Here is a 72,089-nt window from a genome sequence, read left to right as displayed (position 1 = left end):
ATTCAGATACTAGCAAGCCATAAATAGAAACCAAACTAGATCTAAGAGTCACTAGCTTAGTTGACGAATTTTGGGGCGTTACACTTCTTTTGTAACCGCTATTGCCCACGATCTCTTTTGCGTAATGGTGAATGTTGATGACTGCTGGTAACTGTTTTTGAATTTTGCAATGACTTGAACTATCAAGACTTTTATTTTTCTATCTTTTGAGTGTTTCTGGGAGAAATATAAGAGGCTCATTTAGTGTTATGGCTTTAGAATAATTTCTCCTTGACTTCTCTTTTCGACTAATTCTAGAGTTTTGAGAGCTTTTCTTGGTCTTGTAGACTTAGAATATTTTCTTTGCTCATTTCTGTTTTTTGAGCAATTCTGGAGGAACTCTGGAGCTCAACTAGGCTGGCAGACTTATAATATTTTCTGACTACTTCCTGTTTTTTGAGCAGTTTTGGGTGTTAAGGACTTGAAAACTCCTCAAAACTCCTTGAAAAGGCCATCAGTTTTGTGGACTTAGAATATTTTTTGTCTACTTTCTGTTTTTCAAGCAGTTTTGGGTGTCAGGAACTTGGAAACTCCTCAAAACTCCTCGAAAAGGCCATCAATTTTGTAGATTTAGAATATTTTTTTGTTAGTCCTATTTTTTGAGCAGTTTTAGAGGAAAATCAATGATGTGACAAAAACCTCTAAAATAGCTCAAAATGTGTCCTTTTTGATATGAAACAAAAAGGTCTTAGATAACTTTCCAATACTTCTCAAGTTAAGACCTATTTTTAGGCTCCTTTATGATTCTCAATATTTTGTCAAAATGTAACTTTCTTCAACATAATTTTTAACTTAGAAAATTTTCTTTACCTCAAACAGTGACTTTGGTTAAAAGAGATTTCAGAGAAACTTTGACAAACTAGAAGGACTAAGGCAAGAAACCAATAAAAAAAATTAATTAAGCATCACTCTTATCTTCACTTAAGTTTAATTTCTTCACTTTATCTAAATTTGATGTAGCTTAAAGTAACCATTTGTAGAATTCAAACTGCACTAAATGATATTGAACCATAAACTAGATTATAAAAAATACACTCATTTTTTCGATATACCTTAAAATATATATCAATTTTGTATAATTATGCTGAAAATGTGAGGATTGTTAATATAGTGAGTTATATGCATGTATCTTATTTGTTTGAAATATGATTACTATTATAAACGAAATATACTGTATGAAGCATATATGATAGATACGTGTGCATTAAATAAATGTATGAAAGTTATATAAAACAATTATATAATTTACATAAGTCAAACTTTAATCCAAAAATATATGTATTTTTTTACAATTTAAATAAAAAAACTTGAATATTTATGTATGAAGTACATACATAATAATAATCAGCATAGAGCTCATCACAACTAATAAGCAAATTAAAATTATATAATTTATATGTAAATTAAAATAACTAGGCGGCTTCATTTCTTAACTGAGAAGACTAAGGCCTTGAATTTTCGATTGGCCAAGCAACATCATCGATTCAATTCTGATATTGCAATAAAAAAAGACGAATCAACTTAGCAAAACAAAGAAGCTGAAAACAGTGAAAACAATCACAGTGTACCTCACGCGCCTCTCCACATAACCATTTCCACCACCGCCGCTGCTTACCACCGGCGACTCCACTCTCGGCAACCGGTAATATCTCTCTTTCTCTCTCTCTCGCACACACACTCACGCGCGCGCGCACGCTTTTCTGTGAATCTTAAGTGTTTTGCTGTTCCTGTTGTTGGATCCCTTTCTTTTGTCGCAGAAACTACGATGTGTTCTGAGATCGAAACGCTTCAATAATATTGTCCGGGAATTGTTTCGATCAATTTTTTCACCATCGATTTTCGAGGGCATTTTTTTTTGTTAGCAAGCGTTCGTTGAGTGAATGTGTTGTCTGTGCTTCGCGTTTTTAGGAAGCGCACAAGCATGTTCTCGTGCCTCTTTGCCTTGGAGAAATTTGTGCTTCGAATCGTGAAGCCGTGGTGTGTGGTTACTTGTTTGTGTTCTCAACTGTAATTTTTACTGGAAATTTGTTATGGGAAAATAGCTAGAAAATATTCATACGGAATCGAAAAGAGGCAGTGTAAACCGCGTTTTCTTTTCGTGTTGTTGATATTACCTTTCTGGTTTGTTATATATTTGCTTCTGTTCTTGGATAATATTGTATTTTCTATGCTGTAATTTGACATAGTTTCGTAGATCTAATGTTTATTACTCTAAGTTGAAGATGTTTGGGTATTGATTATTGAAGTTGCGATGCTATGATTGCAATTATTCGTTCAGTGTTGGACTATTATATCCACTGGTGCTAAACTTTTTACTTTTTACCTTTTCTTATCATATACTGCGCTGTATTTTGTATTGACATTAAATAAATGCTAATTGATGCAGTTTAATTTAATTAATGATACTGATAATGCTAATTTTTGGATTTTAACACTTAATAGGGATCTGCAATATGGAAAAAACTTGAATTGGTTAATAGGTTGTATAGTAGTTTTGTGGTATAATTTATTTGACTTGACTGTTTTATTTTGGTTATATTAATTCAAGTTGACTAGTTATATTGGTAAGGGTTAGGCTACGGGGACCTGTCTGTTTTTCTTTAAAGATGCATGATGGAGCAATTCTACAGCTATATATTTCAGAGAAAATTAATCCTTGAAACACAGAAGCTAGAAATTCGCATTTCATTGGTATTTCTATTACAGTTCTTTAGGCTGCGACCTTACATAGTTCTGCATGCATGACAATTAACATGTCAACTGCATTTCTAGCATATTAGTGCACCATGGCATCCACGTGGATGTCTCTGTCAACAAATGCATTCTCTAAAATTTGGAATAAAACACAATCCCTTTTGTCAAAACAAAAACTGTAAGACCCAAAACCATAAGGCTTTTGTCTTGTATTCAGAGCATTATGACTTCTGTTTAGTGGTCAGTTATGACTTGGGGCTTGCATTTTTCTTCAGGCAAGACTATGGGAAGGGGTTTTACAGCAAACAAGGGAATGAACTCTGCTTGGGTGGGTTGAGTTTCTGGTCCTGAAATCCCTGTTGCAGGGAATTGAAGATTAGAGGGTCAATTGTGGGTGGACTTTGGCTGGGTATATGGGATTCTGGCTCCTCTATGAGCTTAGAAGCTTTGGCTCAAGGAGGGAAGGAGAGGAAAATTGATTTCAGCTTTCTTTCAGGGACTAAACTGATGTCAAGTTGTCAACCCTATTTTCCAAGGATCAAAATGACAGTTTACTCTGTATTTTATGATTTTACATGCTTTGCAGTTGGTTCTCCTGGAATTTTTTTCCTGAGTTGAGATTTATACTAGTTATGATGTTGCTGTATGATAATTTTGAGTCAAACTGTTGCCACATAATATTTATATTCATTTCATTGATTTATTAACTGACTTAATTTCTTTTATCATTTGTTTCAGTGAAGGCAAGACACTTGAACGTTTGAGTCATTGGTATAAAATGGTTTCCTTTGAAATGAATGATCGAAAAAGTAAGTGGAATTAGATTTTGTTTTTACTAGCAATAGTGGTGTGGTATGGGTTGGTATTCTGTCTTTAGCACTCAAGTCTAAGGATAGATCATCACAGTTTGCAATGGTTCTGTAAATAAATTAACTGTTGAATTCATTATTTTAGGGAGATGCTATCTGGTTGAAATGATATTATGGTTGTGCAAATAAACTTGATTTCTTCTCTTTTGCTACCTTGTGTATTTATTATTTTCTTGGTTTTATTAATGGTTGGCTAGAAGATTTAAATTATGTAGTTTTGAGAGACTGATTCTAGAGTCTTTAACGTAGATTTTTCTTAGTTGGTGAAGTTGTTTTCGCAGGTCCAAATTTGTGTGCATTTAATGTTTCCATCTATTTTATAATGCCTAGATTTATTAAAGCTTGTGTGCATGTGATTGCTACCTATCCTCATTGCCTTGTCTTTTATCAAAGCTCCGTTGAGGAGGTGCTCGCCAAGTGGGTCTTGTGTCTCATATTTATGAATAGTGCAGGACATGTTGTGGGCTTCAGTCCAGACAAGCACAAGAAAATAAGAGAGAAAAATAAAAATAAAAATCTGCCTGTTGTCTAAATACCAAGCAAGAAATTAGACATATTTGACATGTTGTCCATTTTGAGAACTCAATATTGATAATCTAATTAATCATGTAAACTTAATAACTACTTACGTAAATATTATACCATACTATTTTCTTGAAATTTATTATGTAGAAGTGACAGTATATGTCATGCACAATTCTATGTCTGTGTTCTGAACTTATTTTCTTCAGTTCATGGAGCAAGAAATCTTTCTTGAGATGAAATTTTTTTTAAAACATATATTAGTGCCCTTGCTTTTGTATATTTGTTTTGTAATCTTAGCCTCTTAGGTAGCAAAACGATAGGATAAGATTTTGTAAACATTAAATAGCTGGCATCTACTGGTTATATTATAAATTTTATTTTACTATTCTAATATCTTATGAAATTTAATGTTTGCAATTGGCCTGTTAAACAGAGATTGGATTGGGATTAACGGGCTTTGGTATATTTTTCTCATTCCTTGGCGTTATCTTCTTCTTTGACAAGGGATTGCTAGCAATGGGAAATGTAAGTTTTATGTTATGACAAATTCTTGCCTAAGCTTTTGATCTTTCTGCTTGCTTGTGTGATTATGCTTGATCAGATATTTTATGACATACTTTTTGTGACTCAATCAGATCCTGTTTGTTTCTGGAGTATCCCTGACCATTGGTCTAAAATCCACCATGCAATTCTTCATGAAACGTAGTAATTTTAAGGTAAACTAGTTATGTATTTATCAGCTCTTTCATTTAGCATTTCATGTGCTCTTCATGGTTAATATTCCATTGTTAGTATTTACTTATTTGCTGGTTTTGTAGGGAACGATTTCATTTGGTATTGGATTCTTGATTCTTATCTTTGGGTGGCCTATTCTGGGCATGATTTTGGAGTCTTATGGGTTCATCGTACTCTTCAGGTTTAGTTGAATTCAACGAAAATCTGTTCTATCAACTATCAAGTATGTTTTGTGCTTAACTACTGAACCGTTATGATGGAATTATATTTTGCAGTGGTTTCTGGCCAACACTGGCTGTTTTCTTGCAGAAGATCCCTATTCTTGGTTGGTTGTTTCAACAGCCATTTGTTCGATCGGTAAGTAGTTGTGCTGAAATGTTTCTTTCTTATCATCTTAAGCATTTATATAGCCATTTATTAAATCTAGTTATTTTAGTATGTTACAACACTGTGTTTGCGTGTTACCACATCAATAGTGAATGTACGTGAGAGTTAAAGAAATCTCAGTAGCTGTGGTAGATTGGGGGGTTATCATACGGTATGTTTGCCGAGATGTTCTATGTCGGCTAGGAACGGTCAACTTCTTATAAGGGCTTGGGAATCCTCCTTTGAACTAACTTTTGGCGGTTAGTTAGACTCAAGTTTTCTAATATGATATCATAGGTTATTAAGTTGGAATGTTGGGCTATGCATAGATGTCCAGTACTGTTGGGTTACTTATAGATGTTCAGTTATGCAAATTTCATGCACCAAATTTTGAATCCTAGATGTGAGAGAATTGTTAAGATGTCCTACATCAATTAATAATAGAGTGAAAATACTTCTTATAAGGGCTTGAGTAGTTCTCTTGAGATTTAGAGAGAAGGAAAAACAAAATAATAAATATTCCCTAGTTCAATATTTTTTAAAATAATAGATTAGCATAAAATTAATGTGCTAATCTTTTATTTTAAATATTATATAACTCTCTTAATTTAAAAATAAAAACTTGGTCCTCCTTCTGTATTCCTTTCAAAACTTCACTCGGAAGCATACTTTTAATTTTCATTGATAAATGTCCCGTAGACTAGATATTTCCGTCTATTTGTCAAGATTGTTGAATGGTGTGAGTAGTTTGGTTCTATCTGTCTGTCATATATGATGTAGAACTTTCTCAGCTCTTTGCTAGATGTTGAAGCCTTTATACATTCATTTGCATAATATGCTGAAATTATCAAACTCAACATTTTTTGTCAACTTGCAGTTGTTTGACCGCTATAGAGGCAAACGAGTGCCTGTTTAACACGTGGAATTGTTGAAACATTGTGTGCCTGCTAGCGAGCGCATATGTAAGTCCGTGTAGAGAAACTACGTTCATTTGAAGACCTAACGCTGAATTGAGAACGCAATTAATTGTAGAAAATGTGGTCATTGCATTTAAAACTCCTTTTTAGCCCCATTTGATTCTCATGCTTCACGGAAAATCAATTGATCATCGGAGTTGTCAGTTCTTCAACTTATTCTGCATTACTATTAAAATCAGACAATATCTTTGGAAAGGTATCTGTACAGAGAGTGTTACGGTGGCATTTGTTTGGAACACGTCGAGAAATATATCGATTTTAAATTATATCAATAGGTGGTAGTGCAGCCACATGGGACTTTTTATCTTTGATTTTTTTATTTGTAATGTACTCTTCCAGTGAGTTGGAATTGGCTGTGAAATTAAAATTTTGAATTATAAATATATTTCTATTAACTCATGTGCCATCTGCTAGATTCTTCGCAAAATTAACACTTGGGTAAGTCAGAAACTGTAATTACCCATTTACCCTTACGAGGTGTTTTTGATCAAACGTTGGTTTGGGATTTCATATTTTCTTGCTTTGAAACTATCTAATCGTTATTTTCTTTCTAATGTGCACATGGATTGGTTTGACAATTTCAATTTCAATTTGTGTGTGGGTTTTATCTTTTTGACGTATGCAATGAGAGAGACAACAGTCACTTCAGGCCATTTTGTTTTAAAACTAGGTAACATTAATTTATTACTGTCGAACATCATTGAAGTGTGTAAGTGTGTATTAAAATTTATTTGAATCATAAATTTAGTGCGCAAAAATGATAATTGATTAAATAGATACGAACTTCTTATATGTGATACAATTTGAATGCTTAAATTGTTGTGGTTTCAATTATCACAATAAGCACTTCTGATCGATCAAAAGTGGTTAATTCACTTTAATTGCATGAAAATGTAGGTAAACCTTTTAGATTTTGAAGTTCTGACCGATCAAACGAACTTAATGTAATACTTGCCTTTATCATGTTTGTTATTCATCATCATACGTGTACGTAAACGTGTTAAAATGACGTGGCAGATAAAATTAGTGGAGTTAACAATTACTTTTGTCTTATAAATCCTAATTATAATTTATATAGCAAATTATAAGGGGATTCAAAGTTTCAAACAAATAAATCAAACATTTCAATCTGTACAACATAATGACCAATTTCTCTACATTTTCTTTATCATTTTCGATTTTATTAACCTTGAGAGATTTAATGTCGAGTTTATACATTTAAAGGTAGCAAATTTTAAAAAAAATATTTAATACACTTTTATATCTCTTATTTAAAAAAAAAAAAAAAAACTATTTTGAAATGTTTAAACTGGTTAACAAGACCAAATTTCTAGAGCAGGGGCAGGCTAACTTCTTGACAGCTGATGAAGTCTTCATTTTCTACTTCTATAAAATGAAACTATACATTATCCTATCAATAACAAATCGCAAATATTAGAATCAAATAGCTGTACCTTTTCAGAATAATCTAAATTAGCAACAAATCAATTAATGAACTTATTTAGTCTCTTTCTGATTCTCAAGCCACGTGGAAAATTATTCTTAAAAAAAGCACCTCTTTGTTTTGGTCTACAAGCACACCTCTTCTAAGTTGAATGGTTTTATCAGCAGAATCACAACACACCAAATCTAGCACAAAATGGATTTGGTGTACCCCCTAAAGCACCTCCTGCCACCTTTTGCCATCACCTCCCTCCTCCCAAAACCAATATACGCCAAAATACAACATGATGCTTCACGGCATGTCATATACTGATATTTAATACAACTGCTTACACAACAAGCATAACATTGTTCACAACTTGAGTTTATAACTGTCTCTTTCATCTGAAAAAGTATTTGCTTTTCACACGATAAAGAACACTTTACTTTTCTATTATAATACAATCCCTTTTTTCTACATCAGCACCAAACTACACATGGTATAAACACAGGCTGAAAATATAAATGAACAAAGTGACAAGTCACAATTCACAACCTAATGATTTTCATTATAACACATTTGCTTATTGGCATCAATATCTTATACCAACCAACGCAGGCAATCTTGCTAAGGAAGAATACATAACACTAAAGGTTACAATTTACAAAATAAGCTATGCACAGAATATTGTCTGTACAAAATGTGGAAACCATGACAATTGGAAGCATGCTCTACCAAATAGAAGTTTCAAAGAAAGGAACTTGGAAGATTTGGGGGATCACGGCCACATACATTAAAAATTTGACGAAATTCACAATTTTCCCCACTCAACTTAATCTCTGAGTTTTCTGAAAGTTCCAACTTCTCCATCTCAAATTGCTTAACCATCCAAACTGAATCATGGGTCGTCCAGACTGTTGTAGATTCACAACATGCCTTCTGTAAGGTATTAGAAAATTCTTAAGACCTGCCATTCATAAACGAAAAAGAAGTAAGTTCACATGCTCAAAAGCAACCTTTCTCCTCATGAGAGTAAAGCATAACACTATTAATCTATAAATTAATAACAGAATTTGATACAAGGCGTACCATTAATGCACATTGTCTTGTAAAGAAGAGCAACATGAGGGTCTCCTTTAGTACTCATATGCTGCTTCTCCAAACACTCAAGAAAGACTAAGTCAGCCTTCAGCAGCTTAGCTTGATCATGAGTATCATACCCTATATCATGGCAATAACAACAGAAATCCAACCAATCAATCGGTCGCCTGTCCCAAACAAGAGATCCTTTGTCTTTTCCACTAGACCAGTTTGGTCCACAGTAATGTCCATATCTAGGGAACAATTGAGAAAAAAATGCTCTAACCCCTGTATGCCATGGAACCTTACACACATATGGCCGGAAACGTGGAGGGTTAGCCTCACGGTCTTTCTCTACAACATTCCTATGACTTTGTGCATGCCTCTTTAACTCTTTATTGATAGTAGATGGTCTTCGAAACTTATCTCCAGCACTATTTGCCCATGGAAACAATGAAAGGAAGGACAATTTCGAATCGTTACTAGATTCTTCTTGCTTAGGTTGTTCAGTAACAGCTTTGATAGGAACAGAATTGGTCGCCGGATCTGTGTTCAATTCAGCTTTAAGCCAAGGGAGGTTACCAAGAAACCCCAAGTTCATGGTGGATAAAACTAGTTTCACCAAATTACACAGATTGCTACCACAGAACCAAATATTCTTTCAACCTGCCACCAGAAAAGAACAGGTAAACCATTTGCTAACCCAAAGAGAGAGAAAGGAAAAGCTAAATTCAAAATTGGTTCATATTTGAAAAAATAAAAAATCTAAATAGTTTTTGTATTTCTCCCCCATAAAAAAGATATGCCAAATTAAAATTTTGGGTATATTGAAGTCGGAAACCAAGTTTGGCATCAGAACTAGAGCTAAATTGAACACATCCCAACGCATAATGGGTTATTTCAGAACTAATTCACTAAATTTGACTAATACAAGGTTTGATCGAACACTGGATACTGTCTGTCTACAACAGTTGAAGAAAATGAATAGTAAACAAAAAAATTAAACCTTGCACATACTCATTTGAAGATAACTAGAAAAGCACTTCAGAATAAATTCCTAAGCTTTAAAAAAGAAAAAATACAGAAAAAGAAGAATTGGGTATCATGAAAAAAACACCTCTTTAATTTAAAGAAGCAGTTTTAAGCGTGATTGGTCTAAGAACATGATCAACTTACTTGTACTTGTAGTTCATAAGCAAAACCGTGTTCTGAGGAGAACACGTCCATTTGGTTATGGAAAGAAGAAAAATGTAGACAGATGGATTTGGGTGGGAGTACGGTAACCACTAGCTCGCCACCATTTCTCAATAAACAGAGTGGGACCCACCAAAACCAAGGAGTGGCGTCTGAATTATGATTATATATTTTTAGATCACTAATTTCATCCAGGAATCATTCCAAAAGAATTTATCAATGAATGGTGAATTTTAAAATGAAAGGTAATTTTTTTAATTAAAAATATAATAATGTTATTCTTTAATTAAATTTTAATATTTTTTTGATATAAATTATTTAAAAGTAAAGGCTTACATTTAATAAATAGAAAAGAAAAAATATTAAAATAAAAAATAATAGATCTAATTATATTTTAGTCTCTTAGACGAGATTTTTCATATTTATTTTATAAAGTTAATGAATTTTTTTTATTTTTAAAATTTAGTACTTGTCAAAATTTTTTGTCTAAAATTCTTATTTTTAATGTAAATTCTTACAAGTTAAATTATCACATGAATTAATTAATATGCGGTTGTTCTATCTTCAATTTCGAGTTTAAGCATTAATAAATATAATTATATTAAATATTTAAAAAATAAATTTAATACTAATAATGTTACTGGTAAGTAAATTGTTTCCTATAAATGATTTTTATAATCTAAATCAACAAAATTAAATTGATTAAATTGCTTTTTATTTAAAAATTAACTAAAAAAACCTTAAATTTCACTCAAAATAAAAATACTAAATTTTCTCTTTTAAATCAAAATTTCATCATATAGAATTCTTCAAATTTCATTAATTTATTTATTAATTTTTTATTTTTAATTTTTTAAACTCTTATTATGTTCTAATTTTGTAATATCTTTATTTTATTTATGTAATTTGTGAAATAATTTATGTTGAAAAGAGACAATAAGATAAATTTACTTAATTTTATAATAGAAAATTTGATAAAATTTGAAACTTTCTTCTTTTATTACTTAATTTATAAATGTACAAATGCTAAAAATAAAAAAAACATGAGTATATATATCATTTCATTATAATTATAAATAAATTTACGCTAAGATTGAAATAAAATATAGATATATGTTAACCTTCATTAATGTAAAGAGTTAAATAATTATAAACTAATATATTTTTGAAAATATATTAAGACTCATACATAATTTACAAAAAAAAAAAAATAATTTAAGTTTTAATGAGCAATTTATTTTCACACTAAAATACTGAATAGAATTCTAGTCATTATCTTTAAACCAACCTTTTATTTTAACTAACTCTTTTAGAATCAAATTTTCATCATCATCAAGATTATGGTGTGAACAATCCAATTTTAATTTAAAATTTTTTATTAAAAAGATCTAAATTTTAGTATTACAAAAAGGAATAGAAACAAAGGTTTTTAAGAAAAAAAAATTTATCTATATAAAATGAGAAAAAATTATAATTAATTTTTAATCATACTTAAAATCATCTTGCCTTTTTTCCCCCCTTTAAAATGCAAAACTACTTAACAACATAATACGATTTTGACAAAAGCAACGAAAATGAAGCGTTACAGTTTTCATTAATTATAACAAAAAATGACAATAGAAACTAATATAAAAGATAATATCATACGTTAATTTTAAAGATGTTATTTCTTTAATTTAGAGACTAATTTGACAAATGCTTAAAGAATTAGAAACAAAGTTGATAATTTGCTTTAATGAATATTCATTGAATTAAATCGAGAATGGATCCAAGACTTCTTCTCGGTGATATTCAAGTCTAAAGTTGTATATTCTTTTAATAAAAAATCATTCCTCCAAGAGTTAATTTGGATGAAAGTGATGAGAGTGAAGAAAAAGAAGATGAAGAAGAAGAGGAGAGTTCAGAAGAGGATGCAAAAGAATAGATTATGAATTTAGTTCTAGTTGTTTTTCTTTGAAAATTCAGTTTGTGTAATTTTTTTTAGTACTTAGGAACTTTAAATTTTGCAAGTTTAGCTAGTAATTTTCAGTTGTTCAGAACAATTTTAATACTTTTCAGTTGTAATGAAGTACAATTTTCATTTGGTTTTATATTTCTGCATTTTTAGTACTTTATTTTTCTGATTAATTGATGAAAATTTTGATGTTTTATGCAGAATATGTCACTATCACACAACACCCATGCACATGAATTTTGACACTTGCACAAGCTGCCATAAAATAGGGTGAATTATGTACCTCTTGTTCATGAGTTTAGCTTCACATGCACTGGAAAATTTCTAAAAAAACACAAAAATATTAGTTTAGATATTGAGCTGCATTCTGTGAATAAATTGCATTTAATTGAAAATTTTGTGAATTCTGAAAATATTTTTTTTAAGTTGTTTTTCCCATTCTTACATGAGATCATACTTGTAATTTTCAAAATGAGGTAGTCTTGCCACTTTGTACATATAGTTCTGAAAAAGTGGATTGTGAGCTTGAATGATTAACATGTTCACTTAAAATTCTTTGGTGAGACTTGAGCCTCATGCATTCCTTGTGGTGTGCTAATTGATCTCATATTTGCTGCACCTCTAGAACTTGCATTGTTTCTTGATTGAATTTGTAATTTGTAGATCTCGCATAAATGATGGAGGCCTTCTTTGATCCTGCTTAGTTAGCCTAAATGAACCTCCCTTATGTTGAGAATCCTAGTTCACCCCTTTTGAGCCTTTAACCTTTTCTTTGGTGAAATTTCAATATAAGCCTTACTGGAAAACCATTAGATCTATCCAAATTAGAAAGAGACAATTTGAGTTTAATCAAAGATGATTTTTAAAACTAAGTTTGGGGTGGCATCTTGTATGACATTGCTTGAGGACAAGCAAAGTTTTAAGTTTGGGGTAGAGAGCAGCAGCACAATTTGAGTTATTTGAAAAGAAAAAAAAATAAAAAGCAAAGTGTTGAAAAGAAGAAATAAAAAGTGTGAACAACATAAAAGAATCTTGTGCATAATTGATACAAGGATAGTACTTGAAATGCTACAAAAATCATGAAATTCTGTGCAGATTTGAATGAATGAGAAAAAGAATGCAATCACAAATTCAAGTTTTAATTTTCATCTACTTGAATTGCATCTTTTCTGTTTGGAAGTAAATACATTGTTTCCCTAATTGATTGAGCACCTGCCTGTCCTTTAACCTCAATTTCACCTAAAGTCCTCTTGATATGTGATTTGTTATATATTTACAGAGGAGATTGAGAATATTTGCAAGCCTATGGTAGAGTGTGGTAAAAATGATGATTTTTGAGAGCAAAACATTGAGCCTAAACACTGTTGAGTGGTGAAGGAAACACTACTAGTGAGCTGTGATCATGTTTCTTAATTTTGCTCACATAAACCTTTCTTGAAATACATGAACTCAGATGGCAAATCTTGTTTATAATGACTTATTCAATGTGATTGTCATGATGATTGAATGGATGAATAACTTGATTGAAATAAGAAATAAAAAAAACACAGAATTGGAAATTGAAAATTTTTGAGAAATGTAGCCTACTAATTGATTTTTGAAAAGTGGATGAACTTTCCCTTTGTTTGATTTGCTTTAGGACAAGCAAAATTATAAGTTTGGGGTGGTGATAAATCTACATTTTACTACATTTTAGTATAGTTTTTGTTAATAAATAAGTGGTAAAGTACTCAATAAACTTGAAAATACCATAAAAATTGTATTAATATTCTTAATTGTGTTGTTAGTTTGAAATTTTAGATTTTATTCTAATTTTGGAGAAAATTGGCTTAAAAAGAATTAATTTCTGTGCAGAAGCTTGAGCTGAGACCTTGAAGTTGATATTTAAGTGAAGAAAGTTGATGAATTGGGCTTAAAAGATCAAGAATCAAGTGTTTATGTATTGGGGTAACCACTTTAAGTGCATAAAGTTAACACTTTAAAGAAGAAAATCTAAGAAGATCAAGTGCGTAACAACTCTAAGTGTTGAAAGTGAATACTTCTGCAACAGAATTTGTGAAGAGCCTATGCGTTAACACTTTCACTGCTAAGAGTGATAACACCCAAGGCTAATTTGCCCAAGAACCTTACGCGTTAAAACTTTTGCCACTGAGAGTGTCTACGAGCAGCTGCGCGTTAACACTGTGGCCGCTGAAAGTGAACACGCGCAAGGCAAAAGTTTTGGAAACACATGCGCGTAGACACTCTGGTTACTGAAAGTGTCTACGCAAAATAACAGAATTTTGAAAATCACTTTTAAAGCGTCAACTTTGGACGATTTGAGTTCTCACCTTAGCTATAGAAGCTTTTAGAAGACTTTTCATGATATAATTCTCAGAGATTTAATTGAAGAAGTGAAAAAGGCAAAAAAAGGAGTATAAATAGAAGTTAAGAGTTTAGATTTGGAGACTTTTGTTCATTTTTGTTATTTTTCACTTTGTAACTATTTTAACTTCCAAGGGAAGTCAGAGAGAGGAATTGAGAGCGACTTTAAAACTTCATTGCTATAGGAATCAGGGTGAAGATTGGATTTTGGAAGATGTTCTTCTACTCCTTGTCTTCTTCTTCTCTTACTTCTCCTTCTTCCATTGTAATGTTGTTCTAAATATTTTTAGTTAGGGATCTATGGATCTAGATTTGATATTATGATGTAATTCTTGATTGAGATCTTGAGATTTTAATTGAATTGAGTATGTGATTCTATTCTTAATGCAGTTGTGAACTAATCCTTCATTCAATTGAACTTAGAGAAATATTCATCAATGGAAATTGAGTTTATTTCTCAGATCTGAATCATATGCCTATGTTATTGAGATTTTAGGAATAAGTATCATGATCTAGTAATCCTATAATTTTTAGAACTTAATGCAGTACTTGATTAAATTTTACCTAAGGAATTAGGGAAGTTTAATTAGATATTAGGATCAATGAGGCAAGAAATTGTCCTTTAGTTAAAGAAGTGAAATTGATTATCAATCAATTAAAATTCTCAAGAGTCTAGAACATGATTATATTGCAATTAAAAATCTGGTGAAGTGATTTCTAACTATTTTTCACATAGTATTTTCAATCCAAATTTCGTATCTTGTTTTTGTAGCAAGTTTGTTACCTTTTTGTATTCTTATTTCTTACTTTTATATGTTACAAATCTTCCAAATGAATTGTGTGGCTCAACTAATTGTTAAATTATGAAGTGATAATTGAAAATAAGATTCTTCTGGATGATACTTGAAACTCATATTAATTTCCAAAATTTTATTACTTGCTACAACTACCTAATATACTTGTTAGTTAGTATTCCTCTGAATTTGCGTAACAACTAGCAACAAAGCCAAACTGTTACATTTAAAAACAATTTCCCTAGCAACAACAATGAAACTTGGGACATCAAAAATCTCTCTTGCAACACATTTAAACAAGTCTCATTATTCTTTTGCTAATAAGGCATTGAGTTCCACCTTATTCGTTCTATCCCCCATATCTTGTTCTCTATATGTTCTTATCTATGTTGCGTAGTAATCAAAGTCATGCAACCCTTGTGATAAAAAATAGAGGGAATCCCAATTGCTTCCAAATCTAGCCTTCTCCACACATCATCCAATATGATCAAGATGTTTCTATTTATTCTTCAATCTTTGATAGAGACGAAGGGCTTTTCCCATTTCACTTTCTTCTATCAATTTTAGCCCAACATATCTGCTTGTTAGCCTTGAATGTTTACATAGTTAGGTGTCTTGGAAACGACTCCAATGTCACAACCTCATTAAACATGTTTGTTCTCTTGCTCTTTTGCCAACTTCTATTGTCAAAGGTGTTTTTCCAATATCTTTTGTACAATGTAGAACAATAACACTGTTTTCGTCTTCACCCAATGCATCTAAGATTTGATCCTTAAATGGATTTCTTGAACTAGGGTATGAAATCTTTGGAGGATGAATAGTATTATTCTATGCTAGGAAGAGGTGCAGGATGTGATATTAATTTCCCTTTTTCTTAAGGTCAAACATGGAAACTAACATTTTTTAAATTTCTTTTACTAGTATGGTAATGGAAAATGCAATTGGGACACATCCACAGAAGCAACTTTTTTCACTTCTCTTTCATCTTGAAAATTTTATACTTCATTGATGATCATATTCACAGTTTCTAGCCACCTCTCAACTTCTGGTTCAACCACTTCTCCGTTCCTTACAACTTTTTCAACTGCTTGTTTCACGCACTCAATTTTAGATTCAAGAGGGTTCTCTGCTTTCTGGGTAAGGTGGTTGATGTTTTTGTTAAAGTATACAAGGTAACTGAATTGGTGAAGGGTTGGATCTAGCTACAAGGCACTCAGCAACTTTTGCTACAGCAGAGATAACCATTTTAATTTTCTTTTATGGACGGTGGGAATGACAGAGAGAAAAAAGAGAGTCAATTTTAGTATTGTAAAATGAAATAGATCAGTGAAGCGTGCTCTGTTGGTATAGGAAAATCTTCTTGCAGAAAAAAAAAATAGAAAAAAAGAAGAAAGTAATTCTTGTATTCAAATGTTAAAAACTTTTTGATATGAACGACGAATTTCTATTAAGAGTATGGTGTTGCCTTTTATTTTAACATTGGATGAGATGAGCCACAATATTTGAGGTTAGGTTACTGTAGATTCTACATATAAAGCTTTACTTAAAAGCATTCATTTTAGGTTCTTATTGTTGGTCATGCAAAAGCAATGCTTTGCTTGTCTTTTTTCATTTTCGATTCCACTGCTGACTTTGGGCCATTAAGTACCCTAAATTGAGTCCCAAAAGTATATAGTAACACAACAAATCCTTATCAATCGGTAACTTTAGACAAAAATAGGAAAAGAGTATCAATTTAGTTCATAGGAGGAGAATATCTTATACGATGTTAAGAAACTTAAGTTTAACTTACTTTCAAAAGTTAATTCATAAAAAAAAGGACTACTTTAGTTTTTATAAAAGTATTTTAGTTCTATTTTTAACCAATATAGAACATCTTAACAATTTGTAATAATAAAGTTTTGTCATTATCATCAATTTCATTGACATTTTTTACTGTTATTTTTTTTGTTACAACTGTTATTTTGATTTCATTGTATACTCATTTGTCATAACATTAGTAGTAGTAGTGAATTGAAATTTGTAACAAAGTCTATTTAGTTGGTATTATTCATAAGAAAAACATTAAAAAATATAAAGTAAATATACTTGATTATAATAAAATTTTTTCTAATTAATTTTAAAAAAAAGTTAAAGAAAAGTTTCGATAAGATAGAGTTCTTATAAAGATTAAGATCTCATGTATTAGGAAGAAATTAGAGGATATTGATACAAATAATAAGTCAAAAAGTTCATATAACTTAATATGCTTATGAATTGAATTTTATGTCTTTTGCTCAACAGTGTCGCCTTATATATCTAGCTAATATATTAATGATCAATAGAATAGGTGAAAACTTTTAATTGATATATAATTAAATATTATACATAATGGGATAAATACTACAAAATAACTACATAATTTATAAAATAGGAGATCAATTTTATGGTTTTCCTTTTTTTATTTGATATTTCTTTTATAGAGTTTCTCAAATACTATGAATCAAATATAAAAAGTTAAAATTGTTTCTGATCCTAATATAATATTTTAGAATTATTTAAAATTTTATCTATTGAAAATTAAATATTAATATTGTCTTTAGAGAAAATAAAAAATAATTTTTAGTAAATATATTTATTTATGACATAAATAAAGAGTTTTCTTAATATAGTAAATAATCAGACCAATATTTTACTATATTTCTGTAAATTATTTATTACCAATCAGTAATAGTTTTATCATTATATATATGAGTATGAATTTCTTTAAAGAATTAATTATTTTTTTACTTTTACTATTGCCACCATTTATCATAGTGATTATATATGTTCTGTTGATTATTTTTTGAGAAAAATATTTAAAATATAAGATATTCTATATCATTGTTAAAAAAAATTATATATTATTATTTTATACTTTTGTTTGAATTTTATATGCAAGATAAGGGATAATTATTTCAACATTAATTTTAAAAGCAATTTTCCTTTTAAATATTTTACCTCAACTCTTAGGTTAATTTTAAGTATCTAAAGATTATAAATTTTTAAATGAAAGATAATATTCATTGAATTTTTACATTTTGAATATAATAATTTTTTTAATACAAGTTTACTATTTTTAAGCTCCTTATCCTTAGTGCAAATTAACATTTTCTTTTATCTTATAAAATGGATCCCGTAACAATTTTAAATATAATATAATATATTACTTTAAAATATTTTTTAATAAAATCATTAACAAGACTTGTACTTTTTAATCAATTTATATTATAAATTTTTTTTTTATCAATTTGCTCTTAGCTTGACGAAGAAGACTATTTTTTTTTTCATAATTTTAGAGAATAAATTAACAAATGTATATGATTTTAGGGAATAAAGTAATGTATTAATCATTATTTGTATGTTTCAATCTTCCTAAATGTTAATGGGTGATTAGTATGAAGTTTGCTTCCGTTCACTTGCTTCAGAGTTTAACATTGAAAGCAACGTATCTCATTCTTTGACCAAATTATTACTCAAGCTTTTTTCGGTAAACTAGTTGAAAGTTTATAATTAGTATAATCATAGTTAGCTTCTTTTATGTGATATATTCCAAATGGCTCAACTAGATAAATATTTTTTTCTTCTTGAAAATCACATTTGTTTACAAGAAAAGAAGAAAAGAAGCAAATCATCTTACTTTCTTTTATTTGTTTTACGTACATTTTAAAACTTGGAAGCAACGTATCTTAACTTCTTTACTCAAACCAAACGTTTCCTTACATTCTCATGTAACTCTGATACCTGCACCCTTATTAGTTAATCCCCTCCTTTCAACTATCTTTTTGGGTTTCTCATATACACATTTCAAGAGCACAATTGTATCCTATAGCTTTCGATTAGAGGTGAAATTATACAACCCCTTACATTGTTCCCATTATAGCAATTTTTACACAATTATATATTTTCCCCCCAAAAATTTTCAGCACGACAATTATATTATATACCTTTATAATTACAAAATTGATGTAAGAAAATTTTCATTTGCATTCCCAACATTGCAAAAAATTTCTCACATTATTGCTAATCTATCTATAGCTCCACTCTCTAAAATTCTCATTGATATTCTTCTTTCGCCAGTTTTGTGAGAAAATATGACATATAAGTCAATTCTCATGCTTTTGAACTTCCTTCTAATGGTAGTTTTTTTCTCCATTTTTGTTTTGGTAGAAAATCATAGACAAACATTTATTATATACATTTTTATTTGAAAATTAAGATTCCATTAATTCATGCCATTAAGGTTTAACTGAATTGCATACTATTTAACAATTCACTTTTAAATGTTGGTTTCATGCGTAAGAAGGGAAAAACTGCATCGTGTATTGAAGATCTTCGAATGAAACAGATGTCTCTCCAAGCCAAGGTTTAACTGAAATTCAAGGTACAAATAGAACCATTAATTAATCTTTTAACCCAATTAGAGCATGTCTAAATTTTGTACACTCATATGTAATTTTGATACTCTTCTGACCTTAATTAATCTTTTGCAAGTAATTTTCTTCCATTAAATAGTTCAACTCTGCAAAATAGAAGAGATTATATAATATTGACGCGACAGGAGTGTGTATATCATTCTTTGTGATTGGGTCAAAGTCCATACAACATCTACAGGTAAAATGTTGTAACTCTATTTTTCCCATTGTTATTTCTCACATTTTTGGGGTGTTTGTACATTGTAATTATGCTATGTGTAAGTAATAATTACACAGTTAATTTTATTAGCTTTTTATTGAGTAATTTCACTCTAAAATTATCCATTTAAAAGCTCCTATTACATATATCATGCTTATAAGCTTTAAAATAAATATACAACTATTTGATATCACATTCATGGTGTGAGATCTCTCATGTTTCCATTGTAAAAGATTTGCATGATTATTTTTTTCTCTCTTAAAAACCTTTTTCATTACCATTTCCATCCATTTTATATTAGAAAACAAATAAAATTACACTATACAGTCATAGAGGCTATGATCAAAGTCTTAACGCAATTCATCTCTCCAACTACGTGACTTTTACATACTTCATCTTTTTAATTCACTTACATTATATGTTGATGGTTACACTAATTATCTGTCGCAATTTGCTTTTACATTTGGCATCCTATTTTATTTATATCAACATTATGATGATAGAGTTAATCATACCCTAACTAAGCCATCACACTATTAGTTTACAATTTGCAATACATTGTCAGCATTGAGTTTTGTTACAGTTAATTTAGTCTCTTACTATTATTTTAAATAAACAGAAAAATTGGCTTCCAAAGAACTCCCTATATGCTGTTAGAGCACTAAACATTTGCATTTGTGGTGAGGTGATTCTCAATCCACTTAGGTGGTGCTAGATCCATCAACAATAAAAGACCAAGCTGGGTGAAAGTTAATTGCATAGGTATGAGTTTTTGACTTCCGTTCCTGTAGTTGAGATGTGATTCTGAATACAAGTAATGATTTTCAAATATGCATCTTACTTAGGTTCCTTGACTTGATTTAAGTTTTATCAAATTTATTACATAGATTTACAGATTTTAAAAAGTTATTTAGCAAATAAACTTGCCAAAACTTGCAAATCTTTTCCCAATTTTTCAATGTTGCTTTTTTTGCCTAAGTTTGGACTTTTTGTGATTATATATTTCTTTAATTTCAAACTCTATTTCACTTAAAAATCACCCTCAACTCTATTTTGCTAATCTTGCACGAAAATAAGGGAAAATGTGTGAAAATAGAGATTATATGTTAACAAATGAACATGAACAAAAATTGGAAGTTACCGTCAATTATCGATCATATACATTTTTCACTTCTTTTTTTACATGTACACTTCATAGGTAGCCATTTTCCATGTAGATATTTGTAAGATTGCTCTATAATAGGAGATGCCCCCTAAGTTATCATCAAAACTTTGGTATAGGAGTTGAGCATCATCTTCCAAACATTTGTGTCTACATTGTAACTCCATAGCAAACTACAAGCCTTTACGTGCCATCATAAGTGCATTTTGGTATGCATTAACCATTATAGAGGAATTTGCTTGCTATGAATTGACCATGCATCTACACTATATTAATATTAACCATTTGAGAGGTTTTCCTCTAAGATTTCCAAATCTTTGTAAGTAACACTAGATGGACCCATCCAAGTTTGACATAGTGTTAATAATCCTATTAGGTTGAGTTCTTACAAGCTAGAATAGTTATGGTATACTCTACGAAAGAGCCTTAACTTTTGGCCTTTTACACTTCCAAATTATATTTTAACAACTCTAAATCATAGACTCAACTGTGACCGATCATTTTTTCTTCATTTTGAATATTTTTAAATTTAAATAAATTACTAGTTCCTAAAAATAATATGTTTTTAAGTTTTAGTTGCTATTAAAATTTTATTTAGTTTTAGTTTCTAAAATTACCACTATAAACCCTAAAGACTAAAATCAGATGGTTTTTGTTAAATATAAGATTAAAATTGAATAAAATTTTTAAAACAGTTAAAAATAAATTATTAATTGAGTTAAACTTTTAGAAAGTATCTAAAAGATTTAAACGATTAAATTACGAAGATAGATACTGTAACATCCTATGCTTTGTGTCATGCCTGTAGTATATCATTGAGAAAAATCTGTAATACTTTGTGAGCAGAAAGAAACCGTGTATGTACAGTAGCTCCTGATGTTAACAGTGACATCACGCTGATGTTATCGGTGACATCACGCTGATGTCATTGGCGATATCATGCTGACATTATTGCTTATGTCATCAGTGACATCACGCTGACATCATCGTTTATGTCATCGATGACATCACGCTGACATCATCGTTTATGTCATCGATGACATCACGCTGACATCATCGCTTGCATCATGTTGACATCATCGCTTACATCACATTGACGCGGACATTTTCAAAAATTTTCTATAAATAGGGGGCTTCACATGAAATTTTTATTTCTTCACTCCTATCCAAGGTTCTCGAAGGTTCTAAGGCTATATCTCACCATTTTCTCCCATACTAAACCTCATAAACTTAGATTTCTCTTCAGATCTGTAATGCTATGTCTGTTCTAAAGGATTTCAAGTAAGTTTCTCTAAGTTTGAAGTTAGATTTACCGTTCGTTTCTCTTCTTCTTCTTTTTCTTATAGATGTTCATGGTATTCTTAGGAAAAACTCTGTTTTAGAGTTAAATCTTCAGTTAAATCCTTGTAAAAGCTCTGTTTTGAGGTAAAGGAGCTCTACTTTATCATTTTGTTATGTTTATTACTTGTATTCTCATAGATCTTGTCATGTATGTGATTATATGTGAAATAATCCTTGTTTTATGAGAAATAATCGGTGAAAAGTGAGAATAATTGGCTGTCTATGTGATTTTATGATGAATACAGGGTGAAAATGTGATATTATGTTCAAATAGGGCATGATAAGGTATATTGAGGATGGTTGATATGATTTTGGTGATTTTGTGATATGAAATATACAAAGAGATGGATGTTTCATGTTTGAATATATTGTGTTTCATGTAAAAATGATGTGTATTGTGAATATGCCATGATTTGATGTATACGATGAAAAGTATGTGAAAATATGACGAAAAATATGTGTGACATGAGAAATGACATATGTGAACATGTGAATATACTCGAAAGACTATGAGATGGAAAAAGGATATGATGTAAATAGTTACAAAGATAAACTGGGAGAGTGGAAGATGGAGACGATATGGTATATCTTGGAGAAATGTAGGGTGGTGAGTGACATTCGGGATTGTGCACGGAATATTGTATTCGAATGCACCACATGGCCACACACTCATTTCTCGACTTGACTCCTGACCATTACCTTTGTTAAGGGGCCGTCTATTGTATGCGTTGTGTCCGTATTGCATTGGGCCATCCGGCGACTATTTACATGGATGTGTAATACCGCGGGATAGAGGCATCGGACAACTGTGGCCACAGGGCGCGGTAAGCGTGGATAAAAGAAAGTAAAATAAATTGTGAATCTATGTAATACAATACGTGTTGAGATGAGAACATGCTTATATGACACTGTGATATGTAATGCCATGATGTTTTTCTTTAATCGTGATAAGATGTGTTTTGTGATGAATATGTGATATGTATGAGTGGTAGGGTAGAGACTCACCCTTACACAACATTTTTCAGGAAACCAGGAGGAATAGTACCAGGCTCACAGTACATGGATGGATGAGAACTGCTATAGGACTTAGTTATTTTTGAGTTACGTAATGGATAATTTCAGTTCTATAGCATTCTTTTGAAACAGTTGTAAAACTACTATTTCTTTTTGTTGCTGATGAAAAACTTTAGAATCTTTATTTTTCTAAAATACTTATGAATTAATGAAATTTTACTCTATGAAGCGATGATGTCAGCATGATGCAAGTGATGATGTCAGAGTCAACGTTATGTAACCGATGATATCAACATGATGCAAGCGATGATGTCAGCGTGATGTCGCCGATGACATAAACGTGATGTCAGCATGATGTCGCCAATGACATCAGCGTGATGTCACTGTTGACATCAAGGGCTACTATACATACACAGTTTCTTTCTACTCAGAAAGTACTACAGATTTTTCTCAATGATATACTACAGGCATGACACAAAGCATATGATGTTACAGATGCTATATTGTGATTTTCAATAGTATAGAAAATTATTTTTTATAGAATTAAAATATGCTTTAATATTTATTTAATTTTTGAAATATTAAAAAATGTGCAGAAACTAATTTAAACCATTTTTCTTTTCGAGATTAAAAAATTAAAATCATAAAATAATTTATTTTTAACATTTTATGTTTAACAGCATATGTAAGTTGTATGACAATTTATGTTAAAACTTTAAATAATTCTGAACTCTCTTTTTCATTATGCTAACAAATGTTTCTAATTGCAAAAGGAAAAAATATTAAATATTTTATATATTTTTAGTATAATATATACATGTATCTTTTCATTTAATACATATTTTATAAAATAATTAAAAAAATATTTGATGGATTTATCGGAGGACACATTAAAAATAAAGTAATATCAGTTATAATATATTGTCAACAAATGTCATGTTAGAGTTGTAGCAAAGCTTAAGATGAAATAGGATCGTTTTTGTTGTTGTTGTTGTTGTTGTTTTTTTTTATATTTTTTTATATTTTTTTTATCTTTGTAGTTTTATTTAAAATCTTTGAGTTTATAAAAAAAAATAAAAGTTAAACATATTGACCTTATAAAAAAATTATATTCTTGTTTTGGTTATATTTTAGTAATCTTTGTTTAATATTCTTCGTTAGAAGCTTAAAAATATTTTATTATAGTTGTTTTATTTTACTCCTTAAACTATCTTATAAAAGAATACAAAAAGTAAGTTAAGAAAAATAAATTTAAGTAACAGTTCTATGTTAATTAATTCGATTTCATTGATTGAAAATACAAAGCCAACATGCTTCTCACTAATCTACATATTATGTCATTAAGTTACAACTTTCGAAGAATTTTTTATATTCAATGCTTATGTAATAAATCTAAATCCTCATTTTGCAGGTTGCCTTTAACTTATTCAAGATTACAGAATTCATAATATCCATTGCATCCAAACTTGCTGAATATTTGGTAGATCCAACATTGCGTGAAGGACAATACTTGTTTTGCGTTGGAAATTTCTCAAGAAATCTTCAGATTGAAAAGAAGGAGCTTAAATCAACAAAAGGGAGGGTGGAGGAACAAATTGAGGAGGCTCGGAAGAACGTAGAAGAACCTGAGGAGGCTGTTAAAACATGGATTAATGATGTGAATAAAATCATAGAAGAAGTGGAGAATTTGCAATGAAAGCTAAATGCAAACAATGGCTGCTTTCGAGGGTGGTGTCCTACATGGAAGCGATACTGTGTGTGCAAACAATTGCCGGAGAAAATAGAGAGAATGAAATTCCTGAATAAAGAAAGTACATTCAATCCCTTTTCACACCCTCTCCCACCTTCAAATTTTGAAGTTTCTTCTTCTGGAAATTTTATGCACTTCAAGTCTACAAAGGAGGCTGAGCATAAACTTTTGGAAGCTCTCAAAGATGACAATAACTATGTCATTGGTTTCTATGGGATGGGAGGATCAGGAAAAACATCCTTATCAAAAGAAGTGGGCAAGAAAGTAAAGAGGAGGGATTTTTGATCATGTCATATTTACCACAATTTCCCAAAATCCACAAATCAATAATATTCAAAATGAAATCAAAGATTTCTTGGGATTTAAACCTGAGGAAACAAGTATTTCTGGAAGGGCAAAGCAATTATCAATGAGAATTAAAAGTGGAGAACGAATTTTAATAATTTTGGATGATGTTTGGAAGAAGCTTGATTTTGAGGAAATTGGAATTCCTACTGAGGGTGACCACATAAAAGGTTGCAAAGTCCTTATGACCACACGTCGTCTACGAGTGTGTGATTTGATGGGTTGTAACGTAAAAATTCCTCTAAATCTCTTATTAGAAGAGGAATCTCAGGATTTGTTCAAAATGCATTCTGGTATAAATGGTGCATTGAATGAAGTGGCATTGGAAATAGTTAAGGAATGCAAAGGGCTTCCAATTGCAATTGTATCTGTGGGAGCTGCTTTGAAGGGGAAGTCTGATAGTTGGTGGATATCAGCATTGAATGATCTAAAGCATTCAAAACCACTTGATGTGGATGAAGGCGATAGAAATGCTTTCACTTGTCTTAAATTAAGCTATGATTATTTGAGAAGTGAAGCAGCCAAGTCAATCTTGCGAATGTGTAGTATGTTTCCAGAAGATCATGAGATTGAAGTTGAAGATCTGTTTAGATATGGAATAGGATTGGGAATACGTGAGGAAGTTGACTCTTTTGAAATAATAAGGTGCAAAGTGAATGTGGCAATTGAAAATCTCATAGAATCTTCTTTGCTAACTTATTCTAAAGAAGAAAAGAAACATGTAAAAATGCATGATTTGGTTCGTGATGCGGTCTTGTGGATAACACGCAAAGAGAAAAAAACCATTGAGCTAAATCCAAAACAAATGCTACATGAATTGTTAAAGGATGAAGCTGTTAAGGAGTCATATGTTTTATCTTTATGGGGATTGAACAAAGACTTGGTTCTTCATGAATTGAATGTTCCAAAACTTGAGGTTCTTTTGTTGAGCTTATCTTGGTACAGGGGGTATACATTGAATCTTTCAAATTTATCATTTGAAGGTGTGGAAAAACTCAAGGTTATGGCAATAAATGGGTCTAGTTATCGGAATTCAATATTATCATTGCCACAATCAACTCAATGGTTGACTAATCTTCAAACTCTGCGATTGAGAGGGTTGAAATTGGAAGACATCTCTTTTGTTGTAAGCCTAAGGAACCTTGAGATTTTGGACTTACAATTTAGTCAATTGAAGGAACTGCCTAATGATATTGGCAAATTGAAAAAATTAAAATTATTAGATCTAACACAATGTGAAATTCTTGATCAATGTTATGATGAAGTGATTCAAAGATGTTTACATCTAGAAGAATTATATATCTATGGTTATGGGCTAAGCTTAAAGTCATATGAAACCTTGGAGAAGAATGATAAGTTATTGAAATTGCAAAGCTATGTTATAAGTGTTGGGGGATTGAATTATTTTTCCTATAGGATATACAATTTTCCTAACAGAGTTTTCTACATGGAAAAGTTCAATACTTTAAATCCTGGAAAAGTTACCAAGGCTCTTTTGCAAAGAATAAATATAGTTCATTTACTTGAACTTCAAGGAGATTGTAAAAGCTTCATCCCTGAAGTGGTTCAAGCTGTAGGAGGCATGAATGAATTGACTGAGCTCCGTCTTGACAATTGTGACAAGATAGAATGCGTCATCAATAAAATTTCTCCACATGAATTTGGCTTCATCCAAAAAATAGAAAAGCTACAATTATTATCTTGTATTAATTTGAAGCGCATATTTTCATGCAATTTATGCAATCTCAAATGCTTAAACATAATAGCATGTCCTAAGTTGGCATCACTGTTTCCAATGTCCGTTGCCCAAAATCTTTTGAAGCTTGAAGAAATGAAGTTGTCAAGGTGTGACATATTGGAACATATGATAAGAGAAGAAGAAAATGGAATTAATATTGCTCAAGAAATACTTCCAATCCCTGACAATGACAATTCTTGCCTTGGTCAACTTGAAGAACTTCAACCTCACAATTCTCAATTCCAAATCCAGAATCTCTTTCATCTTTTAAGAAAACTCGAGCTAGAGAATCTTCCATGTTTTCTGAAAATATGCGAGAAAAACTGTTACCCACATTCGCCATCTACAAAGAAACAACGTCTGGTAAGTTATACTTCATTATTTACTTCCTAAACAATTACCTTGTTTGTTTCCAAATAGAGGATAACCATTTTGCTTGTTACAGAAAATGCTCCATGATGTTGATTGTAGTTCTTGTGAAAATAATAAAAAGAGGACTATTTGATGTAATAAGACGATGATAATCCACCCAAAAATAACATTGTGCGATTTCAAAAATTGGAAACTACTAATTAATCATTTCCTCTAAATCGTGCTTTTGATATTTTAATATTTTTTGTTCTCTTTTATGTAGAAACCAAGGACAAGTGGGGTGAATGAGAAGCTGATGAGTGGTGATGTCTCGACTCTGCAAATATCTGTATTGGGCTTCCAACATCTTCAAAGTTTAAAAGTGGTTAAATGTGAAAAAGTGAAACATCTATTCTCAATGGATGTCCTTCATATAAGACTACCTCACTTGACTTTCCTATACATACGTGAATGTGAAGAATTAGAGGAAATTATTTTGGATAATGGGGAAACTCAAAATACATACAATGTTGAAGGATGCTTTCCAAATCTTCGAGAGTTAAAGGTCAGCAAATGCAATAAGCTCAAGAGACTTTTCTCTTCAACCTTTGCTAGAATGCTTCCACAACTACAACGTTTGAGAATAACAGATGCTACTCAATTAGAAGAGGTCTTTAGTCATAAAGCTAAAAACAACAAAGAAAAATTTGTACTCCCAAACCTGTGGGAAATAACACTTGTAAACCTGCCTGTTCTTGTTGATATTTGTCAAGGGATGAAGTTACATGCGGTAAAGCTTACTCGCATTGAAATCGAAGCATGCCCCAAATTCACTACAATTTCAGAATATTTGCAAACGGTACTGAAGAATCTTTAATTTTTAGAAGCTACATAAAATGCTTATTCTTAAACAAATGAAGATTATAAAATGCTATTCATGTAGAATTTATGGTAACTTTTAATATTGGAAATGCAGGGTGTACAGGGATGTGATGAGGCCATGTCTGATCAAGTCTTAGATTTTCAAAACAAATCATTTATCTCAAGTGTAGAAGTGTTGTATTTAACAAATCTAAGCAATCTAATATTTCTATGGAAGGGGCCGTCTTTAATCAATTTCCACAGGCTTCAACACCTAACAGTAGATAAATGCAGTAAATTGAAGAGTGTCTTTTCCGTCGATGTCATTAGAAGCTTTCCACAATTGAAAGCACTACGTGTTTACTATTGTGAGGAGTTGGAGGAAATAATTCCAAATGAAGAGGAGAAAGAAAGGCAACACATATGCTTCCCAAAATTGCAGGGTCTTACAATTTTTGGATGCAACAAGTTGAAATGTGTCTTCCCTGTGTCCATGATGAGAGATATGCCAAAGTTAAGCTACATGTACATAAGGAACTGCTCTGCAGTAGAGCACGTTTATGGAAGTGTAGACAAAGCCTATGATTCACAAGTCACAGAGCTAATGCTTCCAAATCTAGAAAAACTTTACCTCCTAGAATTGCCTAACCTCGTTGACCTTTGTGGAAGCTTACAGACTCAATATCACTTCAAGGATTTGTGTTCTTTAAAAGTGAAAGACTGTCCAAAGTTGTCTTCAACACCAACAGCGTTTCTCCATAAATTTGTTGAAGGTATTCTTTATACACTCAAACCTTAAAGATAGTATTTTATCAATGTTTATTAATAAATATTCCAAAAAGAAAAAATTGGTTATTTATAATTACATTTTTCTTATCAAATTTTTTTTTATAACTCAATCGACTAGTGAAACTCTTTTCAATTGTCAACTATTTTATCAATGTACATTTTTTTTGTGTTAAAATTTTTTAATTGATGTTTGATTAGTTAAAATCATTTTTTTTTATCAATGTTTGATTAGTTAAAACCAGTATCTTTTGCATAAAAGATATAATAAAATTAGTAGAATAAAATAAATTTTCTACGTTTAATGGTTAGAGAAAAATTCTTACTCCCTATATATTTAAGAAATTTTGTAAATAAAATTATTTAAGCTGTAAATTTTATTAAAGTTTTTCTATCTAAAATTAATCATTATAAATTGAATGCATTAAATTGTATTATACTCAAAACTCAGATCAAGATATCAAATTTCATAAAAATATTAAAGAAAAATCTCAAAATTTCTTTCATTTCACTTCTAATTATAGTTAAAGATATACATTTTTAGAAAAAAGAGACTCTTTTTTCTATAATAGTTATTTTTAATATAAATAATAATAATATTCTTACTTGGAGCCAAATTTTTGATAATTCTATCTATCTGTCTATATATATATATATATATATATATATATATATATATATATATATAATTGTCTTATTATATAACTCATATTGTCTTTCTTATTTGTTCCAGAAAATGAAGCTTGTGTTGAACCAAATTCATATCTTTACCAGACCTTAATTCTAGGCTTCTTGGGCAGACTACGTTGCAGAAAGGGCTGCTACCATTCTTGCATATATTTTGTTCTTATGTTATTTTTATTATACATAATACATCTGATTTCACATACTTAAAACGCTAATGTGTTAAATTTTTTATTTGATTTTCAATCAATCTTCCTTCTATCTGTGACGCCTCGAATTTTGATAATATAGATTATTGATAATTATATATGTATGAGTATTTATATATGAGGGTGAATGTGGAATGTGCACTCAAGTGCGTGTTGATAAGATGTAAAATGCATTTGAATGCATAGATAATGATGTATGTGTGCATATATATATATATGAAAGCATGATTGGGCTGGACTGAAAATAGGCTAAGTGCCTGGTGCAGGATATCCTCGCTGTAGCGAGAAAATCTCGCTGTAGCGAGAGGGCCCTAGGAAGAAAAGGGCAAAACTGTCGCCTTCTCGCTGTAGCAAAAGGTTCTCGCTGTGGTAAGAGAGCGACAAAAGGGACTGTATTTCTGGGTGTAGATTTTGCTGTAGCGAGATTCTGCAGAAACCAGAATGCAGTTTCGTTTGAGATTTTTGCTGTGGCGATAGAGGGCGTCGCTGCAGCAAGAGATTCCTCGCTACAGCGAGAGTTGTTGTTGTAGCGAAAGTGTTGCAATCAAAGGGTTTTTAAAAGGGGGTTTTAGGGATTTGAGATTCATTTCTCAAATTCCCTCCCAAATCTCTTCAATCCTCCCGACCCAAAGCCCTATTCCACCGATTAATTGTCTCCAAAGCCGTTCGGAAGCTTGATTGAAGGCTGAATCCATGTGAGGAACACTTGGAGGTGAGTTTTAATGGTTAAGGTTCTGTTTCTCATCTCCTTTCGTGTGGGGAGCACTTTCAAAGTTGAATCCGAGTGCGGGTCTTCAATCCAAGGTAAGGAGGACTCTACCCTACTCTATTGTATGTGATTTGCTGTTGTTTTGCTGAATATTGTGTTGTGGTTGATTTAGAGGGTAGAAAATTGCTGAGAAATGTAATGTGAGCCATGTGTCGTGATATGTGAACATTATGTATATTTACCCGAGTTTGATGAATGTGGATTGTATATTAAATGTTGTGTGATAGAATGTGGACTCGTATGCCGAATAATGTGAACCAATGTGGGCCCGAAGGCCGTGTAATATGAATGATATGGGCTATGTGCCGTGTGTTGCGATACGAATGTGGGCTGTCCGCCGTGTGTAAGCATGAATATTGCATGTGTGAATGGGGCGTGTTAGTGCCGTTGTAATGTGCTGTGAATGGTTCAGCGATACATTGAGGGTGTGGAAGATGAGGATGGTAGAAATATCTTGGGGAAGAGGGAGTGATGGTGACACCGACTGTGGAACGGGTGCACCATGGGCCACACACTCTCTTCCTGACTAGATCTCTGATCACTATCTTTGCTGAGTGACCCGTGACTGCTCACGTGGTATCCGTAAGGCGGGAATAACCGGCGATCATTCATGGTGTAAATCTGTGATCACAGTGCCACAGTGAGTGTGGCTGGCGTGCGTGTGCAAGGGATTGTTATTAATTGTAATTTTGAATGTGAAGTGCCGTTGATGCCGTGAGTGGATCGATGTTAAATTGAAATGTACTGGGTAATGATGTTGTCCGTGTTTATGTCTATATAAATGTATTGGAAATGAGTTAAAGGTGAGACTCTATGTTTGATTGTATTTTGGTAGTGTAGAGTACTCACCCTTACATTAATTTTTCAGGTAATCAAGACGATCGACACCAGACTCAGTAAAGGGACGGATGAACTACTATAGGGCTTAGGAAATTAATTTGAGAACTGTTGTAAATGAACTAGTCCTGTAGCAGTGATTTGATGTGAAACTTGTAACCCTTCTCTTATTTTGAAATGCTTTATGAAACTTTTATTATTCTAAATTTACAAAATTATTATTTATTAAAATATTTAGCTCTCCGTGACACATTTTGATCAAGTGATGGTATACAAATATTTAGATTGATAATCTATTAAAATTTAATTTAATTTTTAATAGTCTCGTATTTTTATTTATTCTTGTCTAATAAATTAAATTTTTTTACTATTCATGATAAATTGCGTTATGAAAATTGTTTAACAGTATTAATGAGTAGTGTACAAAAAATATATATTCTAAATAGGCTGTGACTTCTATTGTCCAAGTCCTCTTTTATTATTATTATTATTAAGAAGTTAGAAATGCTTTTTGATCCCACGTCAATCATTTGACTTTGGTTACCACATTGGTCGTCAACCACTTATCCACCTAAAATCTTAAATTTAGCTATAATCCTAAAGCCCAAACCATCACATTGAGGGTATGTACTTGAAAGAATAGACCAGTCAAATTTCCACTAATTTGGACATTGAAGTGTTTCTTACAAAAAAAACTATCCCTTTTAAGATTATTAAAGTATTGTGATAATCCTTTCTCAACCTTCAGAAACCACCAATACCATGTATGTAGGGTTAATTTAAGTATTCAAAGATAATAAATTTTAAATGAAAGATACTAGTCATCGAATTTACATTTTAAAACATACTAAATATTATTTTAAGAATCCAATCCTTTAAGATACTATTTTTAATTTCCTTATCCTTATTGCAAGTTAATATTTTCTTTTAACTTATAAAATGAATCTCATAACAATTTTAAGAAGTGAATATCATATTAATATATTGATTTAAAATATTTTTTTAATAAAATGACCATTAACAAGACTTATATTTTTTAATCAATTTATATTATTAATATTATAAATATTCTTTTTATCAATTTGCTCTTAGCTTGACAAAGAAAACTACTTTTTCATAATTTTAGAGAATAAATTAACAAATGTATATGATTTTAGGGAATAAAATAATGTATTAATCATTATTTGTATGTTTCAAATTCTGAGTTTTTTGTCGGTAGAATTTTTTTTCTAGGTTAACATTCTTGGATCTTCCTAAATGTTAATGGGTGATTAATATGAAGTTTGCTTCCGTTCATTTGTTTCACAGTTTAACATTGAAAGCAACGTATCTGATTCTTGGACCTAATTATTACTTAAGCTTTTCTCGATAAACTAGTTGAAAGTTTATAATTAGTATAATTAATGTTATTTTTTAAAAGCTATTAGCTTCTTTTATGTGATATATTCCAAATGACTAAACATCTTATTTTAAATATACATTTTTTCCTTCAAAATCACATTTGTTTACAAAAAAGGAAGAAAAAAAGCAAAGTATCTTACTTTCTTTTATTTGTTTTACGTACATTTTAAAACTTGGAAGCAACGTATCTTAACTTCTTTACTCAAAACACAATTTATCACACACCCTTATTAGTTAATCTCCTCCATTCAACTATCTTTTTGGTTTTCTCATCATATACACATTTCAAGAGCACAATTGTATCCTATAGCCTGCGATTAGAGCAAAGACTATAGAGGTGAAATTATACAACTCTTTACATTGTTCCCATTTTAGCAATTTTTACAAAATTATATATTTCCCCCTCAAAAATTTTCAGCACAAAATTGTATAGTATACCTTTATAATTACAAAATTGATGTAAGAAAATTTTCATTTGCATTCCCAACATTAGAAAAATCTCACATATAAGTCTATTCTCATGCTTTTGAACTTCCTTCCAACTGTAGTTTTTTCTCCATTTTTGTCTTGGTAGAAAATCATAGACAAACATTTAATATATACATTTTTATTTAAAAATTAAGATTCCATTAATTCATGCCATTAAGGTTTGACTGAATTGCATACTATTTAACAATTCACTTTTAAATCTTGGTTTCATGTGTAAGAAGGGAAACACTGCATCGTGTATTGAAGATCTTCGAATGAAACAGATGTCTCTCCAAGCCAAGGTACAAATAGAACCATTAATTAATATTTTAACCCAATTAGAGCATGTCTAAATTTTGTACACTCATATGTAATTTTGATACTCTTCTGACCTTAATTAATCTTTTGCAAGTAATTTTCTTCAATTAAATAGTTCAACTCTGCAAAAAAGAAGAGATTATATAATATTGACGCGACAGGAGTGTGTATATCATTCTTTGTGATTGAGACAAAGTCCATACAACATCTACAGGTAAAATGTTGTAACTCTATTTTTTCCATTGTTATTTCTCACATTTTTAGGGTGTTTGTACATTGTAATCATGCTATGTGTAACTAATAACTACACAGTTAATTTTATTAGCTTTTTATTGAGTAATTTCACCTAAAATTATCCATTTAAAAGCTCCTATTACATATATCATGCTTACAAGCTTTAAAATAAATATACAACTATTTGATATCACATCCATGGTGTGAGATCTCTCATTTTTCCATTGTAAAAGATTTGCATGATTATTTTTTTTATATAACATTGATATATAGGAATAAATTTTTATATAACATCTTTATCAAACATCTTGTTGCATGATATCATGTTTTTGCTTACTTATCTGGTCTTATCCTATCATAATCTCTACTTACATGTCCATCTTTGCCTTTCTACAAGAACCTTGTTTCTTTTCTTTACTAGTAATTGATTTCTAATTTTATTGTTACATGTCCTATCTTGACTCATCCTGGTACATGTCTCTCTTTGAATTATTACAAGGTCTAAATTCCTTTTTATTAATTAAGGCTTACTTTCCAACTTGTTTTATTTTCTATACTTTAATAAACTTTATAACTTAAAAATTTTATATTTTTAACATGAAACTTAACATACTAAATCAAGTTTCGAGGATCAAGGTTTTACTCTCCAATTATGCATTTACTTTTATCATACTAAAGTGATTAACGTACTGCCCTCCTTTACCTCAAATTAAGTGGATTGAATTCTCACCAAAAGGAAGGTGAACTTGCAAAGCCTTGATACTTGAATGATGTATTAAAGAACTCCCCCAAAAGGCTATTAAAGTTTCTTAGGGTTTTAATTTTATCCTTCAAGTTTAAAGATGAAACTTGAAAAAATGAGTATTTAGGCAAGAGTTTTAGCAAAAGAGGTGTTTCTGGTTGAGAGAGAGTTTCAAGAGTGAATAGAACTCTTGGTGCAAGTGAAAAGAATCTCTTCATCCACCTCCCTATTTATAGGCAAAAAATTTAATGGCTTGACTTAACTAATTACAGAATTTAAGTCTTAATGTATCCTAATTAATTGGAATTAGTTTTAAATACCTTACCTAAAGTAATTTAGGTGTATAACTTCACAATCATGCAACTCCTTCACAAGACAAGCATCTTGCTTGTTAATTTTATTCCTTGCCAATCCATGTGTTTTTAAGTTTTATTCTATGCTTATTTAGATTAATTTTACTTTTTTTTCAATAAGTTATTTAGGTAAGTTTCATTAACTTGGTCAAGATGAAGCGAACTCATCGAATGATCTAGCATGTTAGTACATAGGTGGTCATTGAGATTTAATTGAGAAAAACCAAATTCAACACCTATCTTAGACTAGGTTATAATTTACCCTAATTTTTAGTTATTATTTATTTTGTTTATATTATTTTCTTGCGTGGCCAATTCCTTGTCATACATGTGGTCGGCCATGTAAAGGGAACATCCTAAGGTGTCTGGTGCATTCTTGTTTACAAATTAAAAGGAATGTTATAACTTATAGTAGAATTTCAAGGATATTTTGGTAATCTCACTTTTAGATATTTTAGTAAATTCACTTTTAGAAGTAAGAATATTTTATTTTTTTCCACTAATCATGATTAATTACCATTAAATGTAACATCCTTATTTTCCTTCAACATCATAATAGTATAAAATTGGAAAAACTTGAATAATCGAACTATGGAATTTAGATAAACAAAAACATTAATTAACATAGTCGTATTCTAATCTCATAAGGTAAAACATATATATATATATATATATATATATATATATATATATATACTTCTTAATTTACATCAGAGTTATTAAAATACATTAGGACTATCTATTCACATTTACAAAACTCAAAATAATACAAGTCCTAATGAGCAGTCTGTCCACCAAATGACCAAGTGGCACTAGTCTTCCCCATACCAACCCTCTATCATCACTATGTCTTCAACATCCAGATCGTCATCCGAGCCAAGATACAGATCACCCGGATCTGCAGTGACTTGAGTACCCGTAATTTGCTCGATTGTCCATCGCGATGGTATTCTAGAATAATCATGGTCATGGTACGTGACCAGATGTGTCCATGCGCTGGGTTTCTCTTAGTACCAAAAAAGATGTAAATGCAGAGGGTATGATGGATTCTATGCACCGAAAAATCAAAAGGGACGCTAAAAGCTAGCTCCAGCTCCAGCTCCATCATAACAGGTACCTCACTATCATATACAAGAATCTTAAAGTAACTAAGTCTTTGGTACTCGCTAAATACATTATTTACCCTATTAGTTACCGAACTATCTACTACTCTAATTCCCTCTGTGGGTGCTGTCATCTGAGTTCCTTGAAATGGTTACATAAGGATGAGTCTCTACATTCATTACCAAGCATACATACGCAGAGAATTCAATAGTACAGATAAAACATCAAACATGCATCATATAACCATATCATTTATGCATTTAAATTTTGGTTTATCTCTATTGATCCTTTCATTACTCATTTCCATACTCAGTTTCATTCTCATTTCCATTGGCCCTAGGATCCCTCAGGGTCTTCCTTAGCATAGATAGTTGCTGGATAGCCACAACTACACAGATACAACGTGTGATGATCTGGTCCCTTTTAGCAAAAATATGGTTAGGAGTATAGGTCAAGAAACAAGTGTAAAATTTGTGGTGCTCCTACTTTCATTTATAGTGCACAATTCAAGAGGAGCATCCACTACCCTAATTTTTCCAAGACTTCTCAATCTTCTCCATCTTCCACACTCCCAGTATACCTCTGAACTATCTATACTCGTCCTTATTCTTATCGTACTCTTTCTGATTTCCTTTCTCTTTCTCTTTTTCTATCTCATCTTTCTATATCTCTTTCTATTTCATTATTCCATCATATATTACTTTCTCATTGCCAAGGGTTATTTCTGTCGGACTCAGTACACCACATACATGCTTATATTCAAATAAAGCATACTCATCATCTATCATTTCAAACATATTTCAAACATCATAGAGCATGTTCTAAACATGATAAACACATGTTATCATTCATTTCATACTCATTTCAAGTATTTTCACAAATACACACAACAATTCTTAGCAATGATATAAAGCTCTCCTTACCTCGACTATGAGCTTACTAAGATATTTTGTAAAGGATCCTCGTTCACGGATAGAAGTTCTCCTGAATATCAACAGATATCCATCAGAACCAAAAACAGGAAAATGATCAGGAAAATAGAATTTTACCCAAGAAAACTTACGTAGAATCGTCCAGAATCGACGTTTAAACTTGATTATGAACTGAGATAAGAGTTTCTACGGCTTATATCTGAGATAAAGGGAAGCGAGGATTCAGAGAAAAGAGAGAATCACGTAGGTTTTGGAAATAGACTAAGTTTCCATGCTAAAAATCTCTTAAATACCCCTCAACCCCGCGCGATCTCGCTTGAGTGACTGTCAGCTGGCTTGAGCGATGTCATCTCGCTTGAGCGACTGACAGCTCGCCTGAGTGAGATATGCAGACCGCAATCTCGAACCTTCTCTTTTAATACGCTCGCTTGAGCGAGCTCCATCTCGCCTGAGCGAGATGGTATCCAGAGAGCACGGCATTCACCTTGTGTGTCCTTGCCTGAGCGACCCAACCTCGCTTGGGCGAGATGCTCAGCTCGCCTGAGCGAGATTACCCTTGCCTAGGTGAAGCGGCAGCGGGCTCAGTCTTATCCCATTCTCGCTTGGGCAACCATATTCTTGCCTGAGCGAGAGTCTCCTTGCCTGGGCGAGATAGCTCTGTAACTGCCTCTCTGCACGAATTATCTCGCTTGTGCGAGATCCATATCACCTGGGCGAGATCTACTGCACCTAAACTCCTTTTAAAATCATCTAACTCCTATCTAAATGCTTTCTAATACTAATGCCAATTAATATTACACAAAACACAATTTACTAATTAATAAAAAGAGGGTGTTACATTAAACAAAATTAATTAGTATTTAGTGTAACATCCTTATTTCATTTTTTCGTATAGTTCATAATTTATACCATTATAAGTCATTGAAAATTTGTAGAGTTCGTATATGTCCAAGCTCATTGTAATCAAGTACTAAAAACTTCATCTGGATAGGTGATTTACACAAATATTTTCATTCAACTTAATAAAAATTTGGTACAATAAAATATTAATTGAGATGTTAATCATAATCAAAAGTTATAGGTAAAAGACTGTACAGAAACTTGCTAAATAAAATACAATAATTTACAAGTTGTATGTCAAAGTATATGAAGTTTACCATAATATTTACATCATCCAACTACTGTAAAATAAAACCCAGAGCAACCTCACTCAAAACCAACTGCTGAAGATCGGTCCTACTCATCTCCAGTGTCCTAACTCTCTATCTCAGCTAGGTCCTCTGAGTCTAAGTCATCATCAGAATCCAGATACCCATCGCCAGAGTCAGCTTTGAACTCTGTCCCTGTGACTTGCTCGAAGGTCCATCGGGTAAGTCTCCCAAGAGAGTCATGGTCATGGTAAGTGTATAGGTAAGTAAGGGCTGCCGGGGTCCTCACCGTACCTCTGTACATATACAGACATAGGGTCTGGTGTATTATACTTCTAGGGTAATCAAAAGGAATACTACAAGAATAGTTCATCTCTATCATGACATAAACCCCAAGTTCATTTTCTACTAATACAGCAAATTTAAAATAGTTTACTCGCTGATACTCATTAAATACATAGTTTAATCTAAAATCTACTGAGCTATCTACAAGTCTAACTCTTTCCTGGGGCTCCGTCATCCTGGTTCCCTAAAATTATCAGTAAAGATAAGCATCTATTCTATCCTTACGCACATTATCATACAATCATACTTTATAACATGAATATCATACCACTAGTCTCATACATTCATCACATAACACATTCCTATCACACATATCATTCAACAATTCATTATTCAGTTTCCTTTCTCATATTCCAATACGCACTCCCAGTGCACTGTGATCACAGATACCGATGCCTCTAGCATTTTCGAGGTCTTACTCAACTAGGTAAATAGTTGTCGGTTAGCCTATGTACAAGGATACAACATGTACAATACTCGGGCTCCTTAGCAAAGACATAGTCAAGAGTCTAGTCAGGAAATGAGTGTGAGGCCATGTGACACATTTGCTTTCAGACAGAGTGTGTACACATACGCGAATGTCGCTCACTACCCTACGTTTTTCCAAGATTCTCATCGTCTCCGGACTCTATACCCCCAGTGTATCTTTGTAACTATTTACACTAGATCCAATCCAAATTCGACTCTTAATCATTATCAGAATTATCCACTTTCCCACTCATAAGATCGTGTATATTAGAGCACTTCTGCACTAAGTCCATTCCCACTCATTTCACACATGCATTTATTCACACAATTCCAATAGTATATCTTTTCATACTAATGTCATTTCAGCATATCATTTTACTCAAACATGTTTCATAATATCACACCAATATCAATTAGCAAGTCTCATAACCTTTCACATTGAGTACTCATCATGGAACACGCATAAGCATATATTGGCCATTTGGCCCAATCAACCAATCATTTCAAACAATCAAACAATCACAGTTTCTGTCATACTTTACTCCACCGATATCTCAAACAGCTAGTTTCATACCATACTCATATAACAGTTCTTTATAAGCATAAAATAATATAATATTATATTATAGCGATAAAATAGAGTTCTCCTTACCTCGAAGATGAGTTTACGGAGATATATTACAAAGGATCACTGTTCACAGATGGAAATTATCTTGAATACCAAGAGATATCCATCATAACCAAAAATAGGAAAAACGATCGGTGAAAACAAAATTTTAACCGAAGAAACTTACGTGAGATCATTTAGAATCAACATTCGAACTTGATTATGGAATCAGATCAGAGTTCATGAGGCTTTAATCTGAGTAAAAGGAAGAGATAACTCAGAGAAAATCTATGGGAGGGACGTGAGTTATGAAACAAATGAGTTTCCTATGCATGAAATCTCTTAAATACCCTCAGTCCCCGTGCGTTCTAGCTTGAGTGAGGTCTAGCTCGCTTGAGCAATGATATCTTGCTTGGGCGACTGACAGCTCACCTGAGCAAGATATGCAGATAGCAATCTCGAACCTTCTTTTTTGATACGCTCGCTTGAGCGAGCTCCATCTCGCCTGAGCGAGATGGTGTCCAGAGAACACGACCTTCCTCCTGTGGGTCCTTGCCTGAGTGACCCAATCTCGCTTGAGCGAGGTCACCCTCGCCTAGGCGAGGTGGCAACTGGATCGACATTATCTCATTCTCGCCTGGGCAATAATCTCCTCGCCTGAGCGAGAATCTACTGCACCAAAACCTCCAAAATCACCCAATCTCCCATCTAAAGGCTTTCTAATACTAATTAGCATCAAATACAACATAAATTACTAAAAAGTGAAAAGATGATGTTATATTTAACCCTTTTTAAATGTTTAGTAATCTTTATTTAATGGGTAGCTAATTTTTATTATTTTAGAGCAATTTTTTAATTATATTGTTTCTCTTATATTTAAAATATTTTATTTGGTTCCATTTATGTCATAGAAAATAATTTCTAACTCGTACATACAATCTGTTTTAAGGTTTAAATCATATTAAAAATGATACATTAGATTCTATTATAAAAACGAAATAGTAAATAATAAAGATAGAATTTTATTTATATTCAAAGAATTTGAAATACTACACGTTAGAAATCCTAATTTATTTGAGTCTCATCTTTTATAAAGATATCTCTTGTATAAAATAAATAATTTTTTTTTTTTTTGCTAATTTTTAAGTATTGTTGCTTACTTGTTCTTGAACTTTAACCATTAACAATTCAATTAGTTTATATATAGTTGGGCACCCCTAAAAGATAAATTTTATGATTCATAAAATTGGGTAAGAGAACTTTTCTAATGTTAATAAACTTTCTTGGTGGCTTGAAATAGGAGAGTTGTAACAAAGCATAAGATGAAATAGGATCGTTTTTGTTGTTGTTTTTTTCACCTTCTAAAAAAAATATATTCTTTTTTTCGTTATATTTTAGTAATCTTTGTTTAATATTCTTCGTTAGAAGCTTAAAAATATTTTATTATAGTTGTTTTATTTTACTCCTTAAACTATCTTATAAAAGAATACAAAAATTAAGTTTAGAAAAATAAATTTTAATCACAGTTCTATGTTAATTCGATTTCATTAATTGAAAATAAAAAGCCAACATGCTTCTCACTAATCTACATATTGTGTCATTAAGTTACAACTTTCGAAGAATTTTTTATATTCAATGCTTATGTAATAAATCTAAATCCTCATTTTGCAGGTTGCCTTTAACTTATTCAAGATGACAGATTTCATAATATCCATTGCATCCAAACTTGCTGAATATTTGGTAGGTCCAACATTGCGTGAAGGACAATACTTGTTTTGCATTGGAAAATTCTCAAGAAATCTTCAGATTGAAAAGGAGGAGCTTAAATCAACAAAAGGAAATGTGGAGAAACGAATTGAGGAAACTAGGAAGAAAGCAGAAGAAGCTGAGAAGGCTGTTGAAACATGGATGAATGATGTGAATAAAATCATTGTAGAGGTGGAGAATTTGCAACAAGAGCTAAATGCCAACAATGGCTGCTTTCGAGGGTGGTGTCCTACTTGGAAGCGATACTGTTTGTGCAAACAATTGCCAGAGAAAATAGAGAGAATGAAATTGCTGAATAAAGAAAGTACATCATTCAATCCCTTTTCACACCCTCTCCCACTTTCAAAATTTGAAGTTTCTTCTTCTGGAAATTTTATGCTCTTCAAGTCTACAAAGGAGGCTGAGCATAAACTGTTAGAAGCTCTCAAAGATGACAATAACTATGTCATTGGGTTGTATGGGATGGGAGGATCAGGAAAAACATCCTTATCAAAAGAAGTGGGCAAGAAAGTAAAGAAAGAAGGGATTTTTGATCATGTCATATTTACCACAATTTCCCAAAATCCACAAATCAACAATATTCAAAATGAAATCAAAGATTTCTTGGGATTTAAACCTGAGGAAACAAGTATTTCTGGAAGGGCAAAGCAATTATCAATGAGAATTAAAAGTGGAGAACGAATTTTGATAATTTTGGATGATGTTTGGAAGAAGCTTGATTTTGAAGAAATTGGGATTCCCGCTGAGGGTGACCACAGAAAAGGTTGCAAAGTCCTTATGACGACACGCCGTCTACGAGTATGTGATTTGATGGGTTGTAAGGTGAAAATTCCCCTAAATCTCTTATCAGAAGAGGAATCTCAGGATTTGTTCAAAATGCATTCGGGCATAAATGGTGCATTGAATGAAGTGGCATTGGAAATAGTTAAGGAATGCAAAGGGCTTCCAATTGCAATTGTATCTGTGGGAGCTGCTTTGAAGGAGAAGTCTGACAGTTGGTGGATATCAGCATTGAGTGATCTAAAGCATTCAAAACTAGTTGATGTGGATGAAGGTGATAGTAATGCTTTCACTTGTCTTAAATTGAGCTATGATTATTTGAGAAGTGAAGCAGCCAAGTCAATCTTGCGAATGTGTAGTATGTTTCCAGAAGATCATGAGATTGAAGTTGAAGATCTGTTTAGATATGGAATAGGACTGGGAATACGTGAGGAAGTTGACTCTTTTGAAATAATAAGGTGCAAAGTGAATGTGGCAATTGAAAATCTCATAGAATCTTCTTTGCTATGTTATTCTGAAGAAGAAAAGAAACATGTAAAAATGCATGACTTGGTTCGTGATTCAGTCTTGTGGATAACACGCAAAGAGAAAAAAACCATTGAGCTATATCCAGAACAAATGCTACATGAATTGTTACAGGATGAAGCTGTTAAGGAGTCGTATGTTTTATCTTTATGGGAATTGACGGAAGACTTGGTTCTTATTCATGAATTGAATGTTCCAAAACTTGAGGTTCTTTTGTTGAGCTTATCTTGGTACGGGGAGTATACATTGAATCTTTCAAATTTATCATTTGAAGGTGTGAAAAAACTCAAGGTTATGGCAATAAATGGGTCTAATTATCGGAATTCAATATTATCATTGCCACAATCAACTCAATGGTTGACTAATCTTCAAACTCTGCGATTGAGGGGGTCGAAATTGGAAGACATCTCTTTTGTTGTAAGCCTAAGGAACCTTGAGATTTTGGACTTACAATTTAGTCAATTGAAGGAACTGCCTAATGATATTGGCAAATTGAAAAAATTAAAATTATTAGATCTAACACAATGTGAAATTCTTGATCAATGTTATGATGAAGTGATTCAAAGATGTTTACATCTAGAAGAATTATATATCTATGGTTATGGGCTAAGCTTAAAGTCATATGAAACCTTGGAGAAGAATGATAAGTTATTGAAATTGCAAAGCTATGTTATAAGTGTTGGGGGATTGAATCATTTTTACTACGGTAGACACAATTTTCCTAACAGAGTTTTCTACATGGAAAAGTTCAATACTTTAAATCCAGGAAAAGTTACCAAGGCTCTTTTACAAAGAATAAATATAGTTCATTTATTTGAACTTCAAGGAGATTGTAAAAGCTTCATCCCTGAAGTGGTTCAAGCTGTAGGAGGCATGAATGAATTGACTGAGCTCCGTCTTGACAATTGTGGCAAGATAGAATGCGTCATCAATAAAATTTCTCCACATGAATTTGGCTTCATCCAAAAATTAGAAAAGCTAGAATTATCTTCTTGTATTGATTTGAAGAGCATATTTTCAAGGAAAAGCAATTTATGCAATCTCAAATGCTTAAACATAGAATCATGTCCTAAGTTGGCATCATTGTTTCCAATGTCCGTTGCCCAAAATCTTTTGAAGCTTGAAGAAATGAAGTTGTCAGGGTGTGACATATTGGAACATATGATAAGAGAAGAAGAAAGTGGAATTAATATGGTTCAAGCAATACTTCCAATCCCTGAGAATTCCTACCTTGGTGAAATTGAAGAAGTTCAACCTCGCAATTCTCAAATCCAAATCCAGAATCTCTTTCCTCTTTTAGGAAAACTCGAGCTAGAGGAACTGCCATGTTTTCTAAAAATATGCGAGAAGAACTGTTACCCACATTTGCCATCTATAGAGAAACAACAACTTGTAAGTTATCCTTCCTAAATAATATCTTGTTCGTTCCCAAACAGAGGATAGCTATTTTGTTAGTTACAAAAAATGGTGTTATATGCTCCATGATGTTGATTGTAGTTCTTGTGACAATAATAAAAAGAGGAATATTTGATGTAAAAACACTATGATAATCCACACAAAAATTGGAAACTACTAATTAATTATTTAATCTAAATCGTGGTTTTGATTTCTTTAAATATTTTTTGTTCTCTTTTATGTAGAAACCAAGGACAAGTGGGGTGAATGAGAAGCTGATGAGTGGTGATGTCTCGACTCTACAAATATCTGTATTGGGCTTCCAACATCTACAAAGTTTAACAGTGGTTAAATGTGAAAAAGTGAAACATCTATTCTCAATGAATGTCCTTCATATAAGACTACCTCACTTGACTTCGCTAATCATAAAAGAATGTGAAGAATTAGAGGAAATTATTTTGGATAATGGTGAAACTCAAAAGATATACAATGTTGAAGGATGCTTTCCAAATCTTCGAGAGTTAGAGGTCAAAAAATGCAATAAGCTCAAGAGACTTTTCTCTTTAACCATTGTTGGAATGCTTCCACAACTACAACGTTTGGAAATAGCAGATGCTACTCAATTAGAGGAGGTCTTTAGTCATGAAGCTAAAAACAACAAAGAAAAATTGGTATTTCCAAACCTTTGGCTAATAGCACTTGAAAACTTGCTTGTTCTCGTTGATGTTTGTCAAGGGATGAAGTTACATGGGGTGAAGCTTCATCGCATTGAAATCGAAGCATGCCTTGCTCCAATATCAGAATATTTACAAATGGTACTGATGAATCTTTAATTTTTAGAAGTTATGCGTATTATCAAACAAAAGAAGATTATAAAATGTTATTCATGTATAATCTTGGGGTAACTTTTTTTAATATTTGAATTGCAGGGCGTAGAGGGATATGATGAGGCCATGTCTACTCAAGTCTCCGATTTTCAAAACAAATCATTTATATCAAGTGTAGAAGATTTGCTTTTAAGAAACCTAAGCAATCTAATAGTTCTATGGAAGGGGCCGTCTTTAATCAATTTCCACAGGCTTCAAACGCTACGAGTGTATAAATGCAATAAATTGAAGACTGTCTTTTCGGCCAATGTCATTAGAAGCTTTCCACATTTGGAAGCACTCTTCGTTACCGATTGTGAGGAGTTGGAGGAAATAATTCCAAATGAAGAGGAGAAAGAAAGGCAACACATATGCTTCCCAAAATTGTTGTATCTTTCAATTGATGGATGCAACAAGTTGAAATGTGTCTTTCCTGTGTCCATGATGAGAGATATGCCAGAATTAAGGTTCATGAGGATAAAGAAGTGCTCTGAAGTAGTGCACGTTTATGGAAGTGTAGACAAAGCCAATGATTCACAGGTCACAGAGCTGATGCTTCCAAATTTACAAGAACTCGAACTCAGAGGATTGCCCAACCTCGTTGACCTTTGTGGAAGCTTACACACTAAATATCACTTAAAGGATTTGTGGTATTTAACAGTGGAAGATTGTCCAAAGTTGTCCTCAACAACAATAGCATATCTCCTAAACTTTTTTGAGCAGGTATTCATTATACACTCAAACCTTAAAGATAGTATTTTATCAATGTTTATTAATAAGCTAAATTATGCTTTTTAAAATATTCCAAACATGCACAGTGACATTATAGCTAATTAGTAGTACAAGAAATAATAAATTGGGTATTTATAATTAACGTCTTTTCCCATCAATTTTTTTCATATAACATGTAGACCTACATTTTGATAAATGTATTGTAGAGCAATTTTGATAAGTTACATCTTTATTTATTATTTCAGCGAGGAACAAGATGATAATATTTCTAAAGGTCAACAGGATACTTCAGGTAAAGTATAGATTTTTTATATATAAATAAATCTTCATATTTATACAAACTTTATTACCTGTGAGAGAAGAGCTTGGGTCAACACTTCAAAACATTTAATTTTTATAATTAATGAACTGATATTTTACATTTGAGTCATTGTTTTTCATTCTCAAGGATACATATTTTTATATATTTTTTTAATTATTCATATAAATTATTTTATATGAAAAACTCAATTTTATTTTTAATGCCAAAAATTTTTATATCTAAAAATTACAATGCATAAATTTGAAATTTAATTCATAATATCACATTATAAATTGATTTACATTATTTATTTTCAGAATATTGTAAATATTTTATCCATGTATATTTCATAATAAAATAGAATATTTATTTTTGACTAAGAACATATCTTTAGTATATTTTATTTTAAATTATTTGAAAATACAATATTTTTATATTTCTAAATTTTAATGAATTTACAAAAGTGATTAATTTTGATACACTGTCCATATAAGAACTTTTATACCGTCAATCAATTAGAATACATATAATTTTATAATTGGATGACAATGTAAAAAATCATTACACTATCAATGTATTTTAACTAAAAATAATAATTATTTTTATGTGGTTTTCAACTTGAGGCCTAACAACACACTTATTCTTTAATTCAGCCATACGTAAGGAGAGATGTGCTTCTTCACAACTTTCAATAACTATTATTTTTAGTTCAGTACTGATTTCATGTATTAAACATTACATTGAATTATAGTTTTACTCTCTTTAATTTAAATTATGTATATTATAAAATATTTATAAAGTTATTTAAGATTTTTAATTTTTAAATTTAGTAATTTATTTTTTATTATTTTTTCTATCTAAAATTAGTCATTATAAATTGAATGCATTAAATTATATTATACTCAAAACCCACAGATGAAGATATCAAATTTCATAAAAAAAATAAAATAAAGAAAAATCCAATTTTTTTTCCTCAAAATCATGTTTTTTACATCTTTTTTTACAATTTCTCAAAATTAAGTAATAATAATATTCTTACTTGAAACGTGTTTACTAGTTTAGTAAAAACAAATTTATGTTTTATCGAGCCAAATTTTTTACAATTCTCTCTCTTTATATATATAGAGAGGAGGTAGGATTTTCTTATACACGTTTAAATTTAAAAACTCTTATACTCGATTTAAACTTTTTATTTAACTTACATCTAATGAATTATAATTTATTACTTTACAGACCGTTAGATATAAATTAAATAAAAGGTTCAAATTAAGTGTAAGAATTTCTTGACTTATCCCAGTATGAGAAAATCATTTCATATATATATATATAATCTTGTTATATAACTCATATTGTCTCTCTTATTTATTCCAGAAAGTGAAGCTTGTGTTGAACCAAATTCATATCTTTACCCGACTCTAATTCTAGGCTTCTTCGGCAGACTACGTTGCAGAAAGTGTTGCTACCATTGTTGCTTATATTTAGTTCTTATGTTATTTTTATTATACATAATACTTATGACTTCGCATACTTAAAACGCTCATGTATTACATTTTTTAGTTGATTTGTAATCAATCTTCTTTCTATTAATTCCATAAATTTAGCTTTTATAAATTACATATTTATAAGACTAAGCAAACAAACAAAAGAAAGAAAAAGAGTTAAACAAGTACATATATTGATAATCATCAAATAATAATTATTTTACAAACTTGTTTTGCTTTACTTAATTATAACTTAGCCCTTAATTGTTTTATCAATTTTTAAGTACCTAGAAAGCTTTCTTCACATGAGATATTTAAAATGTTATTATATCTAATACAATAAAGAACAAGAAGGGAGAAAAAATAATTTTTTTTTTCTAATTAGACTTCTAATTAACAAATATAGTAGTACTCCGAGAACACACAAGCCTTCATTCAGCCTCTTCTATTTTTTTTCTCCAAATCCAAATTGAATAAGCTTGCTAAGATGACCCCAACTAGCCAGCTATATGCATTTTCAAAATCAACCTTAAAAATCGTATCCTCCTTTGTTTTTTCATTTTTTGCAAATTTGACAACTCAATATATGATGACTATGCCGTCAAATATATATCTTTAGAAAGGAAAAATATATCAATAAATACAATTAAAAAAGATTGAGAACAACCTCTCAAACAGGTATCCAAAAATAATAGAGTTCACATATCTCTATTTCTGTCACATCCTTTTTTGCCAAAGCATCAACAAAAATATTTACCTCTCCATGACACAATTTGATCAAGTGGTAGTATATAAATTTTTAGATTGATAATGTATTAAAATTTAATTTAATTTTTAATAGTCTCATCTTTTTATTTATTCTTATCTAATAAATTAAAGTTTTTACTATTGATGATAAATTGTTTAACAGTGTGAATAAGTAGTGTACAAAAAATATATATTCTAAATAGACTGTGATTTCTATTGTCCAAGTCCTCTTATTATTATTATTATTATTAATAAGAAGTTAGAGATGTTAATCTACAAAGTGTATTATGAACAAAGGATGCATAAATAATTCAGTTGCCACGTTATTCCTCTGCAACACCAAATCCTGGGTAAGTTTATGTAGGTCTTATAATACACGACACTTTCTTTTATAACATTTTTAAGAACAATCTGCACCTCTTAAATGGATCTCACAGTATCCCATATTTTCACATGTAATCAATATTTATTTTAATTTTAAATGAAAATTTAAAATGATTTTATTTTAATTTTGCACTTGATAAAAAAGTATAATATATTATAAATAATATCACTTATTTATAATTGTTTTTCTTATAAGTATAAATTGAAACATTATAAAAACATAAAAATACACTAATTAATTTTAAAAAAAAAGAGTAATATAAATTTAAGACTATTTAATTTTGATTATTTGTATGGCCAAAACACTCTTTGATCCCACATCAATCATTTGAATTTGGTTAAACTTTCATGTTGCCATCACTCCTTCCAAATCTACCACAAAAGGACGTTTCTTTTGGGACTATAGACAAATATTTGACACTATCATATTGGTCGTCAACCATCTATCCACCTAAATTTTAGAATTTACCTTAAATTTAGTTATAATCCTAAAGCCTAAACTATCACATTGACACACTCTCACTATAAATGCTGAGGAAATTTTCGTACGAAATGGTTATAATGCTACGTGTAGATAATAATAAATCTACCTCAACTAATGAGGTCTATACGTTATTTTAATCTCATACCTTATTATAGTCAAATTTCTGCTTATTTGGGTATTGGAGGGTTTTGTTTTTTGCAAGAAAACCACTCCTTTTAAGACTATCAAAGTATTGTGATAAACCTTTTTCAACCTCCAGAAACCATCAGTACCATGTATATAGGGTTAATTTTAAGTATCTAAAAATAATAAATTTTTAAATGAAATATACTAGTCATTGAATTTACATTTTGAACATAATACATATTATTTTAAGAATCTTATCCTTTAAGATACTATTTCAAGTTCTTTTTCCTTAGTGCAAGTTAATATTTTCTTTTATCTTATAAAATGAATCTCATAAAAATTTTAAGAAGTAAATATCATATAATATATTAATTTAAAATATTTTTAATAAAATCATTAACAAGACTTATATTTTTTAATCAATTTATATTATTAATATTATAAATATTCTTTTTATCAATTTGCTCTTAGCTTGACAAAGAAAACTACTTTTTCATAATTTTAGAGAATAAATTAACAAATGTATATGATTTTAGGGAATAAAATAATGTATTAATCATTATTTGTATGTTTCAAATAATGTAACAATTTTTTCTCTAGGTTTACATTCTTGGATCTTCCTAAATGTTAATGGGTGATTAATATGAAGTATGCTTCCGTTCATTTGTTTCACAGTTTAACATTGAAAGCAACGTATCTGATTCATGGACCTAATTATTACTCAAGCTTTTTTCGGTAAACTAATTGAAAGTTTCTAATTAGTATAATTAATAAGTTATTTTTTAAAAGCTATTAGCTTCTTTAATGTGATATATTCCAAATGACTCGACTATCTTGTTTTAAATATATATTTTTTCCTTCAAAATCACATTTGTTTACGAAAAAAGAAGAAAAGAAGCAAAGTATCTTACTTTCTTTTATTTGTTTTACGTACATTTTAAAACTTGGAAGTAACGTATCTTACTTCTTTACTCAAAACACAACTTCTCACACACCCTTATTAGTTAATCTCCTCCATTCAACTATCTTTTTGGTTTTCTCATATACACATTTCAAGAGCACAATTGTATCCTATAGCTTTCGATTAGAGCAAAGACTATACAGCATCTAAACTCTTTTACAGGTGAAATTATACAACTCCTTACATTGTTCCCATTACAGCAATTTTTGCACAATTATATATTTTCCCCCCAAAATGTTCAGCACAACAATTGTATTGTATACCTTTATAATTACAAAATTGATGTGAGAAAATTTTCATTTGCTTTGCCAACATTACAAAAAATTTCTCACATAATTGCTAATCTATAGCTCTACTCTCTAAAATTCTCATTGATATTTTGAAGGATGGGACTGATATGCTTCTTTGGCCATTTTTGTGAGAAAACCTCACGTACAACCTTATTCTCATGCTTTTGAACTTTCCTTTGTAGTTTTTTCTCCATTTTTGTTTTGGTAGAAAATCATAGACAAACATTTGCTATATACTTTTTTATTTTAAAATTAAGATTTCATGCCATTAAGGTTTAACTGAATTGCATACTATTTAACAATTCACTTTTAAATCTTTGTTTCATGCGTAAGAAGGGAAACACTGCATCATGTATAGATGATATTCGAATGAAACAGATGTCTCTCCAAGCCAAGGTTTAACTGAAATTAAAGGTACCATTAATTGATCTTTTAACTCAATGAGCATGTCTAAATTTTGTACACTCATATGTAATTTTGATACTCCTCTGACCTTAATTAATCTTTTGTAAATAATTTTCTTCCATTAAATAGTTCAACTCTGCAAAATAGAAGAGATTATATAATATTGACGCGACAGGAGTGTGTATATCATTCTTTGTGATTGGGACAAAGTCCATACAACATCTACAGGTAAAATGTTGTAACTCTATTTTTCCCATTGTTATTTCTCACATTTTTGGGGTGTTTGTACATTGTAATTATGCTATGTGTAAGTAATAATTACAGTTAATTTTATTAGCTTTTTATTGAGTAATTTCACTCTAAAATTATCCATTTAAAAGCTCCTATTACATATATCATGCTTACAAGCTTTAAAATTAATATACAACTATTTGACATCACATAATTAATATATAGCTCGAAATATATGAAAATAAAAAGTTTTTTTTATACATTTTTATATTTGTTCAATTTTAACTAACAAAATGATTGAAAGCAAAATATAATTATAATCCAATAATTAGATGAACAAAAATTACATTGTAAGATATTAGAATAGAAATGACACCAAGAACTAAAATATGAAGGTAAAGGGGCATTAGAATGGAAAGTCTAGATAATTAAAAGAACAAGAATGAGAGAAAGATTAGTAATGGATTACCAAAGATATTTTGAATATTGAAAGGGAAAGAACAAGAATGAAAACACGAAAAATTGAAGCCCAGCAATGTGATATGTTGCAAAGAGGAGATAAACAAAAAGGAGAGAGAGAAAGAAAGAGAAACGTGTAACTTAAGAAATAATAGTGGTGAAAGCCTTGTTCACTGCTGCCAGTGTGATACACTCACTAGTTTAAAATATGATTTAGAAGACTTATTTTAAAATCTAATGGACCAATTAACTTAATTCATATAATCCCAAAAATTAATAAAAGAATTTTCTCCAAAAAGTTTTAATCTCGTGTCTAACACTAGAATTTTCCTCTACATATACATTTACATTTCCTATTTCCCATGCTTCTTCCAATGTTCTCATTAATCTTTATTTTCAAGCATCTTACAATATGTTACAATGAAGATGCTATGATAAGAAATTGTGCATATATATATATATATATATATATATATATATATATATTCTTATACTAGTATAAGTCTAGATTTCTTACGTCTGATCTGAGCCTTTCATTTAATTTATATCTAATTGTCAGCGTTGAGTTTTATTACAGTTAATTTGATCTCTTACTATTATTTTAAATTAAACAGAAGAATTGCACTTCCAAAGAAGAAGTCCCTATACTGTTAGAGCACTAAACATTTGCATTTGTGGTGAGGTGATTCTCAATCTTTAAAGTCCTTATTTCAGATTTCGTACATATATAATTTTCCATTTCAATTCAATTTCAATATAAAATTTGAGTATAATCAAATTTTTTCGAAAGTAATTACTAGAATTTAAGCAAATAGTTCCATTCAGATCAATAGAAATAATGCAATAAAATAAAACTTTCGTATTTACCATAATCAAAAAGTAAAAGTAAAAGACTGTACATAAAATTTATAAATAAAGTGTAACACCTTAATTTAATTTTAATAAATAAAGAATTTTACAAATTTTAAAATAATAAAATTTTCATTTTCAATCCAAGTTCATTAAGCATTTCAAATAAAGAAAGGGTTTACAAATTTCATCAAACAGTTGCTACGAGACATATTCAAATACAACAGTTTTCAAAATAATATTCTAAGTCCTATAGCAATTCCATTCACCCCTTCACTTAGCCCGGTGCTGATTGTCTTGATTACCTGAAAAATGAATGTAAGGGTGAGTGCTCTACGCTACCAAAACACAATCAAACATAGAGTCTCACCTCCAGTACATTTCTAAAACGTTAAACAAATACAATCACAGGCAGCATTTTACATCCATAAGTACAAAACACAAATCCATGCATACGCACACCAGTCACACTCACTGTAGCATTGTGATCACAAATTTACACTATGAATGGTAGCTGGTTACCCCCGCCTCACGGGTACCACGTGGGCAGTCATGGGTCGCTCAACAAAGGTAATGGTCAGAGGTCTAGTCAGGAAGAGAGTGTGTGGTCCGTGGTGCACCCATTCCGCAGTCGGTGTCACCACCACTCTCTCCTCCCCAAGGTATTCCTACCGTCCTCATCTTCCACACCCCCAGTGTATCGCTAAACCATTCACAACACATTACAATGGCGCTAATACGCCCATTCACACATATATTCCATTCACGCATGCAATAATCATGCTTGCACACGGCACACAGCCCACATTGCATTCAAATACACGGCACTAGGTCCACATTCATTTCACATTACACGCACATAGCCAATATTCATCTATATTACACACCATTTACATACAATCTACATCCATCAAGTTTGGGTCAACACACCTAATGTTCACATATTACGGCATATGGCCCACATTACATTTCTCAGCAAATTTTCTACCCCTAACTCAGCCACAACACAATATTAAACAAAATAACAACAATTCATACACAAAAGATTAGGATAGAGTCCCCCCTTACCTCGGATCAAAGTCTCACACGCTAAATTCACCAAGAAATGCTCCCCCTCACGGATTTCATTCTAAACACATGGAGAAACTCCATGAGAACTCAGGGAAACCATGAAAATAGAGAAAGGGTTGTAAAATCAAAACCCTAACCATTAAAACTCACCTCCAAGCGTTCCCCATACGGATTCAACCTTCAGTCAAGCTCTTGAATGGCTTTGGAGGCAATTAATCGGTAGAATAGGGCTTTGGGCATAAGAGGATCAAAGGGAGAGGGAGAAATAACTCTCCCCAAACCCTAACCCCTTTAAATCCTTTTCTGGTTGCAACACTCTCGATACAGCGTGATGACCTCACTGCAGCGACACGCCCTCTCGCTACAGCGAGAAAACTAGAGAAAACTGCACTCTGATTTCTGCAGAATCTCGCTACAGTGAGACCCTCTCGCTACAGCGAGACTGCACCTCAAACTGTCGCTCTCTCGCTACAGCGAGACATCTCTTGCTACAGCGAGAAGGTGATAGTTCTGGTCCTTCCTCCTAGGGCCCTCTCGCTGCAGTGAGAACAGCCCAGTAACACGCCCTACAGTTAGGCACTTAGCCCATTTCAGCCAAACCAGTCATGCATACACACACACACACACACACACACACACACACACATATATATATATATATATATATATTCACAACATATATCTAAAAATACACACATGAATATACATTTAGATTTATATAAATAACAATAATTAATATTACAAAATTAGGGATATTACATAAAGTACATTAATTTACAAACTATATGTCCAAATATTTAAGTATCAAAATAATATTTACAACACCAATCATTACAAAATAAATCCTAGAACAGCCTCAACTCAAAATCAACAGCTGGAAACCAATTCTACTCATCTCCAGCATCCCAACTCTCTATCTTGGCTAGGTCCTCGGAGTCTAAGTTGTCATCAGAACCCAGGTACCCATCGCTAGAGTCAGCTCTGACCTCTGTCCCCGTGACTCGTTGAAAGGTCCAACGGGTTGGTCTCCCTAGAGAGTCATGGTCATGGTAGGTGTAAAGGTAAGTAAGGGCTGCGGGGGTTTTAACTCTACCCCTATACATATATACACATAGGGTTTGGTGTATCCTACTCCTAGGGAAGTCAAAAGGAATACTACAGGCAAAGTCCATCTCTATCATAACATAAACTCTAGGTTTATCCTCCACCAATACAGCAAATTTAAAATAATTAACTCTCTGGTATTCATTAAATACATAATTTAATCTAAAATCTACTGAACTATCTACAAGCCTAACTCTTTCCTGGGGCTCTGTCATCCTGGTTCCCTGAAATTATCAGAAAAGATGAGCATCTATTCTATCCTTACAAACATTTATCATACAATCACACAAGTATCATAAATACCACACAACAGCCAATATCATACATTTATCAGATCACACATAACATTCAGCAATTTATTATTCAGTTTTCGTTTCTCATATTTCAATCCGCACTCCCAGTGCACTGTGATCACAGATACTGATGCCTCCAGCATTTCTGAGGTCTTACTCAACTAGGTAAATAGTCGTCGGTTAGCCTATGTACAAGGATACAACATGTATAATGTCTGGGCCCCTTAGCAAAGGCATAGTCAGAAGTCTAGTCAGGAAATGAGTGTGAGGACATGTGACACATTCGCTCTCAAACAGAGTGTGTACACATACGCGAATGTCGCTCACCACCCTACATTTTCCCAAGATTCTCATTGTCTCTGGACTCTATACTCATAGTGTATCTCTGTAACTATTCACACTAGATCAATCCAAATCTGACTCTTAGAGTCAATCTCAACATTATTCTCTTTCTCATTCCCAAGATCGTGCTTAGCAGAGCACTTCTAGACTAAATCCATTTCCCAATCATGTTACATATGCATTTACACATACAATTCCAATAACATATCCTTTACTCATTTTCATTTCAGCAGATCATTTTATTCAAATATATTTCATAATATCATACCCACATCACTCAGCAAGTCTCATACCATTTCACATCAAGCTGAGGTCCACGTAGCTTGAGTGGTGACGTCTCGCTTAAGCGACGGCCAGCTCGCCTGAGCGAGATATGCAGACAGTGGTCTCGACCCTTCTTTTTTTATATGCTAGTTTGAGCGAGCTCCATCTCGCCTGAGCGAGATGATGTCCAGAGAGCATGTCATTTCTCCTGTGAGTCTTCACTTGAGCGCCCTAATCTCACCTAAGCGAGATCAGTCTTGCCTGGGCGAGGTGACAGTTAGGCCAGCATTATCTCTATCTCGCCAAGGCGATGCTTTCCTCGCCTGAGTGAGAATCTCCTCGCTAAGCGAGCATCTCCTCGCCTGGGCGAGATGACTCTGCAACCGCCTTTCTCTGTACAAAGCATCTAGCATGGGCGAGATCCACCTCGCCTGAACGCGATCCCCTGCACCCAAACTCCCCCAAAAATCATCCAAACTCCCTTCTAAATGCTTTCTAATACTAATTAACATTAAACACACATAAATTACAGAAAAGTGAGAAGAGGATGTTACACAATCCACTTAGGTGGTACTAGATACATCGAACAATAAAAAAATCAAGCTGGGTGAAAGTTATTTGCATAGGTATGAATTTTTGACTTACGTACAATAAACAGACACAATCACAAGCAGCATTATCACATCCATAAGTACAATACATAAACCCATGCATATGCACGCCAGCCACACTCACTATGGCACTGTGATCACATATTTTCACTATGAATGGTTGCTGGTTACCCCCCCTCACAGATACCATGTGGGCAGTCCCTGGTCGCTCAGCAAAGATAGTGGGCATAGGTCTAGTCAGGAAAAGAGTTTGTGGCCCATGGTGCACCCGTTCCGCAGTCGGTGTCACCACCACTCTCTCCTCCCCAAGGTATTTCTACCGTCCTCATCTTCCACATCCCCAGTGTATCGCTAAACCATTCACAACACATTACAACGGCGCTACACGCCCCATTCACACACATTTCATTCACACACGCAATATTCATGCTTGCGCATGGCACACAACCTATATTTAATTCACAGTACTCGGCATATAGCCCACGTTTTATCCACAATATATGGCACATAGCCTTCATTCATTCACAATATCATTAATTCATCAATCAATGGCATTCCAACACACACAATCACCCCCATGGGGCCTAACTATTCCAGGACACATCACATTGCACACCAATTTCCATTCATCACGCAATTTTTACTCCCTATCTCAGCCACATTGCATTAATCAACAAAACACATAAGAATTATAACACATTGAGATAGGGTAGAGTCTTCCTTACCTTGGATTGAAGACCCACATGCTAAATCTACTAAGAAATGCTTCCTCTCATAGATTTCGTCCTAAACACATGGAGAAACTCCATGAGAACCAAGGAAACTCAGAAACAGAGAAAAGGGGATGAGAAACGGAACCTTAACCATTAAAACTCAACTCTAAGTGTTCTCCACACAGATTCAACCTTCAATCAAGCTCCTGAACGGCTTTAGAGGCAATTAATCGGTGGAATAGGGCTTTGAGTATGAGAGGATCCAAGGGATTTCGAAGGGAGAGAGAGAAATAACACTCCCCGAACCCTAACCCCTTAAAATCCTTTTCTGGTCGCGACACTCTCGCTACACCTTGCTGCAGCGACACGTCCTCACGCTGCAGTGAAAATGTTAGACGAAATTGCACCATAGTTTCTGTAGAATCTTGCTACAGTGAGATCCTCTCGCTACAGCGAGACTGCACTTCAGACTGTCGCTCTCTCGCTACAGCGAGACGTCTCTCGTTGCAGCGAAAAGGTGACAGTTTTAGTCCTTCCTCTCAGGGCCCTCTCGCTACAGCGAGAACAACCCATTATTACACCCTGCACCTAAGCACTTAGCCCATTTTCAGCCCAATTAATCATGCATACACATATATATTCACATATTCACAACATATATCTAGAAAAATATACAGCTCCATATACTTAATACACATAAACATCATTATCAAGTAAATTAACACACACACACACACACACACATATATATATATATATATATATATTTAGATTTATATAAATAACAATAATTATATTACCAAAATTCGGGACGTTGCAACTTTTAAAAAAGGTTATATTATTATATTTTATAAGTGACCGCTTAAAAATAATAATAAAAAATGGCATAATAAATAAAAAAAGTTTTTCAAGAGCCATCCAACTTTACCCGTGTTCTTATTAAGATTCTCATTAAATCCTATACCACAAATGTATTGGTAAGGATCGAATATATAAAAATAGGCTATTAAAGTATGTTAAAATACAAATTTATTATCTTTATTATATGCATTTTTCAATAATGAGCAAATAAATCCATCAGCAAATAAATCAGATTTCTTAGATCATATGTGATCATCCCATTGAGACTCCTTGTTTAGTATTAAGAATTATCAATCCCTTTGTTATTGAATTTAATCAGAGGTGTGCATAAGTATGAGCATAGAGAGAGAGAGAATGTTCTTTTGTAATTACAAATTTGAACCAATGAAACTGAGGTTCTAGCCTAACCTAAGTGGTAAGTTTGATGTTGTCTTATTCTTTTTATGATTTGAAATTAACATTTTCTTTTGATACCCTAAATTTTGTTTATCATATAAATTAATTAGTTAAGAATAGTAAGCTCACTTGATCTATTCATCCTCACAATGAAGCATAATAAGATAAACCTAATTAAAGAAAATGACTAAACATTTATCATAAAATATTAAATTAATTAAAAAGTTTTCGCCTTAGGAATTGCCATAGCCCTAATTTAAGATTTAGTTACACATGATAAAAATTAAATAAAAAATCAAAATACTAGACAAAATCATTATATCAAGTAAAAGAATAAAGAAGAAGAACCATAGAATCTAGCAATCTAATGCTCTTGTTGATACAACGTTGCTCAACTCTAATTCATAAAAGTAAAAAGACTAATTAATCCTATGAATGTTCCTAGAAAACATTGAGAAACAAAGAAAAATTTTGAGTAACCACATACAATAAATGTCTCCTTATGACCTAAGTAAGTTTTCTATTTATAAAAACAATTAGACTTACCCCATTTAGGGGTTCAAAGCCTTTTTGTATGACACAACTATTTCGCCATAGGCATAGATGTGCTTATAAGGATGAAGTAGCATGGGTGTGCTAAATCTAGCATAAATATCTAACTTTATCAAGATAAATTAGCATATATGTGCCGGAATTAGCATGAACGTGTACACCATTGTACAATCCAACTTCTTCATTATATGCATCCTTTTTTTGCTTCTGCGACGTTCTTTTGGTTTATAACATGTCTCACAAAATTTTCTTTTAACCTTTTTAACCCTTTCATCCTTCATTTTTTATTCTTGGATTTCACTCTTCATTTAGAAAAAAATATATAAGAAAATTAGGCATAAAAGGATAAATTTTTAATATTAACTCATTACAAAACAAAATAGTTTTTCCTAAGATAATTTGTCAAAATGAAATTTTCACAACCTCTCCCCACTTAAGGGTTATTTGTCCTCAAGCAATATCCACTCTAAGAATAGAAGAGTCATGAACTTACACTTTTAGGGACCTAATGAATGAAACAAAATTCATCGTTAAGTACCTTGTGAGTTTAACTAAGCGTAGTAAGAATAGGTTCCTTAGAACCAAGTTTTGCACCAAAGATGAGTACTTTTCTCACCTTCCTCTCAAAGTGTTAAAGATTCACTCAACTCCATTTAAAGAAAGTCCTATATACTATAGGCTTGATTTTTAACTAAATCTCCGTTATTCATTTTAATTGGATGCAAGAATGAAAAGATCATTTTATAGATTGTAGTGTGGTCATGGGTAAAAATGTTAGGTTGGATAAAAGAAAGAAAGAAAACACACAAAGGCTTTAAAATAATTTTAGTTAAAACTTATAAAGACATTTATTTAGACACCTACTTTTACTATGCTATTCTATTATATTTTATTAATAGATTTTGTTGAAAATATATTATGATAACTTATCTTGTTTAACTATTTATCCTCTTCTTATAGTTAAATTCTTATCCTTAAGGGTCATGACTAAGAAAACATTAAATACTAAGATAGGAAAACTTTTTTCAATTACGTTATTACTAATATTTTCTACCCTTTTTAAAAATTTATAAAATATAATTACTTAAAAATATAATTTTAATATTTTTTATAAAAATAATATATGAACACTTTTTAATGAAAAATATTTTAAGAAAAACATATTTTTAAAAAATTTTTATAAGAAAATATTTTTACTCATTTTATGAAAAATTAATTATATATATTTTTAACTATATTTAATATCACAATTTTAACATTAGTGCACACAAAAGTATTCTAAATTTTCAAAAATTTAAATAACAATAATTCTCAAAAAACTATGTTAATTTTGATAAAAGAGAAATTTTTCATTTAAAATATAATTCACATTTTATTTTATTATTATTTTTATTTATCTCAAACATTAAATAAAATGACATAATATTATTTGTTTTACTATTTCATTGTACAGTAAACGTAAGATATAATAAGAATTTATACTTCTCTTCTCGTATCACATTATATATTTATCCAACTTTTTTATTCTATTATTTTTTTATCTTACCATGTTCATCAAACAAGTCCTTCTAGTGTATGATTACTCTTAGATAAGAACACTACTACTAATCTTGATGAATTTATGTGCCTCTAGATATATATTTAAAAATCACGATTTGTGACAGTACGTCTTGAGTTTCTCACTAAATCATGCACTTAACTATTTTTTATGATAATTTTTTAATCAACACCATCAATCCCCATCGCCTATACTTAGCATTACTTAATCATTTTAACATTAATCGCTCTTATTTAAGAATTTTGAATAATTTCACTAAATTATATTTATTTTCAAGAGTTTCATCAATAATTTTCATTTTAACAGCTTCTCCAATTTTACATAAGCAAAGATAACAAAAATAGAAGATGTTATCAAAATGTGTTACCTGTTTCTTAATTCTTTAAAAAATTTCTATTTCACAAATAAAATTAATATATTATAAACTTTATTTATATATCTTTCATATTTTTTTCTTAAAAATGGTAAATTAGATTCCACTATAAAAACGAAATAGTAAATAATAAAGATAGAATTTCATTTATATTCAAAGAATTTGAAATATTACACATTACAAATCCTAAATTTATTTGAGTCTCACCTTTTATAAAGTTATGTCTTGTGTAAAATAATTTATTTATTTATTGCTAATTTTCAAGTATGTTGCTTACTTGTTCTTGCACTTTAACCACTAACAGATTCAATTAGTTTATATTGCAACTCTTACGACTAAAATTCCTAAGCATTCAATAAAAATATTCACATAATTACTATATATATAGTTGGATACCCTTAAATTTTATAATTCATGAAATTGGGTAAGAGAACTTTTCTAATGTTAATAAACTTTCTTGGTAGTTTGATATATGAGTGTTAAAGATGAAATATAATCTTTGTTTTTTTTTTTTTTTTATCTTTACAGTTTTATTTAAAATCTTTGAGTTTATAAAAAAATAAAAATAAAACACATTCACCTTCTAAAAAAATTATATTCTGTTTTTGTTATATTTTAGTATTCTTTATTTAATATTCTTCATTAGAAGCTTAAAAATATTTTATTATAGTTGTTTTATTTTACTCCTTGTGTAACACCTTAAATTTAATTTTAATAAATAAGAAATTTCGCAAATGTTTAAAATAGTAGAATTTCCATTTTCAATCCAAGTTTCATCAAACATTTTAAATAAAGAAAGGGGTGACACGCCCATTCACACATAATCCATTCACATATACAATATTCATGCTTGCACACGGCACACAGCCTATATCCAATTCACGACACACGGCCCATAGCCTCTTTTCGTTCATATTACACGGCCCTCGGGCCCACATTTCACATAATATTCATTCAATTATACGGCACGAGTGCCCATACCCATTCACAACATCCAGTACATAATTCACATCACGTATCTCAGTAATTTCCTATCCTTTAATTCAGTAACATCACGACATTCCATAGAATAACAACAAATCACTCATAAAAGAGTAGGGTAGAGTCCCCCCTTACCTTGGATTGAAGACCCACACTCGGGTCGACTACAGACGTGCTCCCTACACAGATTTTGGCCTAAAACACATGGAAGAACTCCATGAGAACCCCAAGAAACCGAAAAACAGGGAAATGGGGATAAGAAATGGAACCATAACCATTAAAACTCACCTCCAAGCATTCTCCAAATGGATTCAACCTTCAATCAAGCTCCCGAACGACTTTGGAAGCAATTTAATCGGTGAAAAAAGGGCTTTAGGCATAAGAGGATCGAAGGAAGAGGGAGAAACAACTCTCCATGAACCATAACTCCCATTAAATCATTTTTTGGTCGCAACACTCTCGCTACAGCGAGATTTTCTCGTTGCAGCGAGGTAAAACCAGAGAAAACTGCACTCTAGTTTCTGCAGAATCTCGCTACAGCGAGACTGCACCCAGAAATGCACCCCAAACTGTCGCTCTGTCTCTACAGCAAGACGTCTCTTGCTACAGCGAGAAGGTAACAATTTCAATCCTTCCTCCCAGGGCCCTCTCGCTACAGCGAGAACAACCCAGTATCACACCCTGCACTTAGACACTTAGTTCATTTCAACCCTATCCAGTCATACATGCACACAACACACACATCCATACACTTAATACATATAAACATCATTATCAAGTAATTCAACACACGCATATATATATGCCTTTAGATTTACATAAATAACAATAATTAATATTACAAAATTCGGAGCGTTACACCTTGCACTACCTTATAAAAGAAAACCAAAAGTAAGTTAAGAAAAATAAATTTAAGCATAGTTCTATGTTAATTCGATTTCATTGATTGAAAATATAAAGCCAACCTGCTTCTCACTAATCTACATGTTGTGTCATTAAGTTACAACTTTCGAAGAATTTTTTATATTCAATGCTCATGTAATAAATCTAAATCCTCATTTTGCAGGTTGCCTTTAACTTATTCAAGATGACAGATTTCATAATATCCATTGCATCCAAACTTGCTGAATATTTGGTAGGTCCAACATTGCGTGAAGGACAATACTTGTTTTGCATTGGAAATTTCTCAAGAAATCTTCAGAATGAAAAGGCGGAGCTTAATTCAACAAAAGGGAAGGTGGAGGAACAAATTGAGGAGGCTCGGAAGAACGTAGAAGAAGCTGAGAAGGCTGTTAAAACATGGATGAATGATGTGAATAAAATCATAGAAGAAGTGGAGAATTTGCAACGAGAGCTAAATGCAAACAATGGCTGCTTTCGAGGGTGGTGTCCTACTTGGAAGCGATACTGTTTGTGCAAACAATTGCCAGAGAAAATAGAGAGAATGAAATTGCTGAATAAAGAAAGTACATTCAATCCCTTTTCACACCCTCTCCCACCTTCAAATTTTGAAGTTTCTTCTTCTGGAAATTTTATGCTCTTCAAGTCTACAAAGGAGGCTGAGTATAAACTTTTGGAAGCTCTCAAGGATGACAATAACTATGTCATTGGGCTGTATGGGATGGGAGGATCAGGAAAAACATCCTTATCAAAAGAAGTGGGCAAGAAAGTAAAGAAAGAAGGGATTTTTGATCATTTCATATTTACCACAATTTCCCAAAATCCACAAATCAACAATATTCAAAATGAAATCAAAGATAGCTTGGGATTTGAAGTTAAGGAAACAAGTATTGCTGGAAGGGCAAAGCGATTATCAATGAAAATTAAAAGTGGAGAACGAATTTTGATAATTTTGGATGATGTTTGGGATAAGCTTGATTTTGAAGAAATTGGGATTCCTACTAAGGGTGACCACAGAAAAGGATGCAAAGTCCTTATGACCACACGTCGTCTAAACGTATGTGTTTCGATGGATTGTACAGTGAAAATTCCCCTAAATCTCTTATCAGGAGAGGAATCTCAGCATTTGTTCAAAATGCATTCTGGCATAAATGGTGCATTGAATGAAGTGGCATTGGAAATAGTTAAGGAATGCAAAGGGCTTCCAATTGCAATTGTATCTGTGGGAGCTGCTTTGAAGGAGAAGTCTGACAGTTGGTGGATATCAGCATTGAATAATCTAAAGCATTCAAAACCAGCCGATGTGGATGAAGGTGATAGAAATGCTTTCACTTGTCTTAAATTAAGCTATGATTATTTGAGAAGTGATGCAGCCAAGTCAATCTTGCGAATGTGTAGTATGTTTCCAGAAGATCATGAGATTGAAGTTGAAGATCTGTTTAGATATGGAATAGGATTGGGAATACGTGAGGAAGTTGACTCTTTTGAAATAATAAGGTGCAAAGTGAATGTGGCAATTGAAGATCTCATAAAATCTTCGTTGCTAGGTTATTCTGAAGAAGAAAAGAAACTTGTAAAAATGCATGACTTGGTTCGTAATGTAGTCTTGTGGATAACATGCAAAGAGAAAAAAACCATTGAGCTAAATCTTAAAGAGCTTTTAAAGACACAAATGCTACACGAATTTTTAGAGGATGAAGCTGTTAAAGAGTCATATGTTTTATCTTTATGGGGATTGGAGAAAGATTCGGTTCTTCATGAATTGAATGTTCCAAAACTTGAGGTTCTTTTGTTGAACTTCGATAAGTATGGGATGTCCTATACACTGAATCTTTCAAATTTATCATTTGAAGGTGTGAAAAAACTCAAGGTCATGGCAATAAATGGGTTTTATTATCGGAGGTCAATATTGTCATTGCCACATTCAACTCAATGGTTGACTAATCTTCAAACTCTGCGATTGAGGGGGTTGGAATTGGAAGACATCTCTTTTGTTGTAAGCCTGAGGAGCCTTGAGATTTTGGACTTACAATTTAGTCAATTGAAGGAACTGCCTAATGATATTGGCAAATTGAAAAAATTAAAATTATTAGATCTAACACAATGTGAAATTCTTGATCAATGTTATGATGAAGTGATTCAAAAATGTTTACATCTAGAAGAATTATATATCTATGGTCGTCGGCTAAGCTTAAAGTCATATGAAACCTTGGAGAAGAATGATAAGTTATTCAAATTGCAAAGCTATGTTATAAGTGTTGGGGGATTCAATCATTTTCAATATGGTAGAGACAATTTTCCTAACAGAGTTTTCTACATGGAAAAGTTCAATACTTCAAATCCAGGAAAAGTTACCAAGGCTCTTTTACAAAGAATAAATACAGTTCATTTATTTGAACTTCAAGGAGATTGTAAAAGCTTCTTCCCTGAAGTGGTTCAAGCTGTAGGAGGCATGAATGAGTTGACTGAGCTCCGTCTTGACAATTGTGACAAGATAGAATGCGTCATCAATAAAATTTCTCCACATGAATTAAAATTAGAAAAACTAGAATTATCTTCTTGTATTGACTTGAAGAGCATATTTTCAACGAAAAGCAATTTATGCCATCTCAAATGCTTAAACATAGAATCATGTCCTAAGTTGGCATCACTTTTCCCAATGTCCACTGCCGAAAATCTTTTGAAGCTTGAAGAAATGAAGTTGTCAGGGTGTGACATATTGGAACATATGATAAGAGAAGAAGAAAGTGGAATTAATACGGTTCAAGAAATACTTCCAATCCCTGACAATTCCTGCCTTGGTGAACTTGAAGAACTTCAGCCTCACAATTCTCATGTTTTCCTCTTTCCTCTTTTAAGAACACTCAAGCTAGAGAATCTCCCATGTTTTCTGAAAATATGCGAGAAAAACTATTACCCACATTCGCCATCTACAGAGAAACAACAACTTGTAAGTTGTACTTTCATGAATTACTTCCTAAATAATATCCTTGTTTTTTCCGAAACAGAGGATAGCCATTTTGTTAGTTACAGAAAATGGTGTGGTATGCTCCATGATGTTGATTGTAGTTCTTGTGACAAAAATAAAAGGAGGGCTATTTGATGTAACAACACTATGATAATCCACACAAAAATAACATTGTATGATTTCGAAAATTGGAAACTACTAATTAATTATTTAATCTAAATCGTGGTTTTGATTTCTTTTAATATTTTTTGTTCTCTTTTATGTAGAAACCAAGGACAAGTGGGGTGAATGAGAAGCTAATGAATGGTGATGTCTCGACTCTACAAATATCTGTATTGGGCTTCCAACATCTTCGAAGTTTAAAAGTGGTTAAGTGTGAAAAAGTGAAACATCTATTCTCAATGGATGTCCTTCATATAAGACTACCTCACTTGACTGTCCTATACATACGTGAATGTGATGAATTAGAGGAAATTATTTTGGATAATGGGGAAACTCAAAATACATACAATGTTGAAGGATGCTTTCCAAATCTTCGAGAGTTAAAGGTCATCAAATGCAATAAGCTCAAGAGACTTTTCTCTTTAACCATTGTTGGAATGCTTCCACAACTACAACATTTGGAAATAGAAGATGCTACTCAATTAGAGGAGGCCTTTAGTCATAAAGCTAAAAACAACAAAGAAAAATTTGTACTCCCAAACCTGTGGCGAATAACACTTGAAAACCTGCCTGTTCTCGTTGATGTTTGTCAAGGGATGAAGTTACATGCGGTGAAGCTTCATCACATTGAAATCGAAGCATGCCCCAAATTGCCTCCAATTTCAGAATATTTACAAATGGTACTGATGAATCTTTAATTTTCAAAAGCCACATAAAATGCTTATTATCAAACAAATTAAGATTATAAAATGTTATTCATGTATAATCTTAGGGTAACTTTTTTTTATTGGAATTGTAGGGCATAGAGGGATATGATGAGGCCATGTCTACTCAAGTCTCCGATTTTCAAAACAAATCATTTATCTCAAGTGTAGAAGTGTTGTATTTAAGAAATATAAGCAATCTAATATTTCTATGGAAGGGGCCGTCTTTAATCAATTTCCACAAGCTTCAACACCTAACAGTAGATAAATGCAGTAAATTGAAGAGTGTCTTTTCCGTCCATGTCATTAGAAGCTTTCCACAATTGAAAACACTACGTGTTTACGATTGTGAGGAGTTGGAGAAAGTAATTCCAAATGAAGAGGAGAAAGAAAGGCAACAGATATGCTTCCCAAAATTGTGGTCTATTTCAATTTATGGATGCAACAAGTTGAAATGTGTCTTCCCTGTGTCCATGATGAGAGATATGCCAAAATTAAGGCTCATGTACTTAGGGAACTGCTCTGATGTAGAGCACGTTTTTGGAAGTGTAGACAAAGCCACTGATTCACAAGTCACAGAACTGATGCTTCCAAATCTACAAGTACTTCACCTCCAAGAATTGCCCAACCTCGTTGACCTTTGTGGAAGCTTACACTCTCAATATCACTTCAAGGATTCGTGTTCTATAGAGGTGTATGGTTGTCCAAAGTTGAAGGTATTCATTATACACTCAAACCTTAAAGATAGTATTTTTATCAATGTTTATCAATAAAATATTCCAAGAAAGAAAAAATTGGTTATTTATAATTAACATATTTTCTTATCAATTTTTTTTTTATAACTCAATCGACTAGTGAAACTCTTTTCAATTGTCAACTATTTAAGTTGTGTTTGCATTTTTTTTTCTGTTAAAATTTTTTAATTGATGTTTGATTAGTTAAAATCATTGTTTTTTTTTTATCAATGTTTGATTAGTTAAAACCAGTATCTTTTGCATAAAAGATATAATAAAATTAGTGGAATAAAATAAATTTTCTACGTTTAATGGTTAGAGAAAATTTCTTGCTCCAAATTTTTCTAAATAAAATTATGTAAGCTGTAAAATTTATTTTGAGTACTTACTAGTTACCATGTATTTATTATTTATTCTTTCAATTTTGAGTATTAATTTTAATAAATTACCTCTTTATTTATTATTTCAGCGAGCACCAAAAGATGAGCAGTACGAGTCACAAGAATATTGATTAGTTTATTTTTAAAGATCGTCAGGACACTTCAGGTAAAGACAAACATAAAATTCTGAAAATATTTATACAGATAGATAAAATAAGAGGACAAAAAATTAAAGTGAAGATTGAATAATATCAAATTATAAATTGATTTACATTATTTATTTTCAGAATTTATTCTTTAATTTTAAATATTTTATCCATGTATATTTCTTAATAAAATAGAATATTTATTTTTTACTAAGAACAGATCTTTAGTATTTTTTATTTTAAATTATTTAACAATTCAATATTTTTTATATTTCTAAATTTTATCGTATTTACAAAAGAGATTAATTTTGATACCGTTAATCAATTAGTGATTAATCAATTAGAATACGTAAGGAAAGATGTGCTTAGTCATTATATTTAGTTCAGTACTGATTTCAGGTATTAAACTTTAAGTTTAATTATACTTTTGGTCTCTTTAATTTAGATTATGCATATTTTAAAATTTTTCTAAAGTTATTTAAGTTTTTTTAAAAATTAGTAGTTTATTTTTTATTAAATTTTTCTATCTAAAACTAATCATTATAAATTGAATGGATTAAATTGTATTATATTCAAAACTCAGATCAAGATATCAAATTTCATAAAAAAAAATTAAAGAAAAATCTTAAAATTTTCTTTCCTCAAAATCACGTTCTATCAATAAAGACTAAATTTACTTAATTAATTTAAATTTTTAAAAAAAATCAAAATTACAGATATTTTAAACTGAAGGAATAAAATTACAATTAAACCTAAATTTTATATTAACATCAATTCTGGTCCTTTCATTTCACTTCTAATTATTGTTAAAGATAACATTTTTAGAAAAAAGAGAGACTCTTTGCCCAATAAAGTTTCATCTTTAATTGTGTTTTTTACATTAGCCACTCCTCAATCCTCACACTTAACCCTCTGTCCATGGTGACCAATCTTATTTTAATTTTACTTTTATGCTGAGAATAAAAACATTAGCAATTTTTGCTACTACTTTAGTAATGATTATAAAATAATAGACCTGATATTTTATTCTAATTATTCCAATATGAATAATATATATTTCTATAATATTTGTGTCTTGGACTTTTTCATTCTAAAGAAAGTTCATAATAGAATTAAATTGACGGTTCCATTAATAATGAAATACCCAAGTTTATATTGGATAAATTTTGAATCAACTTATATGTAATTGGTTTAAATAACATTGATCACATATCTATTATGTTTCTGTCCCATGATGTCTGACCTGTATGTTTGTATATCAATGATTTATGTTTATAAAATATTTTTGACAAAAAAAAATCTCTAAACACTGTAATTAATTATAGTAAATATTAGCTTTAGTATATCATAATTAATTAATAATTATTGATGAAGAGCCTCGTATATAACCATCATGGTTATAGGTGTGGAACTTCATATAAATTATTAATTAATAGTTATGTTTAATGTAAGTAATAATAATATTCTTACTTGAAACGTGTTTATTATTTTAATAAAGACAAATTTATGTTTTATTGAGCAAATTTTTGACAATTCTATCTATCTATCTATAAATTGTCTTATTATATAACTCATATTGTGTCTCTTATTTATTCCAGAAAATGAAGCTTGTATTGAACCAAATTCATATCTTTACCAGACCTTAATTCTAGGCTTCTTGGGCAGACTATGTTGCAGAAAGGGCTGCTACCATTCTTGCTTATATTTTGTTCTTATGTTATTTTTATTATACATAATACTTCTTACTTCACATACTTAAAACGCTAATGTTTTAAATTTTTTATTTGATTTTCAATCATTCTTCCTTCTATCAATTCCTTCCATTTGGCTTTATAAATTACATATTTATAAGACTAAACAAACAAACAAACAAAATAAATGAAAATAGTTGAACATGTACATATTAATAACACATCAAATAGTAATTATTTTACAAACTTGTTTCTCTTTTACTTAATTATAATTTAGCCCTTAATGTTTCATTAATTTTTTGGTACCTAGAAAAGCCTTGTTCACCTGAGACATTTGAAGTGTAATGCCCCGAATTTTGATAATATTAATTATTATTATTATATATATATATATATATATTCATATGTGTGTTGATTTATTTAAAAATGATGTTTTATGTGTGTTAATTACATGGATATGTGTATGTATGACTGGTTGGGCTGAAATGGGCTAAGTGCCAAAGTACAGGGCGAGATACTGGGCTGTTCTCGCTGTAGCGAGAAGGCCCTAGGAGGAAGGACCAGAATTGTCGCCTTCTCGTTGTAGCGACAAAGCGACAGTTTGGGGTGAATTTCTGGGTGCAGTCTCGCTGTAGCGAGATTTTGCAGAAACCAGAGTGCAATTTTCTCTCTGTTTTCTCGCTGTAGCGGGAATGTCGCGACTAGAAAAGGATTTAAAGGAGGCTAGGGTTCGGGGAGAGTGATTTCTCCCTCTCTCTTTGAAATCCCTTCGATTCTCTCACTTCCAAACTCTATTCCACCGATTAATTGCCTCCAAAGCCGTTTGGGAGCGAGATTGGAGCTCGAATTTGTGTGGGGAAAGCTCGAAGGTGAGTTTTAAATGGTTAGGGTTTTTGTTTTTCCTTCCTTTTCTCTGTTCTTGGTAATTTTCAGGGTTCTCATGGAATTCTTCCATGTGTTTAGGCTGAAAGCCGTGTGGGGAGCATTTTTGTGATTGAGTTCGGGCATGGGTCTTCAATCCAAGATAAGGGGGGACTCTACCCTACTCCTTTATGTGTGATTTACTGATATTTTGTGTGATATTATGATGTGGCTGAGTAGAGGGTAGGAAATTGCTGAGATATGTGATGTGGGCACTTGTGCCGTTTATACATGTGTGTATATTTGAATGAATATTGTGAAAATGTGGGCTCGAGGGCCGTGTAATATGAATGAAAATAGGTTAGGAGCCGTGTGTGTTGAATGAATTATAGGCTATGCGCTATGTGTGCTATGAAAATGAAATGTGGGTCTAGTGCCGTAAAGTTGAACAAATATGGGCCTAGTGTCATGTATTGTTAAATGTGGGCCATGTGTTGTATACTGAAATATGTGTTATTTAACGCTGTTGTAATGTGTTGTGAATGATTCAGCGATACATTGGGGGTATGGGAGATGAGGACGGTAGAAATACCTTGGGGAAGAGGGAGTAGTGGTGACACCGACTGTAGAACGGATACACCACGGGCCATACACTCTCTTCCTGACTAGACTTCTGACCATTACCTTTGCTGAGCGACCTGTGACTGCCCACGTGGTATCCGTGAGGTGGGGGTAACCGACGACCATTTATGGTGTAAATCTGTGATCACAGTGTCAATGTGAGTGTGGCTGGCGTGAGTATGCATGGGTTCATGAACTGTGCTTATGGATGGATAATGATGTCTGTGCTTGTATTTGTTTAACGTATTGATAATGTGCTGGAGGTGGGACTCTATGCTTAATTGTATGTTTTGGTAGTATAGAATACTCACCCTTACATTCATTTTTCAGGTAATCAAGATGATCAGCACCAAACTCAGTGAAAGGGGCGGATGAAACTGCTATAGGACTAGGATTTTAATTTGAAACTAATGTATTTGAATGGGTCCTATAGTAGTGACTTGATAGAAATTGTAACCCCTTTCCTTATTTTAAAATATTTGATGAAACTAAGGGTTGAGAACCTTATTTGAAATGAAATTTATTTTATTTTGAATTTGTGAAATTATGATTTATTGAAATTAAACATAAGATGTTACATGAAGTATATCTACTATAATAAGGAGAAAAATTAAGAATTCTTTTATTAGACTTTTAATCAACAAATATAGTACTTCAAGAACACACAAGCCTTCTTTCGGCCTCTTCTTGTTTTTTCTCAAAATTTAAATTGAATAAGCTTGTGTTTGAGATGATCCAACTAGCTGAACCATATGCATTTTCAAAATCAACTTTAAAAATCGTATCCTCCTTTGTTTTTCATCTTTTTTTGTAAAATTGAAAACTCAATATATGATGACTATTTTTTAGAAAGTAAAAAATATATCAGTAATTGCAATTAAAAAAAGACTGAAAACAACCTCTCAAACAGGTAGCCAAAAATAATCGAGTTCACATATAACTATTTCTGTCACACCCTTAATTTGCCAAAGCATCAACCAAAAATATTTAGCTCTCCATAACACATTTTGATCAAGTGGGGTATACAAATATTTAGATTGATAATGTATTAAAATTTGATTTAATTTTTAATAGTCTCATCTTTTTATTTATTCTTATCTAATAAATTAAATTTTTTACTATTCATAAAAAATTGTTTTATGAAAATTGTTTAACAGCATGAATGATTAGTGTACAAAAAGTATATAAGGAGTCACTAACTCATCTAGAAAATCAAAGGTTTTTGGACATATTTCATTGAATTTAAATTATAAGTTAATGCAATTAATTGAGAAATTCAATAGAATGTTATATTTGCTTGAAAATTCATGAATCACTCATATTCTGATGGCTGACACTTTTATTTTGAAGAGATTAAAAATAAATTTGCAATTGGACTTAAAAGTT

At 31.5% G+C, this 72,089-nt stretch overlaps 5 protein-coding genes across 6 annotated transcripts in view; 4 read left to right on the top strand and 1 right to left on the bottom strand.

Moving 5' to 3' along the window:
- Window positions 1-1,474: 1,474 nt before the first annotated feature.
- On the top strand, window positions 1,475-6,595 carry LOC113856845 (vesicle transport protein GOT1-like). Of its 2 annotated transcripts, none has more exons than XM_027488658.1 (7): window positions 1,475-1,681; window positions 3,472-3,546; window positions 4,561-4,652; window positions 4,763-4,843; window positions 4,946-5,043; window positions 5,138-5,219; window positions 6,106-6,595. In XM_027488658.1, exons 2-7 carry the CDS (start codon window positions 3,531-3,533, stop codon window positions 6,142-6,144), a joined length of 408 nt encoding a protein of 135 aa, XP_027344459.1. In that variant the 5' UTR covers window positions 1,475-1,681; window positions 3,472-3,530; the 3' UTR covers window positions 6,145-6,595. The 2 variants fall into 2 exon arrangements, with proteins under 2 accessions (XP_027344459.1, XP_027344458.1); XM_027488657.1 differs by having other exon boundaries at window positions 1,500-1,681; window positions 3,472-3,542; window positions 6,106-6,593.
- A 974-nt stretch (window positions 6,596-7,569) lies between these two features.
- LOC113857113 lies at window positions 7,570-10,019 on the bottom strand. Its single transcript, XM_027488859.1, has 3 exons — window positions 9,885-10,019; window positions 8,718-9,374; window positions 7,570-8,595 (listed from the first exon to the last, which is right to left on the bottom strand). The coding sequence occupies exons 2-3, from the start codon at window positions 9,307-9,309 to the stop codon at window positions 8,456-8,458; spliced, it is 732 nt and encodes a 243-aa protein (XP_027344660.1). The 5' UTR covers window positions 9,310-9,374; window positions 9,885-10,019; the 3' UTR covers window positions 7,570-8,455.
- A 14,877-nt stretch (window positions 10,020-24,896) lies between these two features.
- Window positions 24,897-29,028, top strand: LOC113857460 (probable disease resistance protein At4g27220). Its single transcript, XM_027489389.1, has 5 exons — window positions 24,897-24,938; window positions 25,076-25,190; window positions 25,285-27,380; window positions 27,652-28,227; window positions 28,345-29,028. Exons 1-5 carry the CDS (start codon window positions 24,897-24,899, stop codon window positions 29,026-29,028), a joined length of 3,513 nt encoding a protein of 1,170 aa, XP_027345190.1.
- A 12,298-nt stretch (window positions 29,029-41,326) lies between these two features.
- On the top strand, window positions 41,327-47,482 carry LOC113857454 (probable disease resistance protein At1g61180). Its single transcript, XM_027489376.1, has 4 exons — window positions 41,327-44,098; window positions 44,347-44,916; window positions 45,031-45,690; window positions 47,426-47,482. Exons 1-4 carry the CDS (start codon window positions 41,327-41,329, stop codon window positions 47,480-47,482), a joined length of 4,059 nt encoding a protein of 1,352 aa, XP_027345177.1.
- A 15,141-nt stretch (window positions 47,483-62,623) lies between these two features.
- Window positions 62,624-72,089, top strand: part of LOC113857448 (probable disease resistance protein At4g27220) — a 17,711-nt gene continuing 8,245 nt past the window's right edge. Inside the window, exons 1-4 of the mRNA XM_027489363.1 lie at window positions 62,624-65,386; window positions 65,445-65,480; window positions 65,671-66,246; window positions 66,366-66,986. Of these exons, the coding sequence (XP_027345164.1) occupies window positions 62,624-65,386; window positions 65,445-65,480; window positions 65,671-66,246; window positions 66,366-66,986 (3,996 nt within the window). The remainder of the gene's footprint in view (window positions 65,387-65,444; window positions 65,481-65,670; window positions 66,247-66,365; window positions 66,987-72,089) is intronic.

This window comes from Abrus precatorius, unplaced genomic scaffold, assembly GCF_003935025.1.
Source record: "Abrus precatorius isolate BTA unplaced genomic scaffold, Abrus_2018 Scaffold1, whole genome shotgun sequence".
Classification (NCBI taxonomy): Eukaryota; Viridiplantae; Streptophyta; class Magnoliopsida; order Fabales; family Fabaceae; genus Abrus; species Abrus precatorius.
The sequence above is the reverse complement of the archived record's forward strand: the minus strand, read 5'-3'. Positions and strand labels throughout refer to the sequence as shown.

What these genes read in the sequence shown, in the direction of transcription:
- LOC113857454 (XM_027489376.1), top strand. Translation starts at nt 41,327, where the DNA reads ATGACAGATTTCATAATATCCATTGCATCCAAACTTGCTGAATATTTG. An exon ending in CTATAGAGAAACAACAACTT is followed by an intron (nt 44,099 to 44,346) that starts GTAAGTTATCCT and finishes TCTTTTATGTAG; the next exon opens with AAACCAAGGACAAGTGGGGT. An exon ending in TATCAGAATATTTACAAATG is followed by an intron (nt 44,917 to 45,030) that starts GTACTGATGAAT and finishes TTTGAATTGCAG; the next exon opens with GGCGTAGAGGGATATGATGA.
- LOC113856845 (XM_027488657.1), top strand. Translation starts at nt 3,512, where the DNA reads ATGGTTTCCTTTGAAATGAATGATCGAAAAA. An exon ending in GATTGCTAGCAATGGGAAAT is followed by an intron (nt 4,653 to 4,762) that starts GTAAGTTTTATG and finishes TGACTCAATCAG; the next exon opens with ATCCTGTTTGTTTCTGGAGT. An exon ending in AACAGCCATTTGTTCGATCG is followed by an intron (nt 5,220 to 6,105) that starts GTAAGTAGTTGT and finishes GTCAACTTGCAG; the next exon opens with TTGTTTGACCGCTATAGAGG.
- LOC113857113 (XM_027488859.1), bottom strand. Translation starts at nt 9,309, where the DNA reads ATGAACTTGGGGTTTCTTGGTAACCTCCCTTGGCTTAAAGCTGAATTG. An exon ending in CAAGACAATGTGCATTAATG is followed by an intron (nt 8,596 to 8,717) that starts GTACGCCTTGTA and finishes TATGAATGGCAG; the next exon opens with GTCTTAAGAATTTTCTAATA.
- LOC113857460 (XM_027489389.1), top strand. Translation starts at nt 24,897, where the DNA reads ATGGCTGCTTTCGAGGGTGGTGTCCTACATGGAAGCGATACT. An exon ending in TCCTACATGGAAGCGATACT is followed by an intron (nt 24,939 to 25,075) that starts GTGTGTGCAAAC and finishes ATGCACTTCAAG; the next exon opens with TCTACAAAGGAGGCTGAGCA. An exon ending in TTTCAGAATATTTGCAAACG is followed by an intron (nt 28,228 to 28,344) that starts GTACTGAAGAAT and finishes TTGGAAATGCAG; the next exon opens with GGTGTACAGGGATGTGATGA.